The 72089-nt window shown below is 42.3% G+C and overlaps 2 protein-coding genes across 2 annotated transcripts; both read left to right on the top strand.

Annotated features, from left to right (window-relative positions):
• Positions 1–15161: 15161 nt before the first annotated feature.
• Positions 15162–54988, top strand: atp1a3a (ATPase Na+/K+ transporting subunit alpha 3a). Its single transcript, XM_034094248.2, has 24 exons — positions 15162–15205; positions 15428–15527; positions 25935–26048; positions 26660–26719; positions 27027–27230; positions 28106–28219; positions 28360–28494; positions 29945–30062; positions 31096–31184; positions 31519–31698; positions 36102–36300; positions 37391–37635; positions 37739–37931; positions 38037–38212; positions 38501–38637; positions 38812–38962; positions 39724–39892; positions 46799–46953; positions 50055–50178; positions 51133–51278; positions 51463–51593; positions 52400–52501; positions 52722–52813; positions 53246–54988. The coding sequence occupies exons 2-24, from the start codon at positions 15522–15524 to the stop codon at positions 53272–53274; spliced, it is 3069 nt and encodes a 1022-aa protein (XP_033950139.1). The 5' UTR covers positions 15162–15205; positions 15428–15521; the 3' UTR covers positions 53275–54988.
• Positions 54989–58010: 3022 nt separating this feature from the next.
• Positions 58011–59010, top strand: LOC117455477 (keratin-associated protein 9-1-like). Its single transcript, XM_034094995.1, has 4 exons — positions 58011–58226; positions 58367–58453; positions 58624–58749; positions 58870–59010. Exons 1-4 carry the CDS (start codon positions 58011–58013, stop codon positions 59008–59010), a joined length of 570 nt encoding a protein of 189 aa, XP_033950886.1.
• The last annotated feature ends 13079 nt before the right edge of the window (positions 59011–72089 follow it).

The following is a 72089-nucleotide window of genomic DNA, read 5'->3' as shown; positions in this document are numbered from 1 at the left end:
TCTCAGATTCATTCATAGATGCAGTGAGGAGAAGGCTGAGATAAGATGACAAGGACGCATGAGGAGCGTGGGGATGAGAAGCAAGACGATCCAGTTATGAGATATTATGTAATCAGATCATTCCTTTTATATGAAAGACATGTAAATGTTTGTTTCATCTGTACAGCTTAATTTCTACTCATTAATGTAGAATATTTAAATGTCAGTGCTATCTGAACCAACACATATCAAGTTGAACATCAGCAGGAGAGACACAGTTTCTAAAACACAGACTCTGAAGTATTAAATCATTCCCTTTTCCTCATTAACTTTCCTGTCAAAGCAAAAGTTATATCAGCCTGCAGCTTCCACGAAGGGGAACCATTTTAGACGGTACTGTGCAGGAAATGGTGTTAAAATGAAGCGCCCATCGGACTGTATCCACAGCTGTCCCTGTAATGGATGGATGGGATGACAGGATGACAGGGTGGTCGCTGGAGTAAAAGATGTGCAGAGACAGCAGCAGAGAGTGAGTAATAGGTGCTGAAGAATGGGATGGAGAAAGATATTCGGATTGAAAAATTGAGGCAGACAGGCAAAGACAGAGGACACTGAACGTTAGCATATATTTGATTTAGCTACCGATCCATATAATGAAAAGTAAGACATTCTTAATGAGACTTGCACTGTTCCTCGTAAGATTTATATGGTGGCCGTCCCATGCAAATGTGTTACAAAGGCTCTCAATACTTTCATTTGGAGAAACGCGCTGCACTTTAAAAGACGATGTAAATAATAAAACACAAATGTACCAAAACACAAGAAGGATCTTTACCAACTTGACAACACATGAGCAGGATTAGAAAACATTCACCCCCTTCACGAAACATGCGCACGGTTTACTGGAAGCTTTGCATAAATGGAACACTGCAGTGCAAACACAAAATGCTAATGCTAATAAAACATTTCATGTAAGTATTGGCAGCCATGAAAGATTATAGAGAGGAAAATAAAAAGGCAAAGTTCCAAAAAAGAATAACTTTATTGCAAAAATATTATAGGATCCAGTCCACATTCATACATTAAATCTAAAATGTTCCACATTTCATTGTAAAAGAACATATTATATATTTTTGTTGTTAATTCATTTGAATTCATACACTAAAAACTAAGGGATGACAGGTAATAGACTATAGCTACATGTTTAAAATGAAGGAACTGAAGTGTGAAGAAGTTGTCGTTGGAGGTGAGAAACATGTCATCACTGTTTGTATTGATTCACAGTTGAGTTCATTCCAGGCTGATTACAGTAGCTTTTCAGCGGGTCAGAGCGCTCATGCTCATTTTCTAAATGAGTTTCAGCATTAGCATCAACACACAGTTTGCTTATCTCGATTTCTGTCCTCTATTTCAGCCATTCAACCATCCATCCATCTTCTCCCGCTTACCCGTGGTCGGCCCATTCAACCATTCGACAAAAAACGATACAACATGTACAGCACGTCCTGCTGTTATCAGAATGTTCTTATGTTGTTGCACTGGATTACATTGTATTATTTTATTAGCTTTTCTTTTTTAATGCTTAATGTCTTTAATTTTTTTTTTTTATAAAGCACTTTGAATTGCCTTGCGTTGAAAAGTGCTATATAAATAAACTTGCCTTGCCTATTGTTACTGTGTCCTCTGTGTGTGTATTTAAAGAATGTGTCACAAAAGATAAATGTGCAGACATTACATAACGTGTCCCTGTACTGCTTCCCCTCATTACTCAGTAATGAGGGGAGGTCCAGAAACCCCATCAGAGTGAGCAGTTGTAAAACGGGGCCGAACGAGGCTTGTCCCTCTGGTCTCTGCCTGCACAGCTGCAACACACACTTGCTACTGAAAAGGTAAACTGTCTCTTTAAGCCCATCAACTGCTCCGTCTCAGACATTTAACGCACAAAAGGGCTACTTAGTTTTAGTAACCTCAGATTTCTCGTGAATCCACCAACAGTTGGCTTGAAATATTGTCTCATTTGCACCTGTAAACATGACATTCCACAAAAACCCATTAATGTGGGTAATCAACTGGAGGTGGTGACCCTTTGCGCATCTATATGTATTACATTTGAAAATGTAAAGGCCATTTTCCAAAACTTTCTAAAACGTAAATCTCCACTTAAATACTCCAAACTTTCCAGTTGCTATCATCCGTATATATTTTCTGAAGGTTTTGCTGCGGGGTTTGTTTGTAGCCTACAGTAATAGGATATTCTTCCAAAAGTATGATTCAATATGGATTTTCTTATGGTTGTCGAAAGGTATTTTATGATTTATTGAGTGACCTCTGTAAAGAAAACATTCAACTCTAATTTGTCGACAAAATGAAACAAGAATTTAGTTTAGAACCTGACTTTATGAAATGTTCAGATTTCTGCTCCAGAAATGAATACAAATGTGCACTTATATTTAATGAGACAATGTAATCTAACATAATTCAGAACATTTGCAAAAAGTTATTGTCTTGTTAGACATTTTTTTGTCTCCCCCATCTAAAATTCAACTGATATCTGACCAGTAAAGGATCATTACGTTAAAGGGATTTTCACTGAAAAAGAAACACAAATGGTGCATAGCTTCACTAGTTGATATTAAAAACACAATTCTGCATATACAATTCCAGGAGATTATACTTTTTGTGAAAGCACAGCTCCAGAAAAGCTCACTGACACTCAATAGTAAATGGCATGCCGTTTGTGGCTCGGTCATATGTAAAACCTTTACAAAGGGTGATAAAACACTGACTGCAGGAGCTTTATAAATCTGTAATGCTAGACATTAGAACACCACCACTTAAACCATACTATAAAGTAGGCGTGAACAAATATTATGCCGAGTTCTCAATACCCATTGACTTCATCCATCATATAACATTAGAAGTTTAAGTCTATATTTACATATTTCAACTGTGATCCACAAGCCGCTTTGCAACCAGTCAATCAACTGATTTCAGCACACAGTGGGTGTTCACACTATATGTTCCTTCCATGTATTTATTCAAAATGGAAAGCTATCTTTTCCTCGTGTTTCCTAAATGTAAAATCATACATTATTTAGTTTTTGCGGTGCATTTGTGTCACATCAATTGGTAGCAGTGGATAGCAACGTCACTAACATAATGAATTTTGATGAAATGTAACAGATACTGTACTGTAACTGCTTCAGTGTTTATGCGTGGCCGTTGCCCTGCTAAGCCTTGTGTGGCTCTGTAGTGGAAAATGGACGCATATGTGTGTGTGTGTGCGTGCGTGCGTGTGTGTGTTTGCAGGCCGAATGAAACATCAACATTATGGAAGATAAGGAGAAAGAGAGAGACACCATTTCTCAGGTGAGTAGCTGAACAGATCTGAAGAGCCGAGCTCAAAAAACACTGAAGTAAAGAAGAACCAAAGAGAACCCCTACCTACTGACTGCCAAACTGCTTAATGGCTGTTACCTCCTTAAAGTTGTATCAAGCAAACTGTGATTTGTATTATTTTAAAGAACAAACTTTTAAACAGGATGAGTTTATTTGATGCTGGTATTGAGCCGTACAGAAAAGTATAATTGTTTTCATTGCTGTGATATACGGAGCTAATGGTCAAGAGGCTACTTTTTAGCTTCACATTATTATGTATTTTTCAAATAAATAATCCACTCATAGTAGATCAGAATATTATTTACAATAATCAGAAGATATCTCACCCAGTTACTAGATTACGGTGTGGGATATATGAATCACTAAACTAAGTGTCTTTGTAAATTAAAAAAAAGTATCTCTCTATTCAATGATGCAGGAGGTCTTCTGTAGCTTTTTAATTTTTAAGGTAAAATAACACCTTTTTAGGTTACAGTTTTTTTGTTTTTGTTGGCTTATCTGAAAAGTAAAGCGATGATCCAATGTGTGAAGAGGACAAGAACATGCAACGCAGGCACAGCCCCCAATGCGAAATACCAAGTGTTTTGGTTGAAGTTTCCAAAGCATCATGGGTATCTCCAACCCATGAAACATGTTCAAAATATGTGGTGTAAGCCCAAGTTTGACATTCAAATTCTTTGAGTAATTAATATATGTGACATATTCTTCTATCCATCCATTCATGTCAACCATTATGTCCAAATTAAAAGATTTATGATTATCCAACATCATAGATATAACTGGAACCTACACACTTGTGTTGACCCTGAAACCACAAACGTCACTTGCCTATGAGGTTTTTAGAGTAAAAGCAGTCTCTCATACACTCCTAATCTTCGGTGCAATCATGTGAGGGTAATGTGGTTTCACATCTCATCTCTTATTCATGATCCATGGAAGCCTCGTCCCCATTCAGGAAATCATCTTCCCTCCTACTTAGATGTTTGTCATTAACCAAACGAGGTCGCACCTCTTTAAAATTCTAGCAGAACTCAAGCTTCATTAGTGAAAATGTGTTCATCCAAAAGCCTAAATGCCAAAGAATAAGCAATACAAACACAGATGTAGTCATGGTTTGAAGTTGCAGGTCAGTTTATGAGTCTAACATGCAGGCCTTGTGGCGAAAAAGAGTTTTTGAGTGGATACATGTTGCATCGTGAGTTATTCTCTCTGCTCACCTCCCCCCTCCATCGTATCCTCACTCCCCCCATGCTGGGGATTATGCATCACTGTGCAGGGCTGTCAGAGGAATGAAGGGAAGACTGTGTGTATGTGAATATAGTGTGTTTGGATTAGATGGATTAAAAAGAAAGAGAGATCATGAGCAAAAGCAGGGAGACACTTTATAAACCTCTCCCTTTTTATTCCTTCTTAAACAGTTCTCTCACTACTCTTCCATCAAGGACGTCTACAAGGACACTAACCACATTTTCTGTTCTGTTATTGGCTGTTTCGAGTAGAGCCTTAAAGAGAAATTGTTTAAACATGTTTTTTGGCAACCTCCTCCAGCTCTGAGAGACTGTGTTGGAGAGCTCTTACCTCACACTCATGGATTTCCCACAATGCCTTTACCCCTTCCTGAAATATGTATGGTGAGCGGGTTGGCACTGGGTGCTGTTCCTATTCTGTCCCGGACTCCGAGGCAAGGTCACAGTGACGTCCTGCTCTACGCTAGATATTGATCACTTCTGTTCAGCCACAGTGTATTATTAGATATAGGTGTTCTTAATGCACTGGCACCAATAGGCCTACAGTAGCCTATAATAAATATTATATATGTATAGGCCTAATACGTAACATGTGTAATCACACACTTAGTGATATAGAACATAAATAATAAAAGCGTAGGCCTACGTGGTTTAAAACATTTTTGTGGTCATAGAGTGGAATGAGTTCTTCATTAAAAATGTCGCGGGCAATTGTATGTAAGAAGAAGGAGAAGAAGAAGAAGAAGAAGAAGAAGAAGAAGAAGAAGAAGAAGAAGAAGAAGAAGAAGAAGAAGAAGAAGAAGAAGAAGAAGAAGAAGAAGAAGAAGAAGAAGAAGAAGAAGAAGAAGAAGAAGAAGAAGAAGAAGAAGAAGAAGAAGAAGAAGAAGAAGAAGAAGAAGAAGAAGAAGAAGAAGGAGAAGAAAAATGAAGCTGGTGTGTTTCCCGCAGTGAGACACTACAATACTAATTGTGGGCTTATCATGTTGATTCGACCACAACAGAAAAAAAAAACCCGTCTCGCTCTCTCCAGAGGGGCAGGTCAGCCAAAAAGGGGAAACATTAGCCCGTACCGTTGCACGACCCTGCCGGTGTGTCAGGGAACTCACCAAGTGTCAGAAAACACAACCCAAATCTCAAAAAGTGGGGCTGCAACGGAGCTGATACAGATTTGAATTTTTCTGACATCAGAAAAGGGGTGCTCCGCCTATATGGGCAACTCTCCACCTATCAGGGGAATGGGGGGTTGGGCCACGGCCATTGCCGCTCGAAAGCGCTGGAGACGCTGTAGTACATATGCCAGGCCTGTAAGTGGCGCTGTAGTCTGCCACAAAAGCAGAATCAGCCCTTGCAAAAACAGGGCTGGAAAGAGCAAATAGAGCGAAATGAGGCATGGCTAAAAGGCATGATCTGTTTGGTATTTTGAAAGAAAAACATCACAGACATGTTTTATATAGGTATGGCCCTACCATATATTATTCAAATATAGCATGATAGGTCCACTTTAATACAAGATGAATAAAACAAGAACATATTCCTGCAGAGTAACAGGTCGAAATCTAGAAGGTTTCAAAACAAAATAATCTCTTCTCCCCAGAAATGCTGCCTTTTATTCTGAAGTAACAATAGCAGGAGATATTTACTAGAGAGCACGGAGAGATGTGAGACGAGAGTGAAAAGACAGATCCAACAGCTGGAGGGCAGATACCAGAGAGGGAAGAAAAAAAGGCGGATTGACAGAGAGTGTAAAAAAGGAGGCCACTGAAGTAGAACACAGAGTTAAAGATACATCTTTCTGAAATGTTTGCCATACATTGCAATCCACATCAAATCTCTTTCATGTCCAAACAATCATATGTCTTTATTGATTACAGAACGATGCAGTTGAACTCCCCTTCAGGCAGATGTGTTACGAGCGCTGTTCAGAGTGCTGATCCTGGAGCTGTTGGGCGTCATCTGAAGAACTAAGGGCCATTACCTGCAGAGCTACTCCTATATAGTTTTCTCAGAAGTGCTTTTTATGTTTCAGATCATATTTGCTGGATTGTGTTGTCCTCACAACAGTGGTAGCGTCCAGGAATAACTGAACAGTTACAGTTAGTTTCTTTGAGTCAACAATCTGCTGTTTTCATTTTTTTATATTTAGATACATATAAAACTGATATCTTTATCTCAACAATTGGATAGATTCCAAAAACGTATATTCAGATCTTCATGGGCCCCAGCTGATGAAGAACATTTTTTGTAGAGGGTGACACTCATTGTTCAGAGTGAAATATCTTGACAAATAGTGGATGCATTACTTTGTCATTTGTTTTGAGTTTTCATTGTCACGAGAGGATCAATTACATTGTTTTTTGTATTGTTATATCTCCACAGCCATTAAATGTGTTGCTATGATATTTGGTTGGCCTACGTAAATTCCATTTCACCATTCAGAGGATGGGACTTTGGATTGTAGAACAAATAACATTCCCAAAATCCAAAACGATACCTTGAGCTGGGTGATACAGTAATACGGAATACTAACTATTTGTATATTTATCTTTCGGATAATAATACATTTGAAGAATTCAAAGACCCCCACCTCATATGGCAGCCCTGCCATCAGTGTATGAATGTGTTTATTGTTGGCGTGTAGTGTAAATGTACTTTGAGTGGCTTTAAATGTGATGTACAAAGCAGATTTTAATTTACAAGAGATATATGTTCTTCATTTGTATTCTGGTTTTGTTTTTTTATGTAGGTGATCAACGTCAGATTGTAGACCACTTTATATTTAAAATCTCTGACTTAAATAGCAGCAAAGAGTTGTCTTGAACCACAGGCAGCAACACTTGCTCAGTTGTGTTAACAGTGTCATTACACCTGTCATCTTAGTGTGTCTGTTTGTTTGCTTATTTAACCTCTTTGATGTTTGTGCATATGTGTGTCGACATTCATATCTGCAGGACATGTCTGTGCTCGGTGATGCAGCTATAATGTCCATCAGAGCACGCATGGCATCCTGCACATTTCAAAGTACTTGTTCACACACACACACACACACACACACACACACACACACACACACACACACACACACACACACACACACAGAAACAGAGGCACTCAAATAATTCCTGGGACTTGCTTTTGACTCGGCCTCGGAGCCTATCTGCAGTCGGGTTGAAGAGCTAGGATTTTGTTTTTCTCTAGGCAACTGACTTCCCATCGAGAAGTTAAATTAAACTGCTGATTGGTGATCCAACACAAGTGTCATTAGAACTATAAGTCGGACATTCACACTGTGGCATTTACAGAGACTGCGAGCTAAAGGTTAGCGCTTGTGACCTCGATACCCAGACACACTGATGAGGTCTTGGAAAGAGAAATGAGCCAGCAACACCCTCCACTGCATCAGTGAATACCCCAGAGGTCCCCTGAGCAAGGCACTTAACCCACAGCTGCTCTGCTCAGAGGACTGATTGTATTGAGAGGGCCCTGAATCTGAGTGCTTATAGCTGAATGTCAAAGAGCCTCAATAGCTTAAATCATATTAATAGCCACAAGTGTCATCAGAAGAAAGCAATCATCAGTTCCTGCCAGAATGTTGGCATGGCATTAAGGTGGCTAAAATAAATGAAATATTTCAATGACTCTTTGATGGATTGTTGAAAACATTTTGTTAGATGCTTATGATTCCCAGAGGATGAAGCCTTATGGAATCTTAGCGATTCCCTGATTTTTCCTTTTGTTGCAACCTATCGGTCATTTTTATTTATAAACACCAAATTAATGTGCGCGTTTGTGTGTGTGTCCTGCTGTGAGACAGACTGGACTCAGCACTGCTAACTAAGTAATAAATCCCTAGATCGTCTGTGATGACAAGTGGAGCGAGCTCTCCATAGAAAACGGTGAAAAAGCATTTTTCCATCACAACTTCATTTAAAATCTGATTCATTCTGTTGAAGATAATTGAACAGTAATCAGCATGAATAAGGTTGAAGATATACATGTCAACTGCCTGACTACTTTTATTGAATACATCCCTGAATCGGCTTTTTTTACCCCCCAACCACTTTTACAATTTCCTCAATTTATTTTGTGGGGAACCACAGTTACCTGACAGCTGTTGCCATGGTGATCAGGTCTGGGAAAGGTTTTCCTTCTGTTCTTTCACTCGCCCATGCCTCTGCTTTTTCGCTCTAACCTTAAAATACACCCTTTGTTGTTTAACCCTTTATGTAAAGATGTACTGAGCATTTTTGGCTGTTTTTCTTTTTTTTCCACAGCCCCAGCTTGGACTCTGCTGCACACAGCTAGCTAACCAGACCAGCCAACTGAGGAAGGAGAAGAAGACTCACAAAACTTGAATGAATGATTGCAGTACACTAAACAATACACTTTATCAGGAAAAATACACACTTTTCAAAGACTCATTTGAAGTAGTGAACTTAACACTTCTTGGCCTAGTGGCTCTGAATATGTTTGAACAAGTATGGTTGCATTCTGGATCCCACCTGCCATTTACCTTCCTTAAGTTTAGAAATGCAGTATTGTGGTTACAAAACAGAAAGACCCAACAGTGCCAGAGCTACCGTCATGGGAGTCGTTTACAATTCCTAGCAAATATGCATGTAATCATGTCAATAAAGTTTTACAGCCACTCACCCAACGGTATACTGTACATAGGTATATGTGTATATGTAGACACCAAACAATGGAATTCCTTCAGAAATGTCCAAATTTGTTATACCATATCACAGCATTCATATTTCTATGATGTCCCTCAAAGACTTGGTGCCCTAATGTTGTAGCTTTGAGGTACTTTTGACCTTCTAGCAGTTGTTAGAGTCAAAAAGGGTTAAATTCGGCTTCAAATTTGTGTTACAAATGTTATCAACCCAAACTTGGTGCAAACACTACAGCATTGGATTAGCTATTATTTACTTACATCATAATGTTCTTAGGCCCTATACACTTGAAACCTTTAATAACCTTTGTTAATAAGGGCCTATCATAAAAACAATGTTTATAACAGATTCCTGACTTGAAAAGCCTTCAGGTTCTCAGCTTTCAAATGAGGAATAGCCCTTTTTGCACACTCTAAAATGTGCCAGAAACAAAATACTTCTTCGTCAACTAGTTTTCACGCATCATTTTGTCACCAGTGATTTTGACAGTGACAATCTGTTAGCAGCTATCAAATAGACAGAAGTTAACATGCTGCAGAGGGAAGAAAGCATAGTTGTTATTATTATTGTTTTTAAGAGTCTTTGTCTAATACTATATTGTGATAATTACGGTGGGTGACACGCTACAAAGGCCCAAACACTTCCATTTAGAATAATGAGCTTGCTTTCACAAACGATTCAAATACACAAACACAAAAGTGGCAAATACATTTAAATTAAGAAACATCCCCACCACCTTCTGAATGGAAATGTTTTTGGGCAGTTGTAGCGCGTTTGCACGTATTGGCACCGTTATTAATATATGCTTACACATATATGATGCATCTTTGACATGCTTCCTGGTTGGCTGTATTTTATGCAAACACACAATGGTCCATGTGGCTGCTGCATTACACTGTAACATTTTGAAGCATGATGTGTGAGTATCGACGCACATGTTTCCAGTTCAGTTATACAATTTGCTAAAAACAATTGCTGGTTTATGCTGGAGGGATGACAAAGCAGTGCAGAAACCAGGCCACACTCCAATTATGAGAGAGGGGAGTATTGATCCCATCTGAACACGGTGGCTGCCTCAAAGCAGAGTTATGCACTCATTAAGATGAGCCAGTCTCCCAGGCGTTCACAGACAAACATTTGCAAAGCAACACACACACACACACACACACACACACACACACACACACACACACACACACACACACACACACACACACACACACACACACACACACACACACACACACACACACTCACTCACACACACACACACACACACACACACACACACACACACACACACACACACACACACACACACACGTCAACTAGACATGTACACACGTAGGCTGCAGTCGGATAGTTTAAAAATCAGCTCCTAAATTCTAACCCTATCGTCTATTCCTTGACCTCTGAGTGAAACGTCACGGGGTTAAGGGATAGTGGATAGGAGAATTCAAAAGGACTTAGAGACTGCGGTACTTTAGAGAATCCGAATGCACTTTCACTATCCGACGTGTTTATGATGCGCCAGCGGACGTCATTGTGTGCGTCTGCTGCTGTGGGGAAACTATGGAAACCACAGTTTTCTATACAGCGGACTACAGCATGGATGTTTAATAAGAACGAGGGACTACTGTAAACTCATCTAGAGACTCTGCACCGTGCTCTGATGCTGCTGCTTTGCTTTATGAACGTGGACAACAGAGAAACATATTCTTCATGACCAAAGTTGGAATTGAAATAAAAAAGGAAAGTGAAACTTATGCTCGTCAGTCGTCACCCTCTCCCTCCGGTCCACATTAATACTAATGATCCCAATACGTATGATTGTATGAACTAAAGATCTTAAAATCAATACAGATGTATTTATTATAAACGTTAGTCCTTAACATCTATCACTGTGTATATCACCATTCAAACATCTTTTAAAAGTTGAACCCCACACAGCTCAGTAAAGACTGAAATGTTGACTTTATTTGATCATTTCAGTGAAAACTAACGTTCATATTTCTCTTTTTGATTATAATACTGATGAACGTTCAAAACAAAGCACTTTGGCAACTTACCACCTATGTTTTAAAATGCTTAATAAGCACCGTAACTTTCATGATATCATTTATCGGTCATAATCGGTTGTTTCTGTGAACGGCCGACTGTTGAGTGACGGCAAATGCTGCGGCTGCAAGGCATTGTGGGGCAGCATTTTCGCTTCTCCTGTCGGTTAGGGAGGTCCAGTGGTTCCTAAGCTAAAGGAGGTTATAAAGGAAGTTTGAAACCTCCTTTCCTATCATTCTCATCATTCTAGAGAATTCGAACGGCACTTATCATGGCTGCCACTGAGGGACTTCCGGGTCATTTCACTCCTTTAGGAAGGTTCCTAAGCTAAATGGACTATTCGATTTCAGCCTTAATCACTGTCTTGTTTGCTCATTTGTTATGCAGTATCGTATGCTTGCCCCTTCGCTCATTTGCTCTCTGTTTGAGGTTGAATGACCTCGGGCGGTATGGGTGTATGCAAGTGTGTGTGCATATGGTAGCTGCACAATATTCTAGCTACAAGCTAATAGCTATAAGCTCATTTGGAAGGCTCTAAAAACAGCAGTATAATTGTCTAATCTTCCACAGCAGGTGGTTGATACAGAAACAAAAGCATGTGAAGCTGCAGCTTTGCTCTGACCAACCATAATCCTTGCAATGTTTCCATGGGATTTCTATTTTCAGTTTGTGTACCTTGGCTATGGTTTTCATTCCCCGTGTTAGCACTGTGTGAGCCATCTTTATTCCAGAGTAAAGCCAGTGAAAGAAGGGGCTTGGGTCTTATTTTCTGTCAGTTCATTATCTTCTTTTGTGTCCACTGTTATCTGTTTTCACATCCTCTTCTTTGTTTTATCTTAGATAATTGTTCTGTTCTGTAATCTGTTCTTTAGCCTACTTTTCTCTCTTTTTAAATCTTTAATTGTCAGCATTATCTTAAAAAAACTCCCTTGTTTTTCTCACATCTGTTTGACAAACATTTCCATTCTAAAGCAGGCTGTCTCCTGTCTCTGAGGAGTAGTTTGGATGTGCCAGTCTTTTCCCCTGATGCCATTGGATGATGCAGATGTGCACTTCGTCTGTGTATTTTTCACAGAAACAGAGATGCTGCAGTATGAACAGCTGCTGCCAACTAAATGACAATGCCAGGAGGAAGATGATTCATTCATCTGATCGAAGACTTTCGATCTTCCAAATTCTCAAGTGATAGAAATACTTACAACACCCTCAATTGATATAAGACACTGCATAGGCTTAGACAAATTCACTTTTACATCTTGAGCATGCATAAAGTTATATCCACCAGGACTAATGAGTAAATAAAGATGTTCAATATCCTCTAAAGATCATTTCTGGATCCTTTGGATATGATTGAGGGTGTCATGTAAAAAGAGTTTAAGAGCCTTATTTACCTTTGTACTATTTTTCGATGTAAATTACATGATGAACATTACTAAAACAATGTTGTGTTTAATTCAACTACCAAAAACGAATACTATTTCTCACTGGGCTTAATGGGTATTTTGGGTGCAACAGCATGGAGGCACAACTTGTATAAAATAAATTCATTAATCTTTCAATGTTTATGCCTTGAGACTACAAATTAAAAACTTGTTCTCGTATTATCTTCCCGACAAGTTATTCAACTTAAGACGGGCTTCCACACACATGCTTTTCGTTGCTCAAATAATATATATAAATATTTTTGTTGATGTCATAACCAATTATTTATAACCACTATATATATATATATATATTATTATTATTATTATATGTATATCTTCACAGTGTGTATCACCTAAAAGCTGTGACAGTGGCGGAGCTGGGGGGTGGCTGGGTGTGGCCACGGCCACCCCCAGCTGAATCCTGGCCACCCCAAACACCCTCACCACGGGGACCCAAACAATTTTAGAACATTAAGAAAAACATGTTTGAGTAACCTTTCATCATTCATCAAGAATTAACATTAATAGGACGTTATATTGATAATGTACTCACTAAACTTACAATTCATTTAACTTATTTTCTTCCAAAAGTTAATTATCCAAAGCCTGTACACCCCCTTCTATTTACATGTAATGGTTTGGTCCTGCCTCCAAACGGGTGCAGCACAGCTGGCACTTTCTAGCAGAGAGTGAGAGCATGTGAGGAGCAGGGATGCTAGTACTTACGTGTGAACCATGTCTCAACGACTAACAAAGTCAGGCTTTCAAAAGAGAAAAGAAAGGAGAGAAAGACAAGAGAGGGTGACAGTATGTCACCCAGTTTTTCAAAGAAAAGGTGGGTGTTTTTTTAGTAAGCTGATATTAAGTACTGTTAATATCTATACAGGTTTTTAATTTCACTCCTCTTTTAGCTGACATTTAATAAATCCAGGTACATTTTTAGCAGCTATTCATATTAAATAAGTTGTCCCTCCCCCTGGTGCCAGGACCAACAGATCCATCTCTAGGCTCAGCAGCCCTGTCCCCCCAGAATGCTGAACCTGAACCAGCTTTTCTCCCAACTGAAGGAGGTGAGCAGCATTGTGTTGAATGCCATGCCACTTAACATATCTAAAGGGAGACTGGAATACAAAATATATATATATATATATATATATATGTATATCAAAACAAAAATATATAACATCTAATTTCAATTACACATTTCAAACACAGTATTTTTCCACATATTTAAGTTATATTTATTTGGATTTATGCATTCATGTTGAGAATGTTTCAAAAATGTTATTAAAAATACATGTACACCATAAAAGATGACTATTGAGATCTATGTTGGGAATGTTAGTCTTATATCAAATAGTGAATTCTACAGAATGTTGCAGTCTGCACAGTGTTATATTTTCACAGCTCAGTGTCAGTAAATATTGTGCAGTTAGTATTGGACTACAAGATAGATGCAAGCCTGTACAGGTAGAGTTATTTAAAGCATAAATGAGTCGGTTGGGTTCTGGAGGTGTGGTTACAGCATTGTGCTTGGTTGGCATGGCCTGGGCCTGGTGGTGGGGCCCAATGTGATATATTTTCATGGGGCCCAAAATCCCTGGCGTGTATGGCCAGAGGGCAGGACCTATAACACATTTACTACCCAATAGCATTGTGAGGCTGAACAAAAGGACCTTTTGACTATGTAAATGTATTCTTTTAAACAACCAAAACATTTACTGACTTATTTAGGATAGCTTCAAGTAATGTTGTAAAATTACAACCGTGGGCCTTACAGGGTTAAGAGCTATTGTTTATTGTTATTTACTTTAAGATGTTTATTCTTAACCAATCATTTAATTTAAAAACTCTTATTTAAGTGATGTGTGTGTGTCTGTATTCCTGATGATACGCTGAGAGAATGAGCTCATAGTGCTGCTGATCATCATCTAAACAGTCTATATATTGCATTACATTTGTACAATGTAAGCTTCGTTGTTATACTTTGCCTAAGAAAAAATACGGAAAAAATAGTTAGATATACTGAATATTATATGATCTATTCCACCACTTAATCCCAAATAATGTAGAAGTGTGTGCCTTAAATAACCCCTTATTTTCGAGTGAGATGTATTTTTATGTTCATATAATAGTGATTTCAATGCCACCCCAAAATGATCACTGGTTCCATCCTGGCCACCCCACTGAAAATGTCCTGGCTCGGGCTCCGCCACTGAAATACAAGCTTAATTGTCATTAAATTGAGAATCAGCACTATTCTGTTAGAACATGTCTCGTTAGTTTCATCCGCGGAGTGACAAGCAGGGATCCTGGAGTGATGCGGCAGTCTGAGCACAGCCGCGGAGGGAGAGAGCATCCGAATAGCCAGCCTGCTGTCCAGGTCTACTTTCCACGGGCATCAGTTGTTGTTGGGAGAAGGCTGGTGAAGTATCACCAACAGCTGCATATGATTTTAACAATTTCTGCACAAAAAATAAACCTTTTTAAACTTCGCCAAAACGTTGCCTTGCCACGTAACCATATGCCCTTTCCTCATTAAAAAAAAAATGCTATTTTAGGATATTATGTTAGCAAGTTAATTGATTTGTGTCAAAAGAGCTATCAACTGAGGGGGAGGCATTTTTTTCTCTCCTCTCATTATTAGACGACTGTTTTCCGCCGTTTAGAGCCAGCTATTCTGGTCGAAACCAACCCAGTACCGTTTCATCTTCTGAGGAGACCCGACTGACTGCACCGAAATGGGGGTAAGAGCCAAATCTCTTGACATTTTCTCCGCTGAATTGTCGGTTCTGTGAAAGTTAGCTCGACAGTATGAATGTGAAACCGTTGACGGCCAGCCAGTAAGTAATTTAAGGAGAGGGTTGGAGTGTATGGAGTGATATTAAATTACATTAACACGGTGGTATATGTTGTTTGTTTAAGCTAACTCCATAACTGTTAACGATATGTCAAACTGGCATAACTGCATGAATTACACTTCTGTCAAATGGGTCTAATTGCTCTCTCGGGATGTCATTATAGGAGGTGTCCTTCATTAATGTCATTTCTCACATCACTTAAATGCGTTTCAATTCATAACAGTTAATGATTGGGACTTAAAGGACTTTTTGCTGCCTGAAAACCGGTTCTGTCTCACCAAATGGCATATTCCTCCGAAAAATATGCCGTCTCCTACGGAGTCCATTTGGTGAGACAGAACCGGTGCAGGGTGGTTACGTTCCTCGGTATGTGTCTCATTACAGGTCATTGTAACAGGTCTAGACCAAGTTACAATTATGTCACTGTTTCTACCACCCTGGGTTGACATTAGAGCGAAGTTTAAATATCCATTTCCCACCTTTAAATCTCCTCAGGAGAGGGGTAGAAGTAAAAGGTACTTTCGTAAGGCAGCGATAAAATCCCACATGTCACTTTATTTGTAAACTGGCAGAGGGCTTTCTGGTTGTTTTGGCGCTGTAACGCAAAAGTAATGTGACGAGCAGGTGTAACAAGTCTGAAAACGGGACTAATGTATTAATGGCTTTGGCTTGCAAACATTTGTCATTTGTCAAGATAGGCTGTGTTAACCTTTTCCAAAAAGCGAGATTACACCATGCGAACATCTGGCACCAGGAGATGGACCCGCTGCAGACTATTGAGGGAATTCACAGCTCCTGAATACACGATTAGCCAGACTGCAAAATGACGAGGGAGAGTCGGTCCGTTCAGAAATGAAATCGTTTGTGAATAATATGAACGTGAAAAGCTAAATTATGCGTGGGAATTAATATGTATGCTCTGATGATAAGTGATTACCGAAACCTTGAATGCAGAAAGTAATGTAATTCCTCCGTCTGACTGCAGTAACTATTAATCCTGGTATTGTATTGGCAGTTAGGGTAGGAGAGCTAATAGAAAGTATTGCATTTTAATAATATTTGGAAGATAATAAGTGGGTAGGGGGAATCAAAACCATGAAGGCTATGATTTATTTCCCCCCTTTTTTCGACTAACCATTAGGGGCATTTTGACAACATTCGTCTGGCTTCACTGTCATTCACCACTGGTTTAAAGGCAATTCAAGGTGTGGGTACCAAATGGGCACAGACGTGTGTCAAAATGGTTCCTCAGTGTTGGTCAATCTAGGGCTGCGCAATTAATCCCATTTTAATCGCAATTATGATTTTGGCTTGCAACGATTAGGAAAACAACATAATCGAAATAAAACGAATATTTATTTATTTATTTTTGAATTATTTTTGTATTGATTTTTCAGTTGAATTATACTTAAAGTTCAGAATAATCAACTGTTAAAAACATACTGTTCAAATATTTTTTTTCAAGAAATGGATGTTTTCAAAGTAAATGGATAATCGTTTTTAATAATTGTGATATCAATTATTGACCCAAATAATCGAGATTATGATTTTTGCCATAATCGAGCAGCCCTAGGTCAACCCCACCTCTCAGCCTCCTTTCCTAAAATATTCTGAGGGTGGGTCCCAAACAAGATGCTCTCCACAAGCCACAGCCAACATCCTCTTCTAGCCAATACATTCTTAGACTCCATGCTGATGTCATTCCTACTAAAAAAAATCCCTGTTAAATTCTTTCAGTGTTTTTACACGGCATTATCCCGTGTCTTAACACAGTGGTGAGGTACCTTATATTGCTCTATGATATTTCATTATCTCCTGCAGCATGCTGCGTTGTCACATGGAGTAAATGCATTATAGTTTCAAGTTGTGTTATGGCCTATAAAATGATGTGAACATGCACTGCAGGGCTGTAGCTCCATTTCCTCAGTGTTAATGGTGTGTTAATCCATCCCTTCTAATGAAGCATGATGGGCAGTGGAGTTTACTCTGCTCCACATGCGGGTGTAGGGGAATGGGATGAGAGAGCATTTAGGCCGAGTGGTGGAAATAGTGTCACTCCATCTCGTCACGGTTTGTGATGCTGTCCACTATAGCCGGAGGGGAAGACCATGTCAACCTGTCAAAAAGAGCATGAGGGAAGTGTGTGTTTGTGTGTGTGTACATAGTGGAAACTCCTATTTTCAGGATGTGATTTGCCATCAACAAGGGTGGAGTGAGAGGAGTAAAAAGTATGTGGGGGAGACAGCAGGAAGCTTTCGTTGACAAGGCAACCGGTGCCATTTGAACCGTGCCAATCAATTGACAGGAGGCGACGATTGGGTAGGGTGGGTGAGAGAATGGATGGCAGAGATGAAACGAAGGTCAGCCAATAGGGAGCTCCAATTGAGAGATAAGCTCACCAAGATCCAGGGATTGACTGGAAGGTAGACAGAGAGAGAGAGAGAGGAAGTGATGCTTATAGGTGAGTCACCTTGAGAAGGGTGACCACAAGGAGAATTGGAGGAGTGGAGGAATGCCACAATGTGGTGCTGCCCATGTGCACAGAAGAAGGAGCGATGTTGGAGATTTAGACAAAAAATGGAGGTGTGAATCCTGAGATATATAGATTTTAGACAAGAAATAAGGATGAATGCATCTGCTGATATCCTGTAATGCCCTCGGTACAGAAGACTCAGTAAAAGAGCCAAAGAGAATAGATGTGTGTGTGTGTGTGTGTGTGTGTGTGTGTGTGTGTGTGTGTGTGTGTGTGTGTGTGTGTGTGTGTGTGTGTGTGTGTGTGTGTGTGTGTGTGTGTGTGTGTGTGTGTGTATGTGTGTGTGTGTGTGTGTGTGTGTGTGTGCACGCGCGCGCGTGGATAATAATTGTTTTGTAAAAATTTGTAGACAAAATAATTTGTTATTCTGTGTGACTGTCCTTCATGCACTTGAACTACATTGAAAGATGTAATAGTGTTAATCATGCCTATTATATTTTCATTATCTATAATAAGAAACGAGGAGGCTACGCAGCCAGTACATTCAACAGTGAAAAATATGTGAAACTGCTGTGGCCATCCACAGAATACCCATGGATTTCATGATGTCTCATGAAATTGTTCCGTTAGTGAAACCAGTTCTTGGTTTATTAGGATGTTGTTTTAGGCTACATTCCCTGTGGCAAATAATGAGCAAAAGGGATGAGTGGTAAGCTTTCGCTTTTCTCAGTGCATTATGCATAATTATTATTATTTTATTAGCTGTTACCTCATTGGTTGGTTGTTTCATCTTTTTTTACTGAAGATATAGATGTTGTATTCAATGCCACTGAATCAGTTGAAAGCTGTAACTGGACCATGGCAACACATATTAAATCACATATTCAAATGACTGCGCCGATTCCAACATCTAACCCATTAGTGCTTTGTTACACTACAGACAAGTCGGTACATAATGTTTTTGCAAGTTCAACAATGAATTAGAGAGAAAATAGAGATTAAAAAAACGGAGTCACTGGGACTTTTAGTATACGGTGCCCTCATTTAACCACCTGTTAATGTGTGAGCAGGTTTGGAGAATTGTTAGGCTTCCGAGTACAAAGGCAGTTCTTCAATGTGTATCACAAAACCGTAATTAACATACAATAATGCGGGTACAGCAAAATTAATCTTGATGCTATGTGATTCTAGTGAGTTGTGCTGCTTCTCGAAGATGAGGTATAGAAACAGGATTATTGGCACACTAAACTAAAAGAATGAAGTCCACTCACTCAGAAATGATTATCGATATCACCTTATAACTGCCACTGTAGTTTGAATGTACTGCATACAGTTCAATATTATCTTTGTAGTTGTAGTAATGCCATGTACAGTATGCTCTCCTGGTCATGGACTCTGTTGCATAATTGTTTCAGTCAATATGTCATCAATACTGACTCAACCTCAGACTGTCCTTTACTAATTTCCATCTGTGTGTAACACGTGGATCCATACTACTGCACATCAGCCATCATGTTTTCCAATGCCTCTGATTATGTTTGATATTTAGTAAATGTCCTAAACTGTACTGGGAGGTCACTTTGACATCACTTCCTGTTGCGGGGTGACTTAAGAGTCAAGTGTAACTAGTAGTTTTCCATTCATTCTCCAACAGCACCCTGAGATTTTGAGAACACACTGCACACTGATCATTACAGCAGGTTTACATAACACACCTTCACATTAAGAACATTCTTACAAAATTACAATACCCCCCTCTTCCCCCTCCCCTCATGGTTGATTTAAATTATTAAGCGGATTGGATGTTGCTAGGGAACCTCACATCTCCCATCTTTCAAGCCATTGGGAGTAGACACTGTCAATCTGATTCTGTCAACAACTGCCATTTTCTATCCACTGTCAGCCACTGTGGGAGCCGGTGACACAGTGCTAACTGGTGGGGAGCTGCACAAAGTCTCTTATTATTTCTGATAAATGTACTCAGGCAGCCATCTGAGCTGTCACTGTGAAAATATATGTGAAGAATCAAATGAAAAACAATTGAAACTGATGGCTTATCCCGCTGTGGATTGTATCAGTCGCTGGAAACACATGCACTGAGTTAGAACATGTGGCTCAGACTTTTTCCTCTTGATTAAACCTCGGTGCAGTAGATCAGAGTAGAGGACAGCAGACAAACAGATGGGCAGCCAGAGGGAGGAGAATGTAAACAAAGTGGGACGGAGAAGGGAGGGATAGTTGATGGAAGACCCCCCTTACTGCGAGTGTGAGTGTTTTTCTAGGTCGGTCAGTCCACTGATCTGTGTGATAATCCATTTCTTTGTGTGTGGTTACAATGATCCACTGTGGCTCACCAGCAAAACATACACGAGCAAAATCTTCCAGTCCAAAAATCGGAGCTAAAATTGTGATATTTTGCTAACTGAACCATCAATAAATATACTTAGAAAACTGACTGAATACAAGATGTTGAACACAGTTAAATACAGCATGATTGAGTGAGAGTGGGTCAACAAGTTAGACGGACCTGCTGTTTACATTTGATTGGTTGTGAATAATCATGGGCAGAAACCAGCACTGCAAACAGGCAACAACACATTGCCACTTTGATGTTAAATAGCTGATAAAATCACAAACTATATTACAATTGTGGAAATCTTAGAGATACTGATCTTTGTAATGAATGCCCCTTTTCCCTCTTATTAAGGCACATGCCTACATCAACTAATGATAAGATTACCATCACACTCAATACTTGGTTCATTTTGAAAACTTTCATTTATTTATTCATGCTCCACTAGGTTGCACCGATGAAAATATTCCCGTTTGATGTCTGAGATTGAACCAGTAGTTTCAGTAGATTAAAACATGGCTTATCCAGCTTTCCCAAGACCTGTGGCGCTCTGTGCTGCAGGCCACGCTGAATACAGAGCACCAGCACATACAGCGAACTACAAACGTTCAGCGTGAACAATCTGTCCTGTAACTCAGCTCTGAACATCTGCAGGATGATGAGAACTCCTCAGGTCACAGCCTGTAACAAGACAAAGGACAGGAAGTGTGTTTATGAGCAACAAATGATTGTCTTCTCAGTACAAACGTCTCTCTTTTGCCAACAGTATAAAGAAGACAAAACAAATCTAATCGTAACAATACTTATTGGTTGATTACTGTATGTGCAGTGATGCAATTAGGCTTTTTGTAGTGCTTCTGTTTTAGGATGCTGCTGCACTGAAGGGTCTGATGACGTGCTCCAGTAGTTGGCCTTGTCTCCTCTGCAGTCATCATCCTGAATGAATGTGTGCAAAGTACAACTAAATAAAAGCTGCAGGAAGAAATGTGCATGCACTGTCTTTGTGGGACTCATACACCTTATGATGACAATAGTCATATTCCAAAGATAACTAGGAATGTATTAAATTAAGAAGTAGACTTTCTTTCCATTAGAATAAATTAAGATGTTAAGAGGAAGTCTGGAAAATTGCCTTTTTATTTGGGGATGATGTAACTCGACTTGGTGAATGCTCTTTATTTAAACACAGTGAAATCTATTCTGCCAAAGACATGTCGAAGATGTTTCCACATTGTTATTAACTGAATGAGTAGGGCTGAAGGAGAGACAGGGATGGAAAGGGAGGGATTATCTTTGTTCACTGGGTTAATCTGTTGGTATAGTAAACAGTAGTAATCTGATGGCCGGCTGGACGCCACTGCCAGGGCAAACCTCCTGTTCTAACAGATGGCATACACACCCTGCACACACACAAACATAGATACATTACGTACAGTGCATGCACATTCACACATGCACACAGAAAAACACCAGTACAGAAAAATACTCAACTGAATAAATGCTAAACGGTTTTGCTAATTTAAGAACACGAAAAGCTAGACACCAGAAATAAAGTAGTAAAAACACAAAAACAAGACAATAAATCAAAGTGTTTTTGTTTCGTAAGTCATGATATAGTAACGTTGTAATTTGCCTTTGCCCTATATGCATCTATTCTAACTAGAGCCGGAACCTTCCACAAAGCTAACAGCTCATTTTAACCTGCCCTGCTCCTGCCCTGCTCCTGCCCTGCTCCTGCCCTGCTCCTGCTCCTGCTCTGCTCCTGCCCTGCTCCTGCCCTGCTCCTGCCCTGCTCCTGCCCTGCTCCTGCCCTGCTCTGCTCCTGCCCTGCTCCTGCCCTGCTCCTGCCCTGCCCCGCTCCTGCTCCTGCCCTGCTCCTGCTCCTGCTCTGCTCCTGCCCTGCTCCTGCCCTGCCCCGCTCCTGCTCCTGCCCTGCTCCTGCTCCTGCTCTGCTCCTGCCCTGCTCCTGCCCTGCTCCTGCCCTGCTCCTGCCCTGCTCTGCTCCTGCCCCGCTCCTGCTCCTGCTCTGCTCCTGCCCTGCTCCTGCCCTGCCCTGCTCCTGCTCTGCTCCTGCCCTGCTCCTGCCCTGCCCTGCCCTGCTCCTGCCCTGCCCTGCTCCTGCCCTGCTCCTGCCCCGCTCCTGCTCCTGCTCTGCTCCTGCCCTGCTCCTGCCCTGCCCTGCTCCTGCTCTGCTCCTGCCCTGCTCCTGCCCTGCCCTGCCCTGCTCCTGCCCTGCCCTGCTCCTGCCCTGCTCCTGCTCCTGCCCTGCTCCTGCCCTGCTCCTGCCCTGCTCCTGCCCTGCTCCTGCCCTGCTCCTGCCCTGCCCTGCTCCTGCTCCTGCTCTGCTCCTGCCCTGCTCCTGCCCTGCTCCTGCTCCTGCTCCTGCTCCTGCTCTGCTCCTGCCCTGCTCCTGCCCTGCCCTGCTCCTGCCCTGCCATGCTCCTGCCCTGCTCCTGCCCTGCTCCTGCCCTGCCCTGCCCTGCTCCTGCTCCTGCCCTGCTCCTGCCCTGCTCCTGCTCCTGCCCTGCTCCTGCCCATTTCATTACAGATGAATTGTCAGGGGAAAAGTAGGGTGATTCCACTAGACCAGTGCTTCTCAAAGTGTGGTCCGCGGACCATTGGTGGTCCGTGAGTGCCCCCTAGTGGTCCGCGAGTATATTGGTAACATTTCACATTTGAAATAAATAAATAAATGTAAGTTGTCCGCACTCTCGCGGGAATATCTCCGCAATGGAGTGAGCTTAAGTTTCACTTTCGATTGCATAATATAATCCAGCACAACACCTTCATCACACATGTTTCCACTTGTTTGTACCATTTGCAGGCGATTTGTAATCTGTTCTAGAAAAACGATGTGATTTTGGATATTTGTGGAGTTAGGTGGTCCGCGAGTGTTTTTGTATTGATTAAGAGGTCCTTGTATGAAAAAGTTTGAGAAACACTGCACTAGACTTATCCGTAGTGAATTATATATAATATATCGTGTCATGGCGATAACCGCGATATGCGCATGTGCGATATTCACATCGCAGGGACGTGCGATTTTATTTATTTTTATTTTTTAGGACGTGCGATATTAAGTAGGTAAATTAACTCAAACACGTCATGTTACAATTATTTTGCTGCTTGCTAGAAAAGGAAAATGTGCGCGGCTCTCATGTCAGGGGTACTTGAGTGAGTGACATGCAGGCTCTGCATGCACAGCAAACCACCAATCACAATAGTTCTTGACCAGATCACAGCAGGCCCCGCCCCGCTAGTTTGCAGACCATCAAAACACCGGTAAAAAATGAGCGAGGCACAGGAGGACAATACCGGCGAGAATGATGATTTACTTCCAAAAAGAAAAGCAACATCTGCCATCTGGAACTATTTTGGATACAAAAAGGTTCTTCTCGTCTTCATTCACAGATGAAACCCCTTATTTGAGGGTAAGCAACATGCATTATCATGACATGTTGGATCATTAAGGTATGATGAGTCAACCAGTTAAGATCCAGACGTCTGTGACGAAAATCCTTCATCCGGTTAAATACAGTTAAAAAAAACGCAATATATATCGCAGGGGAAGAAAATATCGCAATGTGCAGCCCTAATCTGTCGCCATCAGTGGTTTATCCCCAATTACAGAAATATCAGATTCCCAACAAGAAATGTTTCTATTTCTCTGTATTCAGTGAGAGATGCAACTTTAAGCCAAGCCACTTGCTGATATTTTAATTATTTACCTAAATCCCTCAAGGTGGGCATCCTAAATGTAACATGCTTACTTTGATTTAAGAAATAGGCATTTATCGCCCAGGAGCATGTGAGCAAGGGGCTACACACAAAACAAAATAAATTCATGAGGACATATTTAGGCTAACGACTTTCTTTTTGCTTCACCCTCATAATGGTGAATACACATGTCACTTTATGTTCAAGAATTAGAAAGGGCTCAAACACAAAGGTCTTCACACACAACTGTTGGGTGCTGGGGGGTTTGAATATCCCATGATGCAGAGCACGTTACAGACATATTTAATCCATTATTCTGAATCCCTCCTCTTTCTGTCTGCCTTCTGACCCTGAATGTTCCTTTAATCCAGTGGTTCTCAAACTTTTTCTGTCAGGCCCCCCCTTTGGAGAAAAAAAAAAGTCGGGCCCCCCCAACACAAATAGTCAGGTTCAGTGGCGGCACCAGAGATTTCTTTTGGGGGTGCTGTGGGGTAGCTTGACGTTTCCTAGAGGGTGCTCAAACATTTAGGGTTTCCCATTAACGTACCGGGCTACAGTGGAATGTTCTACTGCAACAATCCCCACGCATATACACAAAGTACCCGCGACTGTTACAATGAAGCCTCGATAATCAGCTCACGGCATATACTGTAGGTGTAAGCAGGGGTAAAGTGCTATTTTTACAGGTGGTGTGTGGACCTCACATAGGGGGGTCCGGGGGCATGCTCCCCCAGGAAGATTTATTTTTAAATATTGAAGTTAAAAGCATCAATCTGGTGCACTTTGAGAGCAAAATGAAGAGATCTATGGATATATCTCTCAACACCCATATGAAACAGAATTGTTAACAGATTTACTTTTTCTTTATGGATATTTTACAAATCACCCTTTTAAACTTTATTCTTTTTTTAACAACAGAAGCTAACAACAACGATCTCCAGTACCGGTGCGCTCTCTCTCTCTCTCTCGCTCGCGCACACAAAATGGCTCGTTCCACACACACACACACACACACACACACACACACACACACACACACACACACACACACACACACAGAGTCGAGCTTTAATGAAACACAGAGACCCAGACGTAATAGTATTGTACTGCATCATATTATTTTCGAATCAATAATTTTTCAAATGATGATTTTTTTTTTTTAATCTTTTTTTTTTTTTAGAACCATTTTTCCTCCTGGTCTCTCGCGCCCCCCCTGGCATGCCTCTGCGCCCCCCACTTTGAGAACCACTGCCTTAATCTCTCTCTCTCTCCTTGCTCCTGTTATGTTCCTCCTCCATTCAGACACAGGAGCAGCCTCTGCAGTCTGAATGGTGTTAGCCTGACGGTGGTGTAAATTGCAGTTTAATTGGAGCCCTTGAGATAGGCCTGTACTCTAATGATGGCAGATCTAATCAGGAAGTGTAATCTCTCCATCTAACACCAGAGGGATTTCAATCTAAGTTTGGATTTCAATGTAGTTGTTTTGTCTGGATCTTAATGTATAAGAAAATTAGGAGCTGGCAGACAAGCAAAAGTATTTTCTATAAGTATTTGTTGTATAATCAGTAGGACAATCAAGGTGTCCTTAAGCTGTCTTTGCTTGGACTTTGGATTGAGTTAACGTAGTGTTTAGTAACTGTTGAATATGCCTTCTTGTGATGCAGTGAGAATAAGGGGTGACAGACAGCTGATGAAATAAAACAACAGGACCACGCTTGTCGCTTACTGATCTTGCCTCTGTGTTTCACAGTATGGACGGTCAGACAGCTACCGCGTGGCCACCACGCAGGACAAGGATAAGAAGGAGTCGCCCAAAAAGAAGGGAGGCAAGGATCTGGATGATCTCAAGAAGGAAGTTCCCATAGTAAGTGCACTGCTTCCTACTTCCTGTGACCTCACTCGCTGTCATTTGACATCTTTTTTCACCTATTTGTAGTGCCATTGGTGGCTCACAAACCCCCAAAATGTCATTTCAAATGAATACAGACAGTAGAAAAGCTGTGAAAACCCATCTGTAGTCTGAATTTGCAAAACATTGTATCCTGGCCTTTCTCCAGCATTTAGAGAGCTGCAATCCAACTGTAATTTAATCTCCCTGTTTGAAAGATAACATGACATTCTGTAGCAGCTGGTTTTACAGTGGTGCTAGTTTGAGTATATGCCAGGATATGTAATCCTGTTGTGGAGGGATTTTCTCCTGTTTGGTGCAGGAAGCCCAACCCTCAGGATATCCCTTGTTAAAAAACTTAATAAGCTGGTATTTTTTATAAAACCTGAAAGTTTAGCCAATTATAAACACATAGCTTCGGAATCACTTGCTCACACAACACCAACACGATTGCCCTTAAAATGTATGTTCTTTGAAAAATGTTCCATTGCTTGATAGTTTCTTGAGTACAATCAGAATGTATGTTTTATTTTATATAATAACTAACCGGTTGTTTTAGTTTAACTTTCCATTTGAATTCTTTGTAGACGGAACACAAAATGTCTGTTGAGGAAGTTTGCCGGAAATACGCCACTGATATCGTCCAGGTAAGTCATCAGAAATCACACAACGTCATTCAACTTGATATGGTCTGTGTCCTGGTTTAACTGTGCTGATGATTCCAAGGTTGTTAATTGTACACTGACCTCCATGTCATAACACACATATACACATTTATTTCAATTTCTTAATGTTTATTTTACATATGCATGTCTTTTCGACCCTTTCTTTACTTCTTCTTTTTACACTCATCCATTAGCCTACTTTACCTCCATCCACCATTATCCTTCGTTTCCTGCCTCCCGCCTCTGCTGATCCATTTTTTCTTCTTCTTTCCTCCTCTGCGCCTTTCAGGGTTTGACCAATGCCAAGGCAGCAGAGTACCTGATCAGGGACGGCCCAAACGCCCTGACTCCACCCCCCACCACCCCGGAGTGGGTCAAGTTCTGTCGCCAGCTGTTCGGGGGCTTCTCCATCCTGCTGTGGATCGGTGCCCTCCTCTGCTTCCTGGCCTACGCCATCCAGGCTGCCACTGAGGACGAGCCTGCTGGGGATAACGTAAGTGGACAGTTGCACCACAGTTGTGCAATACATATGAGAAACCAGATATCAAAAAGCATCAGAGGGGGTAAACACATAGACAACTACTTACTTCTCTCAGTGTGTATGCTACTTAACCTCCAGGACATTACTCAAAGAGCGATTTGCTGACTCACTACTCCTCAGGGGGGTGTCTGTGTCACTGATAAAGGATGTGTCAGCCTTTTGTCTGAATCACTCCAACCCGTCCTCGTCTGACACACACCATCCTGTTGCCATCCATTCCCGGGCCCGCCCCAGGGAGAGTGAGAGTCATGGCCATATGAGAGTAATGACAGTTCATGGGTCAGCATGTTTTATGGCGGGTCAGAGCGCAGAGTTGAGCTGGGACTGAGGGTAAGTGGCACTGACACACAGCATGAGAGGACAAAATACTTAGATGTGACCACAGGGAACCACTGGGGGTGAAACAACAACAGTGACCATTCAGCATGAGTTACACACTGTATCACTCACCCAGGATAAATGCACAACATGATCAGCGTAATGCAGTTATGTCGGACGAGAGGACCGTTTAAATATTGAATGTGGACCTTCTAATCACGATTGTCATGAAATCCATATAGGCAGAAAACAGATGATCATGTCCAAATAAAACCGCATGCTGCTGTCAGCTAAAGGATGAAACCTCTATAAAAGACAGTTTGTGTTGTTTACAGAACTTCCTGAAAAAGTTCCTTTTCCTCTTTGGATGTCAGGATGCCGTACTGATCATTTGTTAACGTAGTCACCATCTGTGTCTTTCCACTGGTCTGTTATTTGTCTTCCTTTCCTCTGTTTTGACATTTTTAGATAAATGAAGTTTTATTTTCATTTCTATCTTGTCTCTGTAGCTGTACCTGGGTATCGTGCTGTCAGCTGTCGTCATCATCACCGGCTGCTTCTCCTACTTCCAGGAAGCTAAGAGCTCCAAGATCATGGAGTCCTTTAAGAACATGGTCCCTCAGGTACTGGAAGCTCAATAACATTCCTATTTTTTGCCCCAATCTCTGATGTACCTTACAATTGCATTACTTTTGTGCTTTTCACCTTTTCAGATTTGAGTTGGTTTTGGTATTACATATTTACTCTTTTCTTCTTTTTGCAGCAAGCCCTGGTGATACGTGAGGGAGAAAAGATGCAGATCAACGCTGAGCAGGTGGTGGCAGGAGACCTGGTGGAGGTGAAAGGAGGAGACAGGATCCCCGCTGACCTCCGCATCGTCTCCTCCCACGGCTGCAAGGTGGGTTACTTACAGCCATAGATACACTACTGAATTTGTTTAACGCCAAGGAAAAAACAACTCTAACTGTAAAGCTCAGTGAGGTTTTGTAGAGCGTCAGGTCTCAGTTGCTTAACTAAGTAATTTCAGTAACAAGAAAACTTGACTTTCAGTGGCAGTAAAGATGTGATTGAGAGTGTGCATCTCCTTTGAGTTTCTGTCTTCCCTGTTTGGAATCTGCCTGATGTGCTTGGTGAATCATTATTAATTAGAATAAGCACAGCATCCTCACAATGCGAGAATAAATCACTGTGTAAACTGTTGATCCTCATGCTAAATTCACACAGATGCAAATGTTGCTGTAAATCCTCAAAGTCACCTCAAATGAGTCTTGGAATGCTTTGATGTGAAGTTATATCTTTATTTTATTTTATTTTTATTTAACCTTTATTTAACCAGATAAAAGCATTGAGATAGAATCTCATTTGCAATGCTGACCTGTCCAAGAAGGCAGCAACGTTACACATAACACATAACACAAACATATAAAATACAGAGAACATAACTAAGAAAACAAAAGACAAAAAAGCAGTCACTACATTGTGCACATTAGGACAGTAAGAAAGGTGCACTACTTATTACTGCAAGAGCAGCTGGTGGTAAGGACTTCAGACAACTTCAATCTAAAACATACTATTGAGACAAGTGCCCTCAGTTTGAGGCGTGATTGAAGGTCATTCCAAGACCAAGGACCATAATAAAAAAGACTCCTTTTCCCAGCCTCAGTCCGCACAGCAGGAACCTGGAACCGTATCCAGGCGCTGGATCTGAGGTTGTAAGAGTCACAAACTGGAGCAAATCTGGCACATATGTACAGTGGAAGCTTTCCTAAAATGGCTTTATAGGACAGGAATAAGCCAGAGACCAACCTTTTACGGGATGAAGTTGAAAAACAACATTTAAGTCTGTAAAGGAAGCCAAGAGTGAATTTCAATTTCTTAGTTAGAACTTCAATATGGTGTTTGAAGTTGAGATTACTGTCCAACCAAAAGCCCAGATATTTGTAGGTATCGACAAACTCCACAGAGACGCACGCCATCAAGGGTGTCAATGGAGAGGCAAGAGGACACTGACTTGGGAGCAAAAAGCATTGCTTTGGTTTTCTTACTGTTCAAAAGCAGTTTGGAATCAAGAAGTGCATGCTGCAGCGTGATAAAGTCAGATTTTAGATTGGAAACGGCCATATCCAGAGAAGGATATTTACTGAAAACAAACCGTCTTCATTCAAATAAGGGCTTGGTTTTAGGAGGACAAAGTATTGAATGTCTGGCATATGTAACTACATCATCACCCTACAAATAACTGTGGTTATACAAATATAGCGGAAGGTGCAAACAATGTTATGCGGAATGCACCAGTTATCCACTCCCTTTTTCTCTCCTCTTTGCTTCTTTGGTTCTCACACTTCCAGGTGGACAACTCATCCCTGACCGGTGAATCCGAGCCTCAGACGCGGTCCCCTGACGGCACCCATGATAACCCCCTGGAAACCCGTAACATCGCCTTCTTCTCCACCAACTGTGTCGAAGGTAAGGCCACGATCACTTCTATGAACATGTGTTGACTGTAGCTATACAGTTTATACGTTTTCATGTTGACATGAAGTGAGCTCACAACCTGTGTTCATCTTAATTGAACATGCTTTTATAAATGCATAAATAAATGCATAAACTAAACAATTGAATGCTATAAATATATATTTATTTGTATAAAAAATGAGAGGTAATAACGGATTATGATGGAAAACAAGAATCAAAAGCAACCACTGTCTGTTGGAACTTAAAATCTCTTCAATTAGTAGTTTATAGTACAGCAAAGTAGAGAGATGTTGTTAAAAATAATTGTATCATTCAAAGATAGTAGATTATGAAGGCCTGGAAAAACGGTTAATTTTTTTAATAAAACATTTTGTTTTTATTTTCCTGGCACAAAAGTGGAATAAATATCCACAACAAAATACAATCAAAAATTGCCATCGCCAAAATCTTTTCTATAAACATCGGCACCCGCTGAAAAATGTGACATCGGTGCATCCCCACTTCTTTCCAAAATCTAAATTACCATCGTATATTCCGCAAAGACGGTACAAATCAAACACTGTTAGCGTAAGCCACTCTCCTGTCTTCTAACAGTTTCTATATGCACAGTTGGCTTCATGTGTATGTTTGTTTTTTCTTACTAACCAAAAGGCAACACAATAGCATTCACTGTAGATCACAGTCAAAGTGTTAGGTGTGCTGAAGGATGAGGGCTTAGTGACATCACTGGTCTGTGACCCCATTTAACCTCATACCTGTTCCGCCCCATCGTATTACTGGGAGGCCCTGTGACTCTCACTGAGCTCCAGTGGAAGAATAGGAAAAGATGATGTATAGTGCGCTCCTGTGGACATATTAGTACATTGCATTTGGTCCAGGACCACCCAGTCCGTTCAGGCCGTTGTCTATACTCAGTCTACACATTTTCATTCTGACATGTCTGTTTCTGTTTTGCTCTTTCTTCATCTTGCCGTGAGTAAAGACGTTAATAATATAAACTACTCCCTCTCCTGTGTCTCTTCAGGAACAGCGCGCGGCATCGCTGTCTGCACTGGAGATCGTACAGTGATGGGCCGCATCGCCACCCTCACCTCAGGCCTGGAGACTGGCAAGGTACCATATTCATTATGTTATGTCTTTCATAAGCCACAAAATAAATGGAGGTTTCTTTTTTTCAAAACTGGCTTTTTGTTACCATAACAGTTAGGGAATGCGTCAATATTTGTCATAGTTTATTAAAACTAGTATCTGTTTTGTCACTTTCTCTTTATTTAGTCTTTGTCCCCTGTCAATTCTCCTTAGTTTTTATCAAAAAAAAAAAAAGTTTATGTTGAAATTAACATTAAAAAGGTTATTAAATAATAAGAGAAGAGCTTCGAGCATTCCAGTGAAAGTCAATCATCTTCTTCAATCAGTCCAAACACCTTCTTCTTCTCCTGCTCTTTAGACACCCATTGCTAAGGAGATCGAACACTTCATCCAAATCATCACAGGCGTGGCCGTCTTCCTCGGCGTGTCGTTCTTCATCCTGTCAATCGCCCTGGGTTACTCCTGGCTGGAGGCCGTCATCTTCCTCATCGGAATCATTGTTGCTAATGTTCCCGAGGGACTGCTGGCCACCGTCACTGTGAGTAGAAAGAGTTTGATGGTTAGGTAGGGAAAACATAGTCTGTTAATAGTTATTGTGTTTCTGAGGCACAGGAATTATTAGGTATGTTTACAAGGTTGATGTCCAGTTGTGTAATTACTTCACTGCGTCTTATTTTTCCTTGCGTCTGTAAGTCTTCATGGTCCTTGTGTGTTTGGTTTCTTCCTCCATTCCCAGTATTTTGCACAGACTTGTAACCGTATTTTAATTTACTTTTTATATTTCATTTACACAACAAATCAGGAAAAACAGCTTTTAACATTGTTGTTGACATGTCATGTCTCTGTTCTGAACCACTTATTTTCCCAAAAAGTACCCTACTTACAATCATCCACATTTAAACGAGGCCCAAAGTATGCTTGGTTTACGTGATGCAGGAATGAGTCCTAAAACCTGGAAATGAGTTAGCATTTTACAATTTCAAGTGATCTCGTCTAAAAGTCAACCGTTTTTTTAATGTGTATTTCTTAGATACCTGCAATAAGGGGTGTTTTTAAAGGAATGGTCCACTCATTAGATAATTAATCAAAACTTCAGTATTTAGTGAAACGTTATGTTTAAACCATACCCTGAAGAAATCAGCGATATTCCCCGGTAAATAATGATTTTATAGCTCTTTTTTATCAAGACCTGTATATTCCGTCTGGCCGCCGCCATGTTTGCCATTTTCAGTAGTCACGTGATGGTCGTGACGTCATCCATGCGTTCACTTTGTCAACACACGGAAATATGGTGGAGTATTTCAGTTCGGACTCGTCAGCAGAGGAACCAGTTTTGACCAATGTGAAGAGATTGGATGGGGGAATTCATCCATACATATCAGTATGACAATACAACACCCACTGTCCTTAGACCCTCACATCGTACAAGGAAAAACTTCCGAAGAAAACCCACAGTTTAAAGGGAACATGGGAGAAACCTCAGGGAGAGCAACAGAGGAGGGATCCCTCTCCCAGGACGGACAGACGTGCAATAGATGCCGTGTGTAAATTGAAAAGATAATACATTTGCAACATAGGTAGTCCAAATGTTTGGAAATGCATGTGTGTATAATGGGAAGATGATATAAGATACTATATGTATGCATGTAGTACCACCCTTGCTAGCGATTCCCTCTCTAGTTTAGCATACTCAGCTTCGTTGTCCCTGGCCATAGAATCACGATTTTATGGGGCCGGAAAAACTGGGGGGAAATACACACTAGCCGGTACTACGCTATATGGAAAGGCCACCAAAAACTGGCCTGGCCTGGACGTTAAAACGGGGCTAGCCGCTGCAATGGAAATGCGCTATAACATACCTTATTCTTACTCCGAGCACTACTTCTGCTCCTCCGTCGCTTCACACTTGCAGAGGGAGATTTCTCTACTGGCCGAACTGGTGTCCTGGTCGGTGATGACACCAGAAAGACCGATGGTACTGCATCTCCATTGAGTAATGGTTGTTCTTTAAATCCCATGTTATGTTTTATCATACTCTCAGAGTAGTCGTCCGGAAATGTGAAATGTTCGCTGCATACATGAGCCTGTAAATCTCTCGGTTCGGGCCGGCCACATTTCGCTAGCCACTGCCTCCGAATGTACTTCTTATGCTTACCTTTTGGCAACAGATGGAACCGAGCATTCCGTGGATTGTTCCTATCCGAATTATGGCAATATTTCGCGATACAGTGAGGCATATTTGAAGAGAGAAACTACAGTAAATAACATGGAGATCAACGTGTCTTCGAAAACCAAACGCATGGATTACGTCACGTCACCGTGGTAAATTTGGTTTTATATTGGACGTTGGATATTCGACACATTCGAAAAATCTATTTAACACTGGCTTCGATGGGCGATTTTTTGTCAAACCAACTTCGATGTGTTAATACAAGGCCCGCCTATATATCACAAAGCTTTTTTTTTCAAAAAACCCACCTTTTGATTTTATACTATTTTTTTTTTGTTAAAAAATCCTATAAATCTATTATGCGGCTTGGCCTTTTCACCTACCCATGTCAAAACACATCTGATGAACTCAGCTAACTGCCCTACACTTAACACAAAGCTTTTTTTTCTTCAAAAAACCCACCTTTTGATTTTATACTATTTTTTTAATGTTAAAAAATGCTATAAATCTATTATGCGGCTTGGCCTTTTCACCTACACATGTCATAACACATCCGATGAACAAAGAAAAGTACCCTCTGCATGAGAAAAAGCAAACACTCTGATTGTTAAAATGTTCCTCATCATCAAAATTGATAACAGTTATTTGTTTTTGTCTTTTTGACCATGTTGCAATATAGGACATATTCAGTGTTTTCAACTGTCAGTTAAAAATATCCTCTTGCCTACTATTTCTGAAGTCCTTATATTATATGGAAGCGATTTAGTAATATCCGAATTATTGTCGTCCTGAGGTGCCTTTCTGTTGGCCTATCCTTGAAAATGCTTAAATAATAATTTAAAAAAGTAACTTTCATTACTATTGCCTGTGTCAACCTTTGGTTGTTTTATGTGAAGATGTATATTTAGCTATTGTAAGTCATTTAAAGAATTCCATGTAGCCTAATCACCTTAAAAAATGTTAAGATGAAAAGGCCAAGCCGCATAATAGATTTATAGCATTTTTTAACATTAAAAAAATAGTATAAAATCAAAAGGTGGGTTTTTTGAAAAAAAAAAGCTTTGTGTTAAGTGTAGGGCAGTTAGCTGAGTTCATCAGATGTGTTTTGACATGGGTAGGTGAAAAGGTCAAGCCGCATAATAGATTTATAGCATTGTTTAACACAAAAAAAATAGTATATAATCAAAAGGTGGGTTTTTTGAAAAAAAAAGCTTTGTGTTATATAGGCGTGCCTTGTATTAACACATCGAAGTTGGTTTGACAAAAAATCGTCCATCGAAGCCAGTGTTAAATAGATTTTTTCGAATGTGTCGAATATCCAACGTCCAATATAAAACCAAATTGACCACGGTCGTCACGTCCGGGAAATGGCGGCGCCCACAGTGTTGATGTTATTTCGGTATATAATCAGTGTAAAATCACTGATAATGTCATCGGATTAAAAAAAAAAAAAGAGAGAGACTGGCAGAGACTGGTCTGTTTTATCGGATGATAATTTTTAAAAAATGAGTGTCATGAGCATACCATTCCTTTAATAGAAGCTTAGGTGATTTCGACCTGTTGTTCTATGACATAACATTTGTCAGTAATCCCCCACTCTTTATTGTCCTAAGCTTCTATGTGTCTTTAAAACGGCGGTTTCTAACACAAACTAAATGCTAACATTAGCGGACTCTTTTTTTAGCAGCAGCAAAATTCCAAAATCCAATCGATAAATTGCAATGCTTTTTGTCAAGGGAGCCCTTCTGTTGCTAGCTTACGAGTCTACAAAAACAAATAATCACAGCTTCACTCTATTGTAGATATAATGAGAAAATGGCTTTGCTTTAACACTTTCCCGAGCAGGTTCAAGTTTCACGCCCGTCTGATTGTGTGTTCAGGATGACGTTGTTTTGTCGTGTCTGCGGTTTGATTCTGTCCCTGCTGCTTCCAGTGCTGTGCTCGGGTTTTGTCAGTGTGTTGTCATGTCTCTGTGCATCTCTGTGTGTACCTTTGTATTATATGTGCTTTAACATTGTCTCCGTGTCAGTACCTGTTTCTGTGGTGAAGGTGGTGGTGTATTGTCCCGGTCTCTATATCTCTCCTCCCATCTCCTCTCTTCTCTCCTTCTCCGAAAGCAGCTCCACATGTGTTTGTGTGTTTGTGTCCTCTCTCTCCACCTTCCTCTGTGTATGTCTCTCTCTCTCTTCCAGGCCAGTCGTGGTGCTGTCTGCAATCACAACGGCTAGCTAATGTAAAGATATTAGGCTAATGACTAGAGAGCTTCATAGACTGAATTCGGCCTCCTCTGCTTTGCTAGTTCTGTTTGACCCCGGTGTCTTGCCGTACTTGGCATGATGACATAATGCACCGCCGCTCTGCATCACGGCTTCACTCATTCGAGCCTTGTTTTTCTATTGCATCGCTGTTTGGGCTGTTTTTGTATTATTTGGTAAAGGATGTTTTGGTTTTTAGTGCATTTTGCTGTAGAACATGGCTAAGAGCAGGCTGAACATCTTCAGGTTTCAGGGGCGGTTTAATTCATGGCTGTGGGGATTTGTTCCAGGTACAGTATGGCCCTGATGTGGCTGCTTATTAGCAGAGGGTGGTACCTGGAGATGTTCATCTGTGCTGTTAGTTTAACACAGATACTAATTATCTCTTTCTCCTTTGGTTTGTTTCTCTCTCCACAAATTATTTCCTACTGTCATTCCTTCCTTCTCTTCTTGCTGCTATTTCCTCTCTCCCTTTCCTCTGTTTCCTTCTTTTCTTTTGTCTCCCTCGTGTCTCAGGTGTGCCTGACGCTGACCGCTAAGCGTATGGCTCGTAAGAACTGCCTGGTGAAGAACCTGGAGGCTGTGGAGACTCTGGGCTCCACCTCTACCATCTGCTCCGACAAGACGGGCACCCTGACTCAGAACAGGATGACGGTGGCCCACATGTGGTTCGACAACACCATCCATGAGGCTGACACCACCGAGGACCAATCTGGTGAGATGTCCCTCTCCCTCTTGTCTTCACGCAGCATGCCTTAAAACATCCTACAAATATTAAAGGTCCCATGTCATGGCCATTTCCACTGATCATAATTCCATTGTTGAGGTCTACTGGAATAGATTTATACTGTGCAAGTTTCCAAACTCACATTGGTTTCACATACAGCATCTCTGTATAGTATGTGTATTCAGCAGTATTCACTCTCTCCACTAAACGGCTCATTGCAGCTCTTGCCCCCCCCTCCCTGTGAGCCCAGTGTGCTCCGATTGGTCGGGACGTTGTGAATCACGCTGAACTCCGTGGAGGTGTGATTTCCTTGTTTAGCGATACACAGCGAAACACAGCCAAACTCACCCTGAGCACACACAAAGTCACAGCCGAAGTAAAAACAATAAGTGTGGCTTGATATTGAGTAAGAAAAAGGTTGATAAACGCTGTGGGTCTGCAGAGAGAATTTCGCCGCGATCCCAACTGTCTGTTATCAGCCTCAGGGAGGAGAAATCAGCTGAGCTGCCTGAGCTGCGTGTGTGTGTGAGGAAGTCCGTGGATTGGTCAATTTGGACCAATCAGCGGGGGCTTAACGTAACGCCTCCGCGGACGTAACGTAACGGCTCCACGGATTGGTCCATTTCGTTCCGGGGACGACATGACATCATGATGTACCCGGAAGAATGAAATGGACAGTGACGTATCTCCAACGAGTCGTTTTGGGGAGGTTTGTGTTAGAGTTTTACTCCCTACAGGGTGTACTTTGAGGGTTTTGACTCTGCACACCATTTACATGCATACAAACCTTCATAACACACAAGGGGACGGGTGATAACCGGAAAAGCATGACATGGGACCTTTAAGAAACTCCAGCATCAAAAATAAAAATCTGGCATGCAATAAAGGCTTGTAAAAATATATGTTGGTTAGAAACCCCTACCACTCTTACCACCAATGAAATCATCAAATTAAATGGTATCTGCATTTTAAAACCTTAAAGTAGAATAACAGAAGAATCTTTTTTTCAAAACAAAAACAACTAACAGCAAGCTTATGTGAATGAGATGCAGCTGTCTATAATTGTCTCATTCTCTAGGCTCCTCCTTCGACAAAAGCTCCGCAACATGGGTGTCTTTGGCCCGCATAGCCGCTCTGTGCAACCGTGCTGTGTTCAAGGCTGCCCAGGACACTCTTCCCATCCTGAAGCGCGATGTAGCCGGCGACGCCTCCGAGTCCGCCCTGCTGAAGTGTATCGAGCTGTCCTGCGGCTCCGTCAAGGCCATGAGGGAGAAGAACAAGAAGGAGGCCGAGATCCCCTTCAACTCCACCAACAAGTACCAGGTTTGTCCCCTTTTTCAACTAACAAACAATGCAGACCTACAAAGTGTTGGAGTGAACAGGTTAACACATTACATTTTTCTGATGCTCAATCTGTTCCCATCAGCTCTCAATTCATGAAACTGAAGAGGGAAACGAAAACAGCTACCTGTTGGTGATGAAGGGAGCACCAGAGAGGATACTCGACCGCAGCTCCCACATCATGGTGCAGGGCAAGGAGCAGCCCATGGACGAGGAGATGAAAGAGGCTTTCCAGAACGCCTACCAGGAACTGGGAGGACTGGGAGAGAGAGTATTGGGTAAGGATGATAGAAGATTAACTAAGGTCATGATTTAGAACTCAGCAACTCCTGTATTTGAGCTATGGTATCTTCCTTTTTGTAATTCATGTGTTTGTACTTCAGGATTCTGCCACGTGTTCCTGCCAGAGGACAAGTATCCAAAAGGTTTTGCCTTTGACACGGATGAAGTCAACTTCGAGACGGACAACCTTTGCTTCGTGGGCCTCATGTCCATGATCGACCCTCCCCGTGCAGCCGTGCCTGACGCCGTGGGCAAATGCCGCTCGGCTGGCATCAAGGTGGGTACATTTCAAGTGTGGCATTTAAAGGCCCAGACAAAAGAAGAACCGAGCACCCCCCGGTGTGCGAGGGCTGGGGATGACTGTCACACACATTTTTAAGGCAATTTCGTATCATTTGTTATCAATAGTATTCTTTTCAATCCTATTTCCTCTTTCTTTCATTATTATTCTCATTCCATTCCCTCTATTTTACTTTTCATCTCTTAACTTGTTTGTAACTTTTGTCTATTTCTCCTTCCCTGTCATCACCTGCCAGTTTAACTTCTTCTTCCTGCTTTATTTCAGGTTATCATGGTGACTGGTGACCACCCAATCACAGCTAAGGCCATTGCTAAGGGTGTGGGCATCATCTCGGAGGGCAACGAGACAGTGGAAGACATTGCAGCACGCCTCAACATTCCTGTCAGCCAGGTCAACCCACGGTAAGACAAACTCAATGTAAGATTAGCCTCCCCTGCATAGCCATATACAGGATGGAATGGGACATTCACAATAATTTGTATACAGTAAACGCTCGATGTAGGCTCATACATTGCATCAATGTTATGTCAGTAGCTTGTCGTTAAACAAGTGTTTCCTTTATCTGTGTCATGTAGAGATGCGAAGGCCTGTGTGATCCACGGCACAGATCTGAAAGACCTCAGTCAGGACCAGATGGACGACATTTTGAGGAACCACACAGAGATCGTGTTTGCCAGAACCTCCCCACAGCAGAAACTCATCATTGTAGAAGGCTGCCAGAGACTGGTATATTAACTTGATGTACACACACACACACACACACACACACACACACACACACACACACACACACACACACACACACACACACACACACACACACTCATATACATGTACACAGGGGGGTAAAAGTGCACCTGCAAACAAATGCATTTAATGAAAAGAATGACAGCATGGTAATTGTGCATCCTGAATGGGAAGGAAAGCTCTAAATCGTGTGTCCTCTTCTCTGTCAGGGTCAGTGGTGTAAAGTAACTAAGTAAGTTTACTCAAGTACTGTACTTAATTAAAAAATGTTGTTACTTGTACTTTACTTGAGTTGTACTTCTACTCCATTACAATTCAGAGGGAAATTGTGTACTTTTACTCCACTATATTTATTTAATATCTTTAGTTACTTGCAGATTTGAATAATGATATGAAATATAATCAACTCTTAAATCAGACTTTAGTTATCCTGGAGTAAAACTCACAATAAACCCTGCAGTATACAAAGTAATACAAATTAGCTGCACCTTTACCAGTAGTGATAAACACATCAATGCATTACTTATTATAATCAAAACACATCATATATATTAAACTAAAATGGGCCAATCTGCACAATGAGTACTTTAAGTATATGTTGATGCTAATACATTTGTTCTTTTACTTGAGTAACATTTTGATTGCAGGACTTTCACTTTACAGAGTACTCCTACACTCGGGTACTTCTACTTTTACCTAAGTATAAGACCTAAGTACTGTACTTCTTTCACCTCTGAAAGGGTGCCATCGTGGCTGTGACAGGTGACGGTGTGAACGACTCCCCTGCCCTGAAGAAGGCTGACATCGGGGTTGCCATGGGAATCTCCGGCTCGGACGTGTCCAAACAGGCAGCCGACATGATCCTGCTGGACGACAACTTCGCCTCCATCGTCACTGGAGTGGAAGAAGGTGAGGGACGATGCGTTCAGGGACAGTGGGAGCAAGAAAAACTGCCATGATGAAAGTTACCCAAATGGTAGAATCGAGGTAGAACTGCAAGGATTCGATTTGTGTCTTTCTTTGAACGACTTAACGATAAGTTGCCATCTATTTATTATTTATTAAATGTTAGGAAAAAAATGTAACCTCTTAAATATAGACATTTCCTGCTTTTCTCTGCTTCATATCATTAAAGTGAACATGTTTAGGCAAGGCATTTAAAGAAATCCCCTTGAACATTCAGAAACTGGGATCGACATTTTTCATTACCTTCTGACATTTTATAGACCCGCGATTAATTAAATGAAAAATGGTCAGGTGTCATTGCCAAATTTGAGCTAAAATGTTTTTAGTGCTTTAGCACTGGATATGTCCATCGCGCGCATGCGCAGCTCGAGTACCAATAACAACAAAGTCACCTGTGACCCACGTGACACCGGCTACATCAGCCGGTGTCGACAGAGGATCTGTTCCTTTTCATCTTCTCGCTGCGCGAGAGTACCTTGGCTACATTTTTTGTAGCCTACAGCGTTCGTTCGTTCGGAACATTTGTTAAGGATTCTCTGCAAACAGCTGGCTGCGTGTAGCTTCGCGACTCATCCAGTCGGGGCCGCGGGATTACCCGTCCTCCAGGAGCTGCGGCTGGCTGCGCAGAGACTTCGTTCGGACAGGTTGGTGTCGGCTTGGTTGGCGACGGCAGTGTTTCTACTCCCTCTCCCAGCCTAGTTGTCCTGATTTCTGTCTGTTTGCTGAGTCTTTTGGTGACGGAGGTGTTTTCGCTCCCTCTCCCAGGAGTATTGCTGTGCTTTTGTACTGTTTTGGCCGCGGCGCTGGGCCAAACTTCATTAGCATTGAGCTAAACCTCATTAGCATTGAGCTAAACTTCATTAGCATTGAGCTAAACTTCATTAGCATTGAGCTAAACTTCATTGGCATTGAGCTGTACTGGCTAGTTAGCAGTAGCAGCTGCAGCCACTCGGCTGACGCCGGGTTGAGCACCGGAGTTTCCCGTGCCGTTCTTTTTTCTTTAGCTACAGCTGGCATTCGCCTTTGATTTAACGCTAAAGTTGCCGTGTTTATCCTGTTAAACAAGTAGCTGGTGAAGTCTGTGTTCCCACACCCGCTCCCGGTTACGCTGCATCTGGCGTTCGTCTTCAGTTTAACCAGTGAAGGCAGTGTTTGCGCCCCCGCTCCTGGTAGGCGCTAAACGGCCTGGTTTTTTCCGTTAAGCAGGTAGCTGGTGAAGGCTGTGTTCCCGCACCCGCTCCCGGTTACGCTGCGTCTGGCATTCGTCTGTAAATTAACCAGTGAAGGCAGTGTTCTCGCCCCCGCTCCTGGTAGACGCTAAACTGCCTTGTGTTTTCTGTTTAGCAGGTAGCTGGTGAAGGCTGTGTTCCCGCACCCGCTCCCGGTTACGCTGCATCAGGCATTCGTCTGTAAATTAACCAGTGAAGGCAGTGTTCTCGCCCCCGCTCCTGGTAGACGCTAACTGCCTTGTGTTTTGGTTTAAGCAGGTAGCTGGTGAAGGCTGCGTTCCCGCACCCGCTCCCGGTTACGCTGCATCTGGCACTCGCCTCGAGCTCAGCCAGTGAAGGGCAGGTAGCTGGTGAAGGCTGTGTTCCCGCACCCGCTCCCGGCTTCTCTGCATCTGGCTACCTACAGAATGGCTCATTCATGTAGTGCCTGTATGGCTTCTCTCGAGCCCGAGGACGGCCACGACCGTTGCCCCTCTTGCCTCGGCCTCGAGCATCTAAGGGAAGCTCTCACAGTAGGGGCCTGCATGAACTGTAGCTGCATGCCCCGGGCACTCAGAGTGGCTAGAATCACTGAGGTGGAACGTCTGGCGGCAGCCAACGGACACCTCTCTTGGTCACATCCTCCCCCAGATCAGTTCGACCGTCCCTGGCGACTTGAGGGAGCGATGGCCATGGGTGCACCCCCCAATAAGAGGACTAGGAACAGGCTGTCCTCTAAAGTGGATCAGCTAGCTACCGACATGGACACGATGAAGTCGCTCCTCGTGGCCCTTCAGCCGGGGCCCGGTATAGGGGCTGCTAGCGGGCCGCCTGCCCCTCCTTCGGTTGCTGCCCCTCCTTCGGTTGCCGCCCCTCCTTCGGTTGCCGCACCTCTGTATGAGGATGCCTTGTCGCTAGCGGCTTCGGCTAACCTCTTCAATGAAGAGACGGAGGACGAGGTCCCGCTCGAGGAGTTTTCCCTCTCCTCTGCTCAGGGGTCTCTGCAGGACGGGGAGGACGGCTCCATGGCGGCCATCATTCGTACAGCCTTGGCGCACCTGCAGATTCCGGTTCCGCAGGCCAACTTGGCTCCGGCTAGTGCCTTCTTCAGGCGTAACCCAGCCCGTGTCCCCCTCACCGTTCCTCCTTCAGAGGAGTACCTGAGGGAGCTCCAGGCATGCTGGAGGCACACCAGGGCCTTTAGCCGCACTGGTTCCGATGCCCGGACCTTGGCTGCCATGCAGGACCCGGCGAGGGTGGGGCTGGGTGGCATGCCACCCATTGAGCCTGCCATCGCCTCCCTGATTCTGGCTCCTGACGAGGCTTTAAGGCCTGAGGTCAGGTGCCCTCAGCCTCAGTGCAGGGTCACGGATGGGCTGCTCTGTAGGGCCTACGACGCAGCGGCACGCATGGGTCGTATCGGGAACTCCCTCTCCCATCTAATGCTGGCCGTCTCCGCCTCGCTGCAGCAGGCTCCGGCCGAGCCTTCTTTGCTGGGCCTCAGCGATGCATCACTGCAGGCCTTTGCCCTAATGACTAGGGAATTGGGACGAGTTATGTCTTTTCTGGTACAGACTCGTCGCCAGGTTTGGCTGGCCCAGTCACCACTAACGGAGACATGTAGGAGAGTCCTACGTAGCGTGCCAGTCGAGCCAGGGGAGCTGTTTGGGTCAGCTGCCCTGGAGACACTGGAGCGCGCTGCTCAAGCGAGGCAGACCAGGCAGCAGCTCTCGGGTCTTCGCAGTCCCACGGCCGCTCCCGGCAGGCCCAGGGGCCGCTCTAGCAGCCGCGCTCAGCCACCGGCTTACTGGGGTGGTCGGCAGAGTTCCCAGCGGCCCACTCAACCGGCCAATGACTTTCGTGCCCCAGGTCGCCTGGCTTCCAGGCGGCCTCGCGCTTCAGAGCCTTACCGGCGCCCCCCGAGGGGCTCCAGGGGCCGGGGGGCTAGGCCCTGAAGTCCCGGGGCCGGTCGTCGGCTGTTTTTCCCAGCAGCAGCTCAGCTACTGGGCTGCCTGTATTTCCGACCCCTGGGTGGTTTCCACACTAACCCAGGGCTACGAGTTGCAGTTCCGACGCCGGCCCCTAGCCTTCGGCCGGGTCAGAATGACAGTTGTCAAGGACCCGGCGAAGGCCTTAGCGCTAGCCCAAGAGTTGTCCGTCCTCTTGGCCAAAGGCGCAATCGAGCCAGTGGACCCCCTGCGTCAGGGCGGGGGGTTCTACTCGGCGTACTTTCTTGTGAGCAAGAAAGTTGGCGGATTCCGTCCAGTTCTGGACCTCAGAGGAATCAACAGATTCCTGAGGGTACTACCCTTCCATATGCTAACCACAGCAGACACCCTTTGTGTTGTCACACAGGGGGAGTGGTTCACAACCGTGGACTTGAGGGACGCCTACTTCCACGTGCCAATTGCATCCCATCACCGGAAGTTCTTGAGGTTCGCCTTTCAGGGTCGACATTATCAGTTTCGGGTGCTTCCCTTTGGTCTCTCCCTCTCCCCAAGGGTGTTCACCAGGGTTGTTGCGGCAGCGCTCGCTCCCCTGCAGGCACAGGGCATGAAGGTCCTGCCATACCTGGACGACTGGCTGGTTTGCGCGCCGTCCCGGGCCCAAGGGGCCCAGGATACGGCGCGCCTCTCATCCCACGTTGCCCGGTTGGGCCTGACAGTGAACACCGGGAAGAGTTGCCTGGACCCTTCCCAGCAGGTCACTTATCTGGGGATGGTCCTAGATTCGGTCACCATGAGGGCCTACTTGACACCTCGTCGTGTGGACGACATTTCCCACCATCTTCGCATCTTCAGACTAGGCAAGAGGGTGCCTTACATACAGTTCCTCCGGCTCTTAGGCTGACTGACAGCTGCCTCAGCCGTCGTGCCCTTGGGCCTGTTGTCACTGCGCCCCATGCAGAGGTGGCTGAACAGCCGTCACTTGGACGCCAAGCGGCACAGGCACAAGAGGGTCAGGGTGTCTCAGCGGTGCCTCCACTCTTTGTCCCGCTGGAGGGACAGGGCCTATCTCCTGAGGGGTGTGCCCATGGGCACCATCCCATCCCGCCGGGAGACTGTCACTGTGGATGCGTGTCTCTCGGGGTGGGGTGCGGTGTGGCAGGGCAGGACCGTGCAGGGTCAGTGGTCTGCCCAGGAAGGTGCACGCCATATCAATGTGCTGGAGCTTCGAGCGGTGTTGCTCGCACTCATGCACTTTTTACCCCAACTGGCGGGCAGGCATGTGCTCGTTCGTTCGGGCAACATGTCCGCAGTTGCCCAAATCAATCACCACGGGGGCGCCAGGTCCGCACAGCTGCTCCGCGTTTCGCAGAGCCTCTTGCCTTGGGCGCTCCCCCGCCTCACCAGTCTGCGGGCAGTTTTTCTGCCAGGGGACCGGAATCAGGTCGCAGATTTCCTCTCACGGCGCAAGCCTCCACCGGGGGAGTGGAGGCTTCACCCGGAGGTGGTGGAGATAATTTGGAGCCTCTTCGGCAGGGTCGAGGTGGACCTCTTTGCCTCGGAAGAGTCGAGGCACTGCCCCCTCTGGTTCTCCTGGTCGGAGGTGACCAGCCCATTGGGTCAGGATGCCCTGGCGCACGACTGGCCGGACACTCTCCTGTATGCCTTCCCGCCGTTGCCTCTGATACTTCAGACGCTTCAGAGGGTCCTTACCCAGGGGCACAGGCTCCTTCTAGTCGCCCCCCGCTGGCCGGGGAGAGTCTGGTTCCCACTGCTACGCAGTCTCTGCGGCAGCCCACCGTGGCGTCTCCCCGACAGGAAGGACCTTCTGTCACAGCTCAAGGGTCGGATCTGGCATCCCGACCCTCGCCGCCTTCAGCTCTGGGTTTGGCCTCTGCAGGGCCCAACCCACTGTTGAGCGGTGTCACGGCATCTGTCAGGGAAACTATCCTGAATGCCAGAGCTCCATCCACTCGGGCACAGTATGAGTGCAAATGGAGGCTCTTCTCCCACTGGTGTGTGAGTAAGGCGGAGAATCCGGGACATTGCTCCGTGGCCACCATTTTAGAGTTTCTGCAGTCCCTTCTGGATAGTGGACGTTCTCACTCCACTTTGAAGGTGTATATGGCTGCTATCTCTGCCCGACATGTCGGAGTCGATGGCGCCACAGTGGGGCGCCACAGGTTGGTGTCCCTCTTTCTAAGAGGGGCTCTACGGCAGCGCCCCCCTAGCACCCCAAGGGCCCCGGCTTGGGACCTGCCCCTAGTGTTGGATGCACTATCATCTCCTCCCTTCGAACCCTTGGCCCAGGTCGGGCTTAAATGGCTGTCCCTGAAGGCAGCATTTCTGCTTGCCATAACCTCAGGGAAGCGAGTCGGAGAGCTTCATGCCCTCTCCGTAAGCAGTACATGCCTGAGGTGGAACTCCGATGGCTCGGGTGTCACCCTCTGGCCGAATGTGGCGTTCTTGCCCAAGGTGCTTCCACTAGCCCACTCCAATCGGCCTATCCAGCTGGCACGCTTTAACATTCCACAGGAGAACGGCACACCTGAGTTGCTGTGCCCTGTGCGTGCCCTGAGGGCGTATATTGATGCTACGGCCTGTATACGACAGTCAGAGCAGCTCTTCGTTTGCCATGGCGGCACTAGGAAGGGGCGTGCTCTCTCGAAGCAGCGGCTGTCCCACTGGGTGGTGGATACCATCACATGTGCCTATGGGGCCAGTGGCCGCCCCCCGCCATCAGGGGCCAGATGCCACTCTACAAGAGGCGTCTCAACATCGTGGGCTGCCCTAAGAGGGGTGCCCCTGGAGACCATCTGCGCCGCGGCGTCATGGGCGTCTTCTGGCACATTCTCCAGGTTCTACCGGGTCAATGTCGCCACTCCTCACCCCCTGGGGGTGGTCTTGTGGCCAAGCTCCGCTGCTTCCAACTAGGTGAGTAAGTGCTTGGATTCTTCATGACATGGTTGGTATAGGTCATCCAGTGCTAAAGCACCGCCTCTGGCGGTCAGTAGGGACGAAATAGAACGATAGTTACGGCTGTAACTACGGTTCTATGAGTCCCGGATGACCGCCAGAGTTTCCTGTCACTCAGAATTCTTGTGTGCTCGCGAGAAGATTCTGGGAACAGATCCTCTGTCGACACCGGCTGATGTAGCCGGTGTCACGTGGGTCACAGGTGACTTTGTTGTTATTGGTACTCGAGCTGCGCATGCGCGCGATGGACATATCCAGTGCTAAAGCACCGCCTCTGGCGGTCATCCGGGACTCATAGAACCGTAGTTACAGCCGTAACTATCGATTTACAGGTTACATTCAGGTTGCACATACTTGTGTGAAATACTACATTGAGTAACAGACAGTACATTTTCAGTTAATGTATGCATACACAATACATTTGAAATACTGTTGGCATGAAAAGATTTAGTATCTTAACATGTTCTTGTTGTTGAGTCTATTGTAGTCTTGTTTTCACCATGATAACAATATGTCATAATATTTAAAGGTAGTGGTGCAATGAAAAAATGAAACAATAGATATGATGGAATTACAAAAAGACATGAGTTTGGAGCATTAATTACTAGCTTTCTACTGCAAAGCAATGTTAATGAATGCAATGTTAATGAGGCACTGAGGTGTCCCTCGCGTTTATTATTTCTGGGATGCACCTGTTTTCACCATCTTCTTCCTAACAGGTCGTCTGATCTTTGACAACCTGAAGAAGTCCATCGCGTACACTCTGACCAGCAACATCCCAGAGATCACCCCCTTCCTCTTCTTCATCTTGGTCAACATCCCCCTGCCTCTGGGCACCATCACCATCCTCTGCATTGACCTGGGTACTGACATGGTAAGAGACACGGACATACAAATATAACTGGACTGCGCACACTGTAAACATACACATAAACACTGTAGCATAATGTGCTTATGTCCAGTCAGGCATTACACATGCAGAAGCCACCTTCCAGCCACATGTGGCCCCATAAACTCAGCTCTCTTTCATGCCTTTCATCTCTTCTATGCCTGAGTTACTGGTTCACGGTGCTCAGCTGTACACAGACATGTGAACATGTCATACAGGTTCTCAGCTGGCCAGTATATACAGTAATGCCTGGTTATCATCCTCAGGGCAACAAGAAAGTTCAAAATGTTTCCACAAAATTAACACAATATAAAATAGAAGAATGAAATCTGGTAATATTCAGAATCTGCATAGAACAAGACACTGAAGGCTTCTCATTTCTCTAACTCCCCTCCTCGACTCCTATCCTCAAGACTTAGTCCCGCCCACAGGAGATGTGAGCGGAGGACTGAGGAGGGGAACCGAGGAGAGAGGAGGGGAAGCAGCAGGCGGTTAGAGAAATGAGAACTCGGCTGAAGTCGAATAGTCCATTTAGCTTAGGAACCTTCCTAAAGGAGTGAAATGACCCGGAAGTCCCTCAGTGGCAGCCATGATAAGTGCCGTTCGAATTCTCTAGAATGATGAGAATGATAGGAAAGGAGGTTTCAAACTTCCTTTATAACCTCCTTTAGCTTAGGAACCACTGGACCTCCCTAACCGACAGGAGAAGCGAAAATTCTGCCCCACAATGCCTTGCAGTCGCAGCATTTGCCGCCACTCAACAGTCGGCCGTTCACGGAAACAACCGATTATGACCGAGAAATTATATCATGAAAGTTACGGTGCTTATTAAGCATTTTAAAACATAGGTGGTAAGTTGCCAAAGTGCTTTGTTTTGAACGTTCATCAGTATTATAATCAAAAAGAGAAATATAAACGTTAGTTTTTACTGAAATGATCAAATAAAGTCAACATTTCACAGTCTTTACTGAGCTGTGTGGGGGTTGTTCAACTTTTAAAAGATGTTTGAATGGTGATATACACAGTGATAGATGTTAAGGACTAACGTTTATAATAAATACATCTGTATTGATTTTAAGATATTTAGTTCATACAATACGTATTGGGATCATTTGTATTAATGTGGACCGGAGGGAGAGGGTGACGAGCATAAGTTTCACTTTCCTTTTTTATTTCAATTCCAACTTTGGTCCTGAAGAAAATGTTTCTCTGTTGTCCACGTTCATAAAGCAAAGCAGCAGCATCAGAGCACGGTGCAGAGTCTCCAGATGAGTTCACAGTAGTCCCTCGTTCTTATTATACATCCATGTTGTAGTCCGCTGTATAGAAAACTGTGGTTTCCATAGTTTCCCCACAGCAGCAGACACACAAAATGACGTCCGCTGGCGCATCATAAACACGTCGGATAGTGAAAGTGCATTCGGATTCTCTAAAGTACCGCAGTCTCTTCTCCTAAGTCCTTTTGAATTCTCCTATCCACTATCCCTTAACCCCGTGACGTTTCACTCAGAGGTCAAGGAATAGACGATAGGGTTAGAACTTAGGAGCTGATCTTTGGACTATTCGACTGCAGCCCATGTATGAGGGGTGGCTGTGGCGTCACCCCATTCAAAGTGAATGAGCAGATTGGAGTTGTCGACGCTGTCGACGCTGTAGTGTGGACGGGCCGTTAGAGAAATGAGAACTCCTCTCCTCTGAGCGGTCATTTTAAAGAGACGTCCATTAATGATGACAGGAGGCACAGCAGCCCTCTGTCTGATGGACAGATGTGATCATGACCACTTATATATTTACTTTGATTCATTCACAGTGCGGTATAATGAGACAATAACAGGCTACAGATGCGGACACACACACATATTTATATAAATATATACAATTTCAGAATCAAACAAGTATGAGAGCACTCTCATAATAACGTAACACAATCAGACACTGGATATATCCCCCCCTCTCTCTGGTCGCTGAAATGGGGAATTGAAATGACGTATTAATTAAGTATTAAAAGTAAGCATAGGACACCAAACCAACTGAGAAACCACTGTAAACATCGCATCACGATGAGAGCAGTTAATAAAATAAATAAGTCCTGCCGTGCGTCACGACTCTTTGAAACATCACTGTTGCCGGAAATACATCCGTGGAGGACCCATCAGTGTATCCTCGATTATAGCTCCTCCAGAGAGCCTCCTCGATCCTCGGCCCTCGATGTGCATTTAGAGAAATGAGATTGGTCAACATGGCGCGCTGAAATCCATTCCCGGGTTACTACCGGAGGACCGAGGAGTCGAGGAGGGGAAATTAGAGAATTGAGAAGCCTTCACTGAAAACGTGATTTCATTGAAGTAAGGCAGGTGATACTGAACCTTAATTTAGAAATTAATTTCCAAGAGTTAAGGGAATTTTGGAAGGTTGGGTTCATGAAAAAACAGAAGAATAAATAGTAACATCCGGGCAAATTCTGAAATGACAAATTTGTCAGATGGTGCTCAGCAAAGAAAATCATTTTCTTTGTTCTGTAGCAGTAGCACACAATGCAACTATTTTCATCTGCATGCACTCCACACTATGTATTACCTGTCACTTTTTGCCGAACTGCATTGTGGGAAGCGACGCGGAGCTTTGCTGGTGTGGCTCGCTGCAAAAGTTGAGCAATGTTCAACTTTGTAAGCCTCGGCAGAAGCGTCAGCCAATCGAATCATATGCCAGTACAAGCTCTAGCCAATCAAACCGCTGCTTGTGTGTCAGGGGTGGGAGATTCATGTGATTGGTTGTTGGTCGAGTTTCAGACATGCCCGCCGGCAAGCGTCAACACACGCCGCTGTGTGGACGGGCCGTAAACATCCATCTGGAGACCGTCGAGCATCTCAATGAATTAAACACAGCCCTGATATTGAGTTCAAGGTTGCGTCTAAAGCGTATTAAACGAGACGGGCACTAGGTGGCAGTGTGTTACCAGAGCAGTTTGTCATGATTGGAAAGTTAAGAATGTAAAGGGGGAAAAAGCATCACAAAGTGAATGCATTCAGTGTAAACCATCCACTTCTGATATAAAAGCACTAAAAGATGAATGTCTCCTCCGTCAGGTACCAGCCATCTCTCTGGCCTATGAAGCAGCAGAGAGTGACATCATGAAGCGCCAGCCCAGAAACCCACTGAGGGACAAACTGGTCAACGAGAGACTCATCAGCATCGCCTACGGACAGATCGGTAGGTGCCATGTGTTCTCATGAAATGATAAGCAAGGTATAATGTGCTGTGAGGCGGTCATTATTGAAAAAAAGAACACCCTAAGCTGATCATGGACGCCGACGCGACACTAAACAAACTAACGACTGGACTCCCAATATAAATTTAAATGACAATGACTGAGTAATTGACTTGAAAATGATCATACTGCTTCCGCTAAGAAAATAAAACTCATCTTGAGATGAACGGCAGCACTGATGGAGGTTTTCTGTAACTCCAGGTCTGTTCACAGTTTCTTTCCCTCTAACAAGTCCTTAAACAATGCAGAGCCCACACCGTGTCCCTTTCCTTCTGTCCCTTGATCCTCCTTAGCAGCATTGATGGTATGCTTAGCAGTGGTGTGTTATTCATATGCATAACCTCTTGAATGTCCAAATTGTCCAATCAGAACTAAGCCGTGCAATAACACAAAGATATTGTCTTTCTGAACGCATGTTGACACCGACATAATCCAACTGCAGGAACCATCAAAAGTATTTTTGCTGTAGGTTAATGATGACCTGTTACGCACATTTGAATCCAATGAATTGTATTAACAGTCTTGCAGTTGTTTTAAAAAGTATATCATCTGACCCTAATATGCAGTGCTTTGTAAGGGATTGTAAACACTACTCACTACGTAGTACTATAACCAAATGAGTAAGTTGTGCATTTCAACTTAACGAATAGTATGTGGATTTTGTGTACGAGAGAAATGAACTCATGTATTCTACATTAGCAATGGATATACTGGATATACTCAACTGTACCACAAAGCATTGGGTCTTTTCAGAGGAATTGGTCCAGGCATAGAGGTGTTACTGAGGTATGTTGAGATCAAAGAGCAGCCAACCTTGCCCTCAGTCAGGTGATGCAGTCTCGTCATCAGTTTCCATGATTTAAAGGGGGTTAAAACTACAAACTCTGTTTCTGCAGGTATGATCCAAGCTCTTGGCGGCTTCTTCGCATATTTTGTCGTCTTGGCAGAAAATGGTTTCCGGCCGTATGATCTTGTCGGCATCCGGCTCAACTGGGACGATCGCTCCAACAACGACCTGGAGGACAGCTACGGGCAGCAATGGGTAAGAGTGATCTGACACGGGATCAGTGTTCTGCTGCTTCAGGGGCTCTGTGTGAGTGACCTGACGGAATAAAAGAAAGCATTAATACAAGTAAAAAAGCAACAACAACTTCAGCGTGTTGTGACTGCCGACGACCATTTCTTATCACAAATCGCATATATTGTTTGTTTCTTCCTCTGTGTAGACCTATGAGCAGCGTAAGATAGTGGAGTTCACTTGCCACACAGCCTTTTTCGTCAGCATCGTGGTGGTGCAGTGGGCGGACGTCATCATCTGCAAGACCAGGCGTAACTCTGTGTTCCAGCAGGGCATGAGGTCAGTCACACCGCTCTGAGGTTCATTCTAATTGTGTCTTTATCTTCAGCTTGTGATCACAGTACCAACTGTCTGGAACCTTCTACAACTTGAGTCAGTCGGTGCCAATGCATTAGCGTCGTGCGGATATAGTCGATGTTGTTAACACATGCAGATACTGCTGGATGTTCGTGGTGAAAAGGAACTCTTTTGCATTTACTCAACTACTGTACTTCTATTTTTCAAGCAGATTCATTTAGTATTTTTTATTTTCTGCCTCTTATTGCTACCTTTGCTGCACTATTTGCATTGAATTGTTCGCTTCTATTAATGATCAGAACATGTGATACAGTTGATATCAATGCAGTGCTCAGAGAACAAACTTTTACTCAAATATTACAATAATATACACCCATCTCTCTACTAATAGGTATTTGATCAGTAATACAAGCAGTTAAATCTCAAGAGGAATGGGGAAGTGTTGGCAACTCTGCATTGCTTTGTTTGTTGCAGTTCCCCACTGCTGTCACTAGATGTCACTAGAGAGCCAAGTTAACCTGACACACCTTTAATTTTTAGCCCCAATTTATGGGATAGGTTATTATTGTTCCCTTTTCCCCCTCCATCTTGTCTGGTTCTTACCCGGTCTATCCTCTTTTTGTTCTGCAGGCAATATTTAAGGTGCTAAGACACAAGCCCAGATACTGATGCTGCTATAGCCTGCAGGACATCAACTTTTAAGCCATTTTATCATCCAAAAGTAGATTTAGACCCTTGTAGTCTTAGAGTGGCAGAAAACATTGATTCCTCTCTTTGTGAACTTGCAGGAACAAGATTTTGATCTTCGGCCTGTTTGAGGAAACGGCCCTGGCTGCTCTCCTGTCTTACTGCCCAGGCATGGACGTGGCACTACGGATGTACCCGCTCAAGTAAGCTACACATCACTTTAATTCACATTTATATTTTCAGGGGTATTCAATTACAAAAGATTGCTTAATGTCATGTAATTCAAGTTTGTATTCTAAATATTATATCTTAGAGGTAAATACCACAACCTTTATAATACACAAATAGATCATTTTACTTTTAAGGCCGGTTAATGAGTAGTGTGTTCTTCATTAATGTATCATTCGCTCCGTTCTCTCTCAGGCCCAGCTGGTGGTTCTGTGCGTTCCCGTACAGTTTCCTCATCTTTGTTTACGATGAGATCCGAAAACTCATCCTTCGCCGAAACCCAGGAGGTAAGATCACACGCGCAGACACACCCATACCTGCAGCATGAAAGTTGCACACTTTTACCCAAATAATCATTCAATAGAAAATAGTGTTAAATCGTTTTATTCAGGGTAGCACTATACTACAGTACACAAATATATATTTCTCTCTTATTATTGCTATTAATAATACACATTTTAAATACATTCCAGCGTGGATTTTACTTTGTGAAAATAGGTCAAATGTAAAGGGAAAACATATAAGTTATACTTTACAAAGATAACCAAATAATCAATCATTTTTTTAGTACCGCTGCATCAGGTTACAACTTTTTAGGACTCATTTTAAAGTCCTAAATTACAAATTGTATTTTTGCCTTAATGCTAATCACTTGATTAAATGTGTTGATGGGTAACTCTTCTCTCTTTCTTGTTTCTCTCTCCTCTTCGTCCCTACAGGCTGGGTGGAAAGAGAAACATACTACTAAATTATCAAGACATCATTTACTTCTCAGCCATTCTCCAACCCTTCTTCTCCTTCTCCCTCTCTTTCCTCCTTCCCTCCTTCCCTCCCCTCTCAACAACTGTTCAAGAAAAGAACCTTTACTCCTCCTCCTCCTCCTCCTCTCCATCACCATCCCTTAAAGTTGGAACAAAACAACGCGCAGACCAACAACAGAGGAGGAGAGGGTTAGGGTCTGTCCCTGTCCTCTCTGTCCCTCTGTCCTCCCGTGTTATCCAAAGTCTAAACAGCACAAGTCTGCCAGTAGCACTGATGAGCCAATCGTATAAGTGCACTGTGAGCCGCGGTCCCTCTGCATACATGAATAAAGAATACGAGACAAGTACAAAAACGATTCCTAAGTGGCGATTAGAGCGGGTGGGTGGTGTCTCTTTAGTTTTCCTGCCAGAGAGAAGCCACCCAGATGCCGCTCCTAAATCCTGCCATTTCCTGCCATGCTCCATCCCTTCCTCTCCTCTCTTTCTCCTCATACGTACGCACTGCCAAGCTACTACTGCCCTCCTCCTCCTCCTCCTCCTCCTCCTCCTCCTCCTCCTGCCCATCAATAAAGAATCAATCTCACTATAAAACTTCACTCACGCCCTCAACAAGGTGGAAAAAAAGGTCACTTCCTCTGCCCCGTTCCCTGTCTGCCTTCCTCCCCCATGTGTTATTTGTTGTTGTTTTCTATTAGACGACTGGGTGTTTTTTAAGAAATTGTTCGTAAAAGTTTTTTTTTTAAAGTTTGGAGTGGGTCTGGAGAGCTGCTCGTTTTCATTCAGACATGACAAAGCACACTGTCTCTCCCTCTCTTCTTTCTCTCTCACCCTGACTGACCCTGCCTGTTTATCTGTCCCTGTCTGTCTGTTGGTGAACACCGTGCAAACCCTCCGTCCTTGAACTTTGAATACCTGCCTCCTCTTATTCTCCCACCCTTCCTCCCCCCTGCCCGCACCCCCTCTCTTTCCTCAAACTCCCCCCCCAACCTCACCCCTGTTTAAAAATTACAATCTTACTGTGTCCTTGGAAAAAGAGAAATCTCTCTGATTTCATTATTTAAATCAGTGGAAATATGGAATCGTTGCCGCTTGGTGCCAAGGTGAATCGTGACGTCACCCCATTCAAAGTGAATGGGCAGAAGCGTTGAAGCGGCAACGCACGCCGCCGTGTGTAGGGGCCGTAAAGGTGGGGTAGGTAAGTTTGAGAAACCGGCTCGAAATACACTTTTTGTTATATTCCATGGAATGCTCTTAGCATCCCGATAGCAATGAATATCTTGAGTGCTTTGACAAAAAATCCATAAAGAAATGTCATCTGTGGAAGCCGTAGTACTGTAAAAAGCACGACCAATCATCTGAGCCGGCCCGGCTAAAGTAACTGGATGGCCTACCTGCCTGTCAGCCTTCCATCTGTGCACAAACTTATCTCGTGCCCTCATTGGTCATGTGCATGTTCGTGTGTGTTGGAGGAGGGGCTCTGTAAGGAAGTGGCAGATTTGTTCCGGCTCTGTATTTTCAAATTCTAGCGCACTCGAGCTGGTTTCTCCAAAACTACCTACCCCACCTTTAAGCTGCCAAACAGCAGCGAAAACAAACAAAATGAAATGAAATACAATAGAAGGATCTCTCTTTTTCAGCTTGGTCTCAAGTTTGTTTTTGTGTGGAGTTTTGTCAGAAAATTGAAATAAATGCTGTGACCAACTCTTATTTATGGCAGCAGTGTCAAGTCCTCTGTTTTCTACCACATCTCATGTCTACAAATATGCTGTTAGTTTAGGCATTTGGTAAAAATGTTGTTTCTCTGAAAATAGGATTAAAGAACGTTTTTCCAGAACATTTTCAATCTGTTATGGGCAACAGGCTCTTACACACATAGTACATTGAATTACTGCAGCATCCATCAGTTCAACACTCCAACACGACTTCAAGAACTTCTTGCAGGCATCAGATTCATATGCTCAGCTTTGTAGGTAAGAAACAACAGTCTCACCAAAGACAAAAGGTCCAAATAGTTTCATATTTCATAATCTCTCTTAGCAAATGAGTTTGCCCAGCTGTCATGAAAATGTAGATGTTCAAATGTTCTTTCTTTTTAGCACCCTATGTTCTCTTTGGCCACTTGGTGGAAACAGAAACAAGCTGTGAACACACTGATGCAGTATGAAAACTGTGAAGATGAAATGGTGAGCTCGACAGCTACCAGTTGCTTATACACATTATGCTGTTATGAAGCAATATGATCGTACATTCAGTCGTGCTCGTGCCCAATATTCAATCTTTGTGATCTCTGTCCTTGGTCTTCACCAACCTGAGGGGGAAAGGCTTTTAGTTGCTAAAGGCCTACATCCACCTACTAATGTCCCTTACTATGTCCGACTGCTGTTTGATGCAGAACAGGTAGGTACAGTCGGTTAAGACATTGCTATTTAAATACAATTATTATGCACATATCAATAAAGGACTTCCCGTCCATGTTGAAGTTACGATTTTTGATGAAAAGTGTATTCTTCACATGCCTTAATCTAAGTGTCACGAGCAGTGATGTGAGACATGTTAAGTGAAATGGACCTTGTGTTTATTTGTTGGTTTTGCTAATGTTTCAAAGCACAAGTAAGAACTTCTAATTCAGAACTTTGAAGCTGACACGGACAAGAAGTTCTGGAAGCGCTCAGTAAAAACAACTGGCAATTCCGTAACTCTGCTGAAGGAGAGCATGCAATATAATCAAAAGCACCAAGAACACTTTAATGCATGGACCTGTTGGTGAAATAGTTTCCTACGTAAGTCAAGAATACATATTTTAAAGAAAGAATCAGGAGCATTGTTAAAGTACTGCAATATGAACATTGCTTTATCATGGCCTATACCCTATCAACATAATGTCAAGGCTGTTTGCTTTTCTCTTTAGAAAGAAACGTCTGTTGCTATGAGAAGGCTGTTTTTCTTGCACATGAGCAGGGCAGGCCTGTGAGATGTCTGCAGAGGAATTCAACCAAACAACCTTTGGGGGAAACATTTAGTGACTTGAACAAACAAAAGGTTGGACTGACCGTAACACTGGTAAGAACACACAGAAGATGTCTCCTATAACCATCATGTACAGAATGTTCCCTCATCCTGTATTACAGACCCTCTTTGCAACTATGTGCAGGTTTGTCAGGGTCGTCATCCTCAAAATGTGTGGCTTAAAGGGTTTGGAACCCACGACTTACCTGAACACCCTCCCAACTCAAGTAAGTTTAAACAGTGTGTGAGGGTTAAACACATTTCATAACAAACCATCACACAACAGGCAAAATACAATGTATCTCTTTCAAAGTTAGTCAGGGGTAAACTCTCAATAGATGATGTATTACCTTCAAAATCATTTATACTAGACTCTAATAAGGGTTCTTCCTGACCGGCTAAGGTTCTACAGTAATAACCCGAACCCTGCTCTTTTAATTCAAGTGTTTTATGTAAGACCACAGGTTTGATTATAACCCTTTTGGGAAGAAATCATTTTTCAATAATTGATGAAAGCATTGGTGTTCAAATATCCTCCCCCCCCCCACAAACTGAATGTTAGGGTTAGTGCCTCTGTGTTGCTTTACAACATCAGCAAGGCCCTTTCCAGCATGAGGCCCCTGTATGCTGTTCCCATGGCCGCAGGCGGACACGTTGAAGTAAAACCATCTAATCGTGGTTTGCCCTAACCACCATCGACAAAGCATCAGATTCTTACGTTTTTAGTTCATCTGTAAAATGTAATATGATTCTTCATAGAACCCTCGGAATGCTTGAGCTTTATAGGTGGAACCTTGATAAAAAAGTATATTTTTAGAGGCTCCTTGGATGTGTTCTTGATGACACCCTTTGGAATGTATAAAGAGTTATCTGTAGAACCACATTGGTGGCTTATTGTCAGCACCCTCATAGTGGACAGCTTTAATGTTGGGTTCTAGGTGAAACCCTCTGAAAGGGTTTCTGAGTGAAACCTTCATTAAAGGGTTCTCTTTTGAGGAGAGTTCTAGGTAGAGACCTTTATATACGTTTAGGTTATGTGGTAGTTAGCATCCTTTATGGTTCTAGTTAGAAAAACTTGTATGATTCTAGTTAGCATCCTTTATTGTTCTAGTTAATATCTTATAAGGATCTAGTTTGCAGATGTTATGGTCATAGTAAGCACCCTCTATGGTCATAGTAAGCACCCTCTATGGTCATAGTAAGCACCATCTATGGTCATAGTAAGCACCCTCTATGGTCATAGTAAGCACCATCTATGGTCATAGTAAGCACCATCTATGGTCATAGTAAGCACCCTCTATGGTCATAGTAAGCACCATCTATGGTCATAGTAAGCACCCTCTATGGTCATAGTAAGCACCATCTATGGTCATAGTAAGCACCCAATATGGTTCTAGTTAGCACCTTTATTTTGTTCCTAGTTAGCAGTCTTTATGTGTTCAGTTAGCACCTTTTATGGTGCAAGTTAGCAGCTTTATGGTTCTTGTAAGGACCCCATATGGTTCTAATTAGAACCTAATATGGTTCTAGTTAGTACATGTCATGGTTCTAGTAAGTATATGTTATGATACTAGTAAGCACCCTTGTTTGATCTAACACCTGTTATGGTTTAATTCAGGGGTCTTCAATCAACCCTAACATTAACACGTTTTATTATAAGGTAACTGCTCTAAATCTAAATACATAAACAAACAGCTGTGATGTAATTGGGAGGACCATGTGTAACAGGACCATGTGTAACAGGACCATGTGTAACAGCACCATGTGTAACAGCACCATGTGTAACAGGACCATGTGTAACAGCACCAACAGCACCATGTGTAACAGCACCAACAGCACCATGTGTAACAGCACCATGTGTAACAGCACCATGTGTAACAGCACCAACAGCACCATGTGTAACAGCACCATGTGTAACAGCACCATGTGTACAGTAACAGCACCAACAGCACCATGTGTAACAGCACCATGTGTAACAGCACCATGTGTAACAGCACCATGTGTACAGTAACAGCACCAACAGCACCATGTGTAACAGCACCATGTGTACAGTAACAGCACCATGTGTAACAGCACCATGTGTACAGTAACAGCACCATGTGTAACAGCACCAACAGCACCATGTGTAACAGCACCATGTGTAACAGCACCATGTGTACAGTAACAGCACCATGTGTAACAGCACCATGTGTACAGTAACAGCACCATGTGTAACAGCACCAACAGCACCATGTGTAACAGCACCATGTGTACAGTAACAGCACCATGTGTAACAGCACCAACAGCACCATGTGTAACAGCACCATGTGTAACAGCACCATGTGTAACAGCACCATGTGTACAGTAACAGCACCATGTGTAACAGCACCAACAGCACCATGTGTAACAGCACCATGTGTAACAGCACCAACAGCACCATGTGTAACAGCACCATGTGTAACAGCACCATGTGTACAGTAACAGCACCATGTGTAACAGCACCAACAGCACCATGTGTAACAGCACCATGTGTACAGTAACAGCACCATGTGTAACAGCACCAACAGCACCATGTGTAACAGCACCATGTGTAACAGCACCATGTGTACAGTAACAGCACCATGTGTAACAGCACCAACAGCACCATGTGTAACAGCACCATGTGTACAGTAACAGCACCATGTGTAACAGCACCAACAGCACCATGTGTAACAGCACCATGTGTAACAGGGTTTTAGGCCGTAACCATTTCTAAATGTGTGATATTGAAATATAACTGAAACAAGGAGGCAGCAGTATCTTCTGTTCAGCACCAGTAACATGTAGCCAATATGAACACATTTCCCAACAAGCTTTCAAATCCGCTCCACAAATCATTTTCTAATATCCAGTGGACTACTCGACAGGGACATCTATTCTGCTGCTGCACTTAAAGTGCCAAAAACACAATGATGCTCGAGCACAGAATACTGTCATACATCCTAAACCTTTTCAGTTTTTTTGGAACAGGACTTTCTGCTGTCTACATTATCTTTGCATTTATATTTTTACAATTGAAATGAGTTACCTGATTTGGCATTAAACCTGTTTAGTTGAATTGCTTTGTAACCTAAGTTGACATCAATTTCGAATAACATTAATAGTTAATAACACAAGCAAAAACACTTAATGTACAATGAATTGTATTACTTTAATTTTAAATTCTGTAACACAATAAAAAACAGGAGTTTAAAGAATATTACATGCCACACCTGCAAGGGTTATACAACCATATTGAGTTGTTTATTGTGTAAATAATTTAAACAACAGAATTAATTATTTATACAGTTTATAAACAATTTCTTTATAAATAAGAAGCCTGTGACTCTGTTTGGGTTCGATAGTTTTACGCCTCTACTCGTGAACGGATGAGTCAATTCAGTTTCAAGTCTGTGTGTGTGTGTGTGTGTGTGTGTGTGTGTGTGTGTGTGTGTGTGTGTGTGTGTGTGTGTGTGTGTGTGTGTGTGTGTGTGTGTGTGTGTGTGTGTGTGTGTGTGTGTGTGTGTGTGTGTGTGTGTGTGTGTGTGTGTGTGTGTGTGTGTGTGTGTGTGTGTGTGTGTGTGTGTGTGTGTTTGAGCAGACACACTCTGTGTTTCATGAATACTATTACAAGGCTCACAGAGCAAATGAGTGCTCCTACCCACTTGACACACACACACACACACACACACACACACACACACACACACACACCCTTCTAACCCAGGGATATAGGTCACCTCCTTCATGTGTTCATTGTTTCTCTTTCTCATATTCCCTCTATCTCGAGTGCCGTGCAACATTTGATCATTTCTTCCTGTTGTTCAACTAAACCCATACACACGCACACATTTTAGTTTTGTTGATCACCACCAAGTTAGTCATATTTCTATTTATTTCAGATTAGTTTGTCAAATCAAATATTTGCTTTATGTACAATAAAACAATAAAAACCATCTGTTTAGAGAGATACATTGTTACAGAAAGTCTAACAATGCAACAAACCCTGTGTTGAATTAGTTGTTCCTAAACAAGGTCTTAATAAAATACTTACAGATAAATGTTAAAAGGTCAAAGTTATGTTTAGTGCGGACCCAGAATTAAATTACACGACAATACTTTTGCCGAGTTCATATAATGTAATCACGAGGTACATACAGGCTTCACACACACACACACACACACACACACACACACACACACACACATCCTTACATCCTTTTTGGCGTGAAAAGGAGCCAAACTACATGTGGCCCTGAGAACATTAGAAAACCTAACGATAAACGGTTATATTCTCCGTAACTATAACTGCTGTGAAATGGGGGTCAAAATAATAACTATTTATTTTACAGCCCAGGATTTGATCATCTTAAAAACATCATAAAACATACCCCAAAATACTAAAAATGGTATAATTTGAAGTGATGAAGACTTGTTAAGAACAACAATGTTAACAAAATAAAAAATGGTTTTATTTTAATATTTTCCCAAATTAATTAGTGTTATTTTATTCGCCACCAACACTGTTGTTAACACATTGTTTCCCCACAATTAACACCACTTTACCCAGTAATTATTCAATACAAAGCCACTTCTTCAAAATAAATGTATTTATATAAATCACTGTATTCATAGGTGCCTCTTAAACACCTTTTTGTATTCCCTCACTCTCGCTTGCACTCACATACCCAAGAAGTCATTTATTGATACTCGTGAATATTTTTAAAGTCATTTAAAGCCTTTTCCATTGTGCGGCTATTCTACTGTATGAAGATTTAAAATAATGACTTGACTTGTAATACAGTATTATTAATTGTGGAATGTATACTTTTACTTACAGAAAGTAAAAGATAGATCTAAATACGTCAATGCATTTAAAAACAAATCTATCTTCAGTATTTGGTAAGCGTTTCCCATCAATGTGAATATTGTATGTTAAATGTGCTACACCTACAGAAACAATATGTGTCCCTTTGTGTTCTCTCTTCTCTCTGTATGTAATGTGAGTTGTATCTTATAAGCGCCCCTTGTGACACTATAATAAAAGTATTTAATTCTTAAAGGCCCACACACACAAACCCACAGCCATAAATCCACTAACAAACATCTGTTAGAATAACAAATATAGGAGATGCCTTATAGCGCTGCAGCTCCACTCTGCTCATTATGATGCTCACACACACACACCTTCCTTTCTTATCCACCATAACAACCACACTAAACCACCTTTCCTCCAACACACACACACACACACACACACACACACACACACACACACACACACACACACACACACACACACACGCACACACACACACACACACACACTTTCTCTCAATCTTCTACCCACTTACACTCCCAGCCCCCTCCTTCCACCACCCCTCTTCTCCAAATCACACACACACACACATCTTCTCTCAATCTCCTACCCGATTACACCCGCACGCTAAAACCCCTTTTTGCACACCTCCCCAGCACACACACATCCACTACCTTCCCTAAAACCCTTTTTCGTTTCCTCTCACTATAACACACGCACGCACACACACACACACACACACACACACACACACACACACACACACACACACACACACACACACACACACACACACACACACACACACACACACACACACACACACACACACACACACACTCACTGGCTTTCTTTTTGTCAACCAAAAAGAACCCCCCTCCTCCCCCCTCCTCCCAGTAATCTGGCTGGCCCGTGGCCTCCTCTCTCTCTCGCTCCACTGTTCTGTGTGATAGAATATCGATCGGTTTGCCTCGGCTCGGCGTGGAGAAGGAGGAGGGGGGGGCGTCTGTAGGGTGTGTGTGTGTGTGTGTGTGTGTGTGTGTGTGTGTGTGTGTGTGTGGTGTGTGTGTGTGTGTGTGTGTGTGTGTGTGTGTGTGTGTGTGTGTGTGTGTGTTAGAGGGGGGGGCAGTGGTCAGACATGCTCCAAGGTTGTTACCACAGCAACAACGGGGATGGGTCAGAGGGTTGCCATGGTGCCTAGGTCGCAGGGTCAGGGGGAGGGTCTTCCATGGCCCTCTTCCTCTCCGCGTGTGTGTGTGTGTGTGTGTGTGTGTGTGTGTGTGTGTGTGTGTGTGTGTGTGTGTGTGTGTGTGTGTGTGTGTGTGTGTGTGTGTGTGTGTGTGTGTGTGTGTGTGTGTGTGTGTGTGTGTGTGTGTGTGTGTGTGTGTGTGTGTGTGTGTGTGTGTGTGTGTGTGTGTGTGTGTGTGTGTGTGTGGAAAGGGAGGCAGGTGGAGGAGGAGAGAGTGGTGTACAGTCCTGCTATATTGGGTGTGTTAATAATGAATGGTGTTGTATGGGTCGCTGTCTCTTTCTCTCTCACTCCATCTGTGTCTCACTCTTCCTCTCCGTCAGTGTGTCGCAATAATATATGAAGCAATAGAACATCGCCTTGATTTAAGTCCAGTTTGTTTTTTTCAAAGTACACTTTATCAAAGAAGACTTTTGTCACCACTTTAAAAAGCAATGATGGTTGTAAAATTGTAAAATAAACAGGACGTCCTCAAATAAAAAATACATAATTTCCATGTTTCAGCATTTAAAACATTTTAGACAAAGTATGATTTGAGAGAGAATAGTTAAATATTATTCCAATATACAATAACAGTGTGAGCCTTTTATGACTTTGTATTATGAAATAAAACACCTTAGACTTTATTATAACAATTCATATTTATTATTTTATTTTTCACATGTGATGCTTCTGTACCTCACACAGAAATAGATTCACTATTCACTAAATCTATTCCAAAGTCTACACTTTTTGTGTAACCGGCTTTATTAAAAATCTTCTTAAAATACATATTGTATTTTAGTCATCACACTTAAATACTCTTTACTGGAATAGTCTTTTTTATTTGTTTATTATTCAATTCTGTTAACATCTTTACAGTAGATATTTTCTAGCAGAAATAACATGAAAAATGCTGTCCTTTAGTTTCATGTGTTCAAACAATGTTGATTTGTTCGTAATGACACATATTTAGTGTATATTCTCTCATTAAACATAACACTTACAGTACCTCAGCAGGAGAATATTGTAGTGATATTTTGAAGTGAAATCAGATGAATTGAGGTGAGATTATTAAGGAGATATAATGTAAAACCATCATGAAATGTTTAAAAAAAGTGCATATTAAAGACATTTCTGCCATCTTATAATGACTTTAGAGCTGCGTAATGTGTAGAAGAGCGGCAGTGTGAACACAGCGACCCTCTGGTGTGTTCAGTTACATTAAACCTGCTGGACGAGTGCTGAGGTTGTTTGCATTTGTTCTTTCCTCTGCGGAACTGAACCCGTGCTCTTCCTCCTCTTCTTCTCCAATAAAACCACAGCAGCTACAGGACAAAGAGGAGAAACTACTGAGAATTACATAGATTGCTGTAACAAAAACAAATCTAAATCTAGGAGCAATAATAACCTAATTTGATATGTTCAAAAACTCTGTCATAATTAAGTCAAATATAATGTGATAAATACCCTATTTTAACTTATGAATACGCTATAACTTAATGTGCCAAAATATGAATTCTTGTTGAGATAAAAGATATGTGTTCAGGAAATATTAAGGTGTTGAATGTGAGGTGTTGTTTCGCCCATACACTCCATTGATGTACTGTCGTAGAAAACAAAACGTACAATATGAAAAAAAACACTCAATTCTGAACCTGTTTGAACACACAATTCACTTAAAAAAAATCTTTGCACAAAAGTCAAATTAATTTCAGGACTGATGTATTTATGAGAAGTGTGATAATGTGTCCACTTTACAATTTTCAACCTGAGCTCAATTGTGATAAATGTAACAGAGGAACGCTTCAGTGTTTAGAGAAGTAAAAAATGTTTGTCGGGCTGCGGTTAAGAATACAAATTCACACCCAGCTTGACTTATCTGGTCAAAAGCACCTTAGTCCCGAGATTTCCTTTTTTTAGATTTTAAGCCAGTGGACCAAATAGGATCTTAAAGTCACAAGGCGTCCGTGCAAAGCCAATCTCTCAGTGCCGCAGACCCCCAGCCCCTTCCCCTCCGATATCCTGCTTTATTACCGCAGGGTTATCAAACAGTGCCTGTGCATCTGTGTGACTGATGTCAGACACATTTCTGTGTAAGAAGGGCAAGAAGTAGGACGTAAAACTGGAATCGTCCTGCATCAGTAAAAGACAAGCAACAATTATTATTTTTAAATATATCAGAATTTAAAACTGAAATCTTGAGTTTCCCATCCTTCACTAAATACTCACCAGACCTACTTGTTGTTGAAAGTTCTATTATTAAACTGTTGAAAATAAGAAACAGAGTCATTAATAAGTGATGAAAGCACGGGTCCATTTTGAGTTTTGCTGCCTTAGAATGTCTTTGACTTATTTCCCCCCTAAATTCATGAAAAGTTAGCATTAGAGGGCATTTTCATATTTGAGTATATCAATTTAGAATGTTGTAACACAAAAATGTGCGTCTCCATGTAAACAATCAACTGGGTAAAAGTTCCATGGTGATATCTATCAGTTTAAAAATGTCAATGTATTCAACTTCATTATAAGGAGAATAAAATGTGTGTGCTGCCTACATAGATTAATGGTGTACAATCATAAAATATGGATAGCTACACAAGCTGAAATAGTTAGTTAAATGATTTACTATTCAAATGTGGACAATGGTGCTTATTTCATTATAGAATGATAGAAATGACAAATATCTTTACGTTTTTTTACTCTTGGCTGGACAAAATAAGCAATGTCAGCTCATTTGTGGCTGGCATTTTATGACAACTTATCTAAAAATGAATTGATTAAATAAAATAAAAAGTCAGATTAATTAGTCAAAGTAATAGTTAGTTGCCTTTAAGATGATAAAGTGTTTTAAGGGTGTTAATCTTACTCCAAAACACACATTACATGTTTTTATTTTGTCATAGTTTCTTCACTTTATAAGGATGATGTAACTGAGCAATAACTGAATATGTTTACATGATTACAGCCCATGTGAGGACGAGGATGAAGGAGTACTTCAGGCCCGGGTTGAACTCCTCTTCGGGGAACAGAGAGCTGCAGTTCGGACTTTGGACCACAAGGTGTCGCTGCAAGCCCTGCGGCCGCATGCTCCGCAGCGACGACCTGCAGGAACAGAGAGAGCCAGACACATGTATGCTTTTAGTGCACGAAAAAACTAGATTATCCATGGAGCCTGGGTCATCTTGGCTCTTTTGTTTATCTACAAGGAAATGCACATTATCTTTGATAGTATTCTATGATGGCCTATATTCTGAAAAGCATAAATAAATATATTTATTATATCAAAGCTAATTTCACCAAGCAGCTTTAAACACATTTAAGAACAATGTCAGTGCTTTTTTGGCTCAAGGGGTGATCAGAGGGTCAGTGGTTCGATCCCCACGCCTGCAGTCAAGATTCAAGAAGTATTTTTTAGGCAAAATATTTAACCTCAAACTGCTCCCCTAGGCAAGTCTGTACTGTATACTTATGTAGGCTAAGTCATGTTGAATAAAAGCGTCAGATAAATAACAATTAATGTAATAGCTTCGCCAGACTGTTGCGTTCACGTACCTGAGGTCATAATGCTGCACCTCTGGAGCTCCTTTCTCACACACAGAGACCTCAACTTCACCCATGTGGTCATCCAGGTTATAATCTCTTTCCTGATTTGTTTTGTGACACGGAGTACTTTACCGCTCCCCGCTGATCTGCTTTGGTTTTCAGATGTTCAATTTCCGCATTGTCGCTACGGTCACCGGGGACCGTGCAGTGGGAGGAGGAGGGGGCGGTGTGGTGTTCTCTTCCGGGAAACACAGTCCACTCGGCGGGCATTCTCCTCCCTGAGGAGCCGTCTGACCACCATATTTGGATTTGTACCGCTCCTCATGTGTCTTTTAGTGGTCTTGTTTTGTTTGTGACAGAAAAAGTTCACAGATAGGAAGGCTACTTTGATTTATCCTGTAATCCAACCATTGATGCCCATTTCTGATGCCGCTATAATTCAATGTGTAAATAGTGGCACTTTCATATATCTCCATGGGGAAAATATGAAAGTGCCTCAAAGTAAAAACCATCAAACTAAATCAAACCTTTTCATTTCTAATGATGTTTTCAATGTTTTAATTGGTCTAAGTCACATGTTAATATATTGTGTTTGCTTCAATTATTTATGCATTTCCTTTCATAAATGTATTATCATATTGGATTTTAGCATTTGGTTATGATCAATAGTGTCGTAATGTAGTTCATATCAGGTAAATAGTAGCAATATTAAAAAAAGATCAATATATAAATATAGTATTTGTTCTCATTCCCTTTAGAAAAAACCTTTTTCAAATGCTTTGATTGGACAGAATGTCCAACCATGTGTCAAGTGTATGTCAGTCATTTGATATAAAGCTCGGGAAAAAAATGATGCTATAAAAAATGTTTTGTGTTTTGTTTGTAGCCTTTATGTAACCAGGTGAAGCCCCTTGAGATCAAAAGATCTCTTTTTCAAGGGTGACCTGCAGGACATTAGTTGCACATGTAACATAAAAACAACAGAACAACAATAAGGATGACATACAACATAATGTACAGGGTACAGTTTACAAAACTCTATTTACAGTGACAGGTACCATGAGTATCAAACAGTATGTCACCCAGCCGAGTTTTACATTTTTTAAATGTTTGGATATGTTTTTCACAGAGCAGCTTTTTTCTACACTGATTTGCCTTTAAACCTTCACAAAGTAAAGAGCAATTGACAGGAAGTGTATGTTAACCTAGGCCTTTTAAACAGAGATTATTTGTACATGTCACAGCACAAACCACATTTTGAATAATACAATGAATGATGGCTGAATTGCTGAAATCCATTTAGCTGCTTGAGTTTCAGCGTCCTCGCATTGTGCATGCTGGCTCACTGCACTGACTAAGTGCAACACTTGAATGCAACAGAGCCATTGTTCATGTTAATTAACACCTGTATTCTTCCCAGTCTAGTGAAGTTATAAAATTCCTCAAAAAAAGTTTTTAAAAACAGAAACTCATGTAATTCAACATTTAAATAATCATTTTACATTTCAACAATACGCTCAAACAACTACTGTAAGAGCGGATAGTAACTATGCACTCAAACTATCAATGTACTGGAGGTGTGCCCTTTATTTAACCACCACATTGTGGCATGAAGCCTTCATCAGGTCACTAACATGTCCAATATGTGCCGGGGGCTTAGGGATCAAGGATCTATAATATACAGTGAATCTTTTAAACGTTTCATATAACATGCAAATGAAGTAAAATTCAGAAACTAAAAACACATTTTAATAATTCTACATGGAAGAAATCAAATATGTGAACACATTTTTCTCTTCTGATATAACTTCCCTTTAGTCCTTACACATGTCTTAGATTTTGTGTTGCCCGCTGAGGTCTATTTTCTCCTTTAATGATGGATACAATGTCCGTTTCTGTTTTCTTCTTCTTCTATGACCTTAATATAACTTTCATTAGATGGGAAAGAAATCACTTTCCCAGATGCTGAGGCACTGTCTGCCATGGGCTGAGCCTCATCACCTGCTGCTGTACACACACACACACACACACACACACACACACACACACACACACACACACACACAAACACATTTTCTTGTTGCGGTCCATCTTAGCTGTTTCCATGGAAACAGCTAAGATGCTGAGTGCAGGAGTGTGTGTGTGTGTGTGTGTGTGTGTGTGTGTGTGTGTGTGTGTGTGTGTGTGTGTGTGTGTGTGTGTGTGTGTGTGTGTGTGTGTGTGTGTGTGTGTGTGTGTGTGTGTGTGTGTGTGTGTGTGTGTGTGTGTGTGTGTGTGTGTGTGTGTGTGTGTGTGTGTGTGTGTGTGTGTGTGTGTGTGTGTGTGTGTGTGACTGTGAATGTATAGACATTTCTTACGGACACATAGATTAAAGGTGAGTTTGATGTATTGACCCTGATTACCACACCTAATTTGACACATGGAACTTTTTCACACAAACAAAAAATATTTTCTTCTTGATTTCAAATCATTATCTTCCTCTATTTTCCTGTGTTTTCTGCCCCTCGCTCCGACACTAACCCCCCAACCCTCTCAGAGCACACGCTCATTCAAAAGCACCTCACATTACAATGAGAGCCTATATTTCTTTACAATCGGGGACCCCCAGAGGGAATCAAGCGCCCTAAACGCCTGGCTGTGCTATGCCACGCTCTCTCTCCATTGAGCAACTCAGGACCCCTCTCTCTTTTATTTCTCCCCTTTCTCTCTAAGTCTCCCGGCCTCCCTCTCCCCCTTTTCTTTCTGCCTCTAAAAAGCCAGATGGGCCGTAGCTCCTTTTATTCTTGAGGCCCCGTGCACGTGCCGAGGACACGGGGCCTCACAGCGTTTAATTCACAAGCTTTAAACGCCTCCTTCTTTTAACCCCCCGTGACCAACACCATCACCCACCTCCCTCCCTCACTCTCTTTCTGCTTTCTGTCCCTGTTGGCCCCCTCTATTTTACTCTATTATCTCTTCTTTACCCTCTTATTCTCTTTGTTCTATTCTCTGTTTGTCAAGTTGCATGTAATCTGTCCTTTTCTTTTTCTCATGTTTCTATTCACTTTCCACTCCAATGAACTCTGGTCTTACTTGCTAAATTCTAATTTACTCTGTAACTCTTTTTCATAAAATCCCTTATTGTTACCTTTTTTTACCGAAATTGCTCTGCAAGTCCAGTGTAACATGCACTCATTATCCCCATCGTCACTCCTGTTAGTAAGTAAGTTAAAACCGTTTTTTGTTTTCTGAATGGTACTTTTTTGTCCATTAAACTGTAAAGTCCATCTTCTAAATGGGATTTTAAAATGTTATCACAAGCACTGCTTGGACCTTTTCCTGAGAATTTCTCTTATGGCAATTGGTTCCAAGGTCAAGAATTAACTCTACTTCATTCTTTATTTTCAATGTTTTACCTTATCCATTTATTCATCAGTGACAACACAAATTTGCATACACATTTTTTAAATGTCACGTTTTAATCTAAAGCAAATCGTTTGAGATCCATACACATTGCAGTATAAATAACTCACACAATGTCACTTTTTATGGGCCTTGTCTCTCAGAGTTTAGAGACTCGAATGTGCAGGAAAACGAGAGACTGCAATATTTTTTCAACCTCTTAAATGTCACATTCCAAACATGTTTCTAAATAAATAATGACACTAAGATAATGCTGCTGGTAGATAAAAGCAAACACATTTCTTGATTTGGATTTTGCCGTTGCAGAAGAAGTCTTAAGAGGCTTGTTTGACCTCCTCCCTCACACACTGATCGGTCACAGTGACTGATGCATGTGCACATAAGTGTGTAATAGCTCATTGGATTAATTGATCAAATTGTTGAGATGTAATTGCCATTGTAGATAGTCTGAGTTTTAAGGATTAACATCTGGAATGATTTTCTGTTACTTTTCTTACAATATGTTAAAATAATCTTGCTGCAGTGCATGCTTTCATAATGCATCATGCAAGAAACAAAATTAAGTGAAGAACTTTCTGAATTTCAAAGAAGCATGCGTTTATAAAGATGTTTCTTCTTCGTGTGTGTTTTGTGTGTAGCTACCTCACTGCATAGTTCTCTTATTTCAGTGCAAGCCACCTAAAGGAAACGGCTTTATTTAGTGCTGTCGCAGTCTAATTGTTATTGAATGCGGTCAGTATTCGGGATTATTCGAGTTAACGTGGAAATAATGAGGTTCCCGATCACGAGGCAGTGTTGGGGGGTCTCATGGAAATCGATGAACACACTGAGTTAATTATGAGAAATCAATTAAAAGAAAGGATGGGGCTTTAAGAGGGACAACCTGCGGCTACAGGGGTAGAGATAATGTCATCTTTCTTTCCCCCCTTCTTTTAAAAACCCAAATAAGAAGAAGAAATGTGTTTCATGATACAGATTTTCTTTATCTCTTTAAAACACACCACCATACATTACAGCAATTTACACCAAACAAAAGCCCATCCTGCAAAGAGAGATACATCCGTGACATATGTTTGGTTTTTTCTCCCAAAACTCCGAGGCCGCAGGTAAATTAATGGAAATCCAATCAGTCAGGGATGCGAACACACACACACACACACACACACACACGCGCACACACACACACACACACACACACACACACACACACTGGTCAATGGGATTTTCACCCTGATCTCGAGTTGCAGGTAAACACGCATGCTGTCCATCAGAACCCTGGAGACAGACACGTGAGCCATTGATCCCTATACCTAATTCCCGATAAATACATTGAACAGTAATCACTTCATTGTCACGCGCATTTCTGCACACTTCTTGAGCCACTGATGTGATTGTTTCAAACTGAAATTATCGTTAAATTGATCGTCAAATGCAGCATCAATCGGTTCAATGTCCGAATATTTGGATTTTGTCATATGTCAGAATTTCCTTCAGGCCTTTTTGCTATTTATAATGAAGGTGAACATTCAAACTTGACTTTCCAAAATTATTTTATTTAGGTCTATTTAATTTAATTATATAATCGTTCACTTTTCATGTAGCCTAATCCTTTTGACGTGGAATCAGCTGGTAATTGAAGAAACCAGCAGCAGGTGCTCTTTACCGTTTCCTAATTGAATAATATTTGTCTTTATAGAATCAGAAACTGCATATTAAGTCTTCATTCATCTCCCTAGTCATTGTATTAATGAAATATAACTAACATCTGTGTTCTTATCCCAAAATGTGTTTGTGCTTTTCTTTAAATGTTGCCCATGCGATTTCTATTTTTGTTTTAAAATATAGCCTAGCACTTGTTTGCTTTAACTTTTTAAAAATAGTCTTTTATTTTTCGTTTTGGATATAAATATGTTGTCTACTTTTGTCATATCTGAACAAAATTGTTGAAAGCTTCGTATTTATTTTATGAATTTAAATATTTTGCTTATATGTAAATAAGCCACGGTCGGTGAAAACGCGTTATTTCTTCCGTCATTTGTAGCCTACTGATAGGCCTAACTAAATAACAGTAGTTCCTACAGAAGAGATCACTCTGAAAATATTTGTATTTAATTTAGGGAAGTTTTGATTTATGCATCAAATGTAAATGCCTGTCATTGACGCGCCGGAAGAACGAATTTAAATGATTGTCAATAAGAAATGCTCAAATTAAAGAGAACAATGTTTCATCATAATTATAGAGTTAAGGTAAACGAAATTAAATGTTTGAATATATTTATGATAGAGTAAAAAAAAATATCACCGTTTCATAACTTGCCCACGAGGAAAATGTTGTTTCATTCGCATTCTATTATATTTGGTTAATTTATTGTTTTTGCATGATATGAACTATAGGTAATATGCATTAGGCTTTAGGTGTAGATTCTAATGAGATTTTGCGAATAAAGTTGACTAATGACTTTTTCTGGGGAAGAATCATGTTCTCATTGTTGTGTCTGGAATTGAACCAAAAAAGCTTTCGAAATGTCCATTTTTCATCGATCGATTTTCCGTCCAACCCCAGACAGTTAGACTTGCATTTTAATTGATGAATAATAACCGCAATTTCATATCTGGGCCACCTGTCCCCTGATGCTTACAACAGTTTTCATATCTTCCTGACCGGAAATAAACGTTTTGCTGTCCTTTTATCGAAGCTATTATCGAAATTAATATTGAAACCTGGCCTTAAACTATGAATCAAGAAAGCCAGTTATGGTTTGCAAAATATTCTCTGAAGTAAAAACTAAAAGACAAAAACATGC

Source organism: Pseudochaenichthys georgianus, chromosome 11 (assembly GCF_902827115.2).
Source record: "Pseudochaenichthys georgianus chromosome 11, fPseGeo1.2, whole genome shotgun sequence".
Lineage (NCBI taxonomy): Eukaryota > Metazoa > Chordata > Actinopteri > Perciformes > Channichthyidae > Pseudochaenichthys > Pseudochaenichthys georgianus.
This window is presented reverse-complemented; position numbering and strand designations above follow the sequence as displayed.

Bases quoted from the DNA above. Each gene is read 5' to 3' on its own strand.
- LOC117455477 (XM_034094995.1), top strand. From the start codon at position 58,011: ATGTGTAACAGGACCATGTGTAACAGGACCATGTGTAACAGCACCATG. The intron at 58,227-58,366 runs GTAACAGCACCA...CATGTGTAACAG, and splicing joins GTAACAGCACCATGTGTACA to CACCATGTGTACAGTAACAG. The intron at 58,454-58,623 runs GTAACAGCACCA...CATGTGTAACAG, and splicing joins GTAACAGCACCATGTGTACA to CACCATGTGTACAGTAACAG.
- atp1a3a (XM_034094248.2), top strand. The intron at 46,954-50,054 runs GTAAGAGACACG...CTCCTCCGTCAG, and splicing joins TTGACCTGGGTACTGACATG to GTACCAGCCATCTCTCTGGC. The intron at 50,179-51,132 runs GTAGGTGCCATG...CTGTTTCTGCAG, and splicing joins CATCGCCTACGGACAGATCG to GTATGATCCAAGCTCTTGGC.